The 72,089-nt window shown below is 42.3% G+C and overlaps 1 non-coding gene across 1 annotated transcript; it reads left to right on the forward strand.

Moving 5' to 3' along the window:
* The first annotated feature begins 40,265 nt into the window (after nucleotides 1–40,265).
* Nucleotides 40,266–40,339, forward strand: TRNAS-ACU (transfer RNA serine (anticodon ACU)). Its single transcript has one exon. It is a non-coding gene; the product is annotated as a tRNA-Ser (tRNA).
* The last annotated feature ends 31,750 nt before the right edge of the window (nucleotides 40,340–72,089 follow it).

Here is a 72,089-nt window from a genome sequence, read left to right on the forward strand (position 1 = left end):
GACAGCTTTTCCTTGCCAATATCTCTCTTTTCCAAAGAGCTGCGCATTGGAAAATTCAGGGCTATGCCGTGTAGATGATGGCCTAACAGGAGGCTTTAAAATTTTCTTTCAAGTGTCCTTCGTTTGGGAGAAAAATGCAAAGGTACAAGACAGCTTTTCCTTGCCAATATCTCTCTTTTGCAAAGAGCTGCGCATTGGAAAATTCAGGGCTATGCCGTGTAGATGATGGCCTAACAGGAGGCTTTAAAATTTTATTTCTAGTGTCCTTCGTTTGCGAGAAAAATGCAAAGGTACAAGACAGCTTTTCCTTGCCAATATCTCTCTTTTGCAAAGAGCTACGCATTGGAAAATTCAGGGCTATACCGTGTAGATATAGCACTAACAGGAGGCTTTAAAATTTTCATTCTAGTGTCCTTCGTTTGGGAGAAAAATCCAATGGAACAAGTCAGCTTTTCCTTGCCAATATCTCTCTTTTGCAAAGAGCTGCGCATTGCAAAATTCAGGGCTATGCCGTGTAGATGATGGCCTAACAGGAGGCTTTAAAATTTTCTTTCTATTGTCCTTCGTTTGCGAGAAAAATGCAAAGGTACAAGACAGCTTTTCCTTGCCAATATCTCTCTTTTGCAAAGAGCTGCGCATTGGAAAATTCAGGGCTATGCCGTGTAGATGATGGCCTAAAAGGAGGCTTTAAAATTTTCTTTCTAGTGTCCTTCGTTTGCGAGAAAAATGCAAAGGTACAAGACAGCTTTTCCTTGCCAATATCTCTCTTTTGCAAAGAGCTGCGCATTGGAAAATTCAGGGCTATGCCGTGTAGATGATGGCCTAACAGGAGGCTTTAAAATTTTCTTTCTAGTGTCCTTCGTTTGGGAGAAAAATGCAAAGGTACAAGACAGGTTTTCCTTGCCAATATCTCTCTTTTGCAAAGAGCTGCGCATTGGAAAATTCAGGGCTATGCCGTGTAGATGATGGCCTAACAGGAGGCTTTAAAATTTTCTTTCTAGTGTCCTTCGTTTGGGAGAAAAATGCAAAGGTACAAGACAGGTTTTCCTTGCCAATATCTCTCTTTTGCAAAGAGCTGCGCATTGGAAAATTCAGGGCTATGCCGTGTAGATGATGGCCTAACAGGAAGCTTTAAAATTTTCTTTCTAGTGTCCTTCGTTTGGGAGAAAAATGCAAAGGTACAAGACAGCTTTTCCTTGCCAATATCTCTCTTTTCCAAAGAGCTGCGCATTGGAAAATTCAGGGCTATGCCGTGTAGATGATGGCCTAACAGGAGGCTTTAAAATTTTCTTTCAAGTGTCCTTCGTTTGGGAGAAAAATGCAAAGGTACAAGACAGCTTTTCCTTGCCAATATCTCTCTTTTGCAAAGAGCTGCGCATTGGAAAATTCAGGGCTATGCCGTGTAGATGATGGCCTAACAGGAGGCTTTAAAATTTTATTTCTAGTGTCCTTCGTTTGCGAGAAAAATGCAAAGGTACAAGACAGCTTTTCCTTGCCAATATCTCTCTTTTGCAAAGAGCTACGCATTGGAAAATTCAGGGCTATACCGTGTAGATATAGCACTAACAGGAGGCTTTAAAATTTTCATTCTAGTGTCCTTCGTTTGGGAGAAAAATCCAATGGAACAAGTCAGCTTTTCCTTGCCAATATCTCTCTTTTGCAAAGAGCTGCGCATTGGAAAATTCAGGGCTATGCCGTGTAGATGATGGCCTAACAGGAGGCTTTAAAATTTTCTTTCTAGTGTCCTTCGTTTGGGAGAAAAATGCAAAGGTACAAGACAGCTTTTCCTTGCCAATATCTCTCTTTTGCAAAGAGCTGCGCATTGGAAAATTCAGGGCTATGCCGTGTAGATGATGGCCTAACAGGAGGCTTTAAAATTTTCTTTCTAGTGTCCTTCGTTTGAGAGAAAAATGCAAAGGTACAAGACAGCTTTTCCTTGCCAATATCTCTCTTTTGCAAAGAGCTGCGCATTGGAAAATTCAGGGCTATGCCGTGTAGATGATGGCCTAACAGGAGGCTTTAAAATTTTCTTTCTAGTGTCCTTCGTTTGAGAGAAAAATGCAAAGGTACAAGACAGCTTTTCCTTGCCAATATCTCTCTTTTGCAAAGAGCTGCGCATTGGAAAATTCAGGGCTATGCCGTGTAGATGATGGCCTAACAGGAGGCTTTAAAATTTTCTTTCTAGTGTCCTTCGTTTGGGAGAAAAATGCAAAGGTACAAGACAGCTTTTCCTTGCCAATATCTCTCTTTTGCAAAGAGCTGCGCATTGGAAAATTCAGGGCTATACCGTGTAGATATAGCACTAACAGGAGGCTTTAAAATTTTCTTTCTAGTGTCCTTCGTTTGGGAGAAAAATGCAAAGGTACAAGACAGGTTTTCCTTGCCAATATCTCTCTTTTGCAAAGAGCTGCGCATTGGAAAATTCAGGGCTATGCCGTGTAGATGATGGCCTAACAGGAGGCTTTAAAATTTTCTTTCTAGTGTCCTTCGTTTGGGAGAAAAATGCAAAGGTACAAGACAGCTTTTCCTTGCCAATATCTCTCTTTTGCAAAGAGCTACGCATTGGAAAATTCAGGGCTATACCGTGTAGATATAGCACTAACAGGAGGCTTTAAAATTTTCATTCTAGTGTCCTTCGTTTGGGAGAAAAATGCAAAGGTACAAGACAGGTTTTCCTTGCCAATATCTCTCTTTTGCAAAGAGCTGCGCATTGGAAAATTCAGGGCTATGCCGTGTAGATGATGGCCTAACAGGAAGCTTTAAAATTTTCTTTCTAGTGTCCTTCGTTTGGGAGAAAAATGCAAAGGTACAAGACAGCTTTTCCTTGCCAATATCTCTCTTTTCCAAAGAGCTGCGCATTGGAAAATTCAGGGCTATGCCGTGTAGATGATGGCCTAACAGGAGGCTTTAAAATTTTCTTTCAAGTGTCCTTCGTTTGGGAGAAAAATGCAAAGGTACAAGACAGCTTTTCCTTGCCAATATCTCTCTTTTGCAAAGAGCTGCGCATTGGAAAATTCAGGGCTATGCCGTGTAGATGATGGCCTAACAGGAGGCTTTAAAATTTTATTTCTAGTGTCCTTCGTTTGCGAGAAAAATGCAAAGGTACAAGACAGCTTTTCCTTGCCAATATCTCTCTTTTGCAAAGAGCTACGCATTGGAAAATTCAGGGCTATACCGTGTAGATATAGCACTAACAGGAGGCTTTAAAATTTTCATTCTAGAGTCCTTCGTTTGGGAGAAAAATCCAATGGAACAAGTCAGCTTTTCCTTGCCAATATCTCTCTTTTGCAAAGAGCTGCGCATTGCAAAATTCAGGGCTATGCCGTGTAGATGATGGCCTAACAGGAGGCTTTAAAATTTTCTTTCTATTGTCCTTCGTTTGCGAGAAAAATGCAAAGGTACAAGACAGCTTTTCCTTGCCAATATCTCTCTTTTGCAAAGAGCTGCGCATTGGAAAATTCAGGGCTATGCCGTGTAGATGATGGCCTAAAAGGAGGCTTTAAAATTTTCTTTCTAGTGTCCTTCGTTTGCGAGAAAAATGCAAAGGTACAAGACAGCTTTTCCTTGCCAATATCTCTCTTTTGCAAAGAGCTGCGCATTGGAAAATTCAGGGCTATGCCGTGTAGATGATGGCCTAACAGGAGGCTTTAAAATTTTCTTTCTAGTGTCCTTCGTTTGGGAGAAAAATGCAAAGGTACAAGACAGGTTTTCCTTGCCAATATCTCTCTTTTGCAAAGAGCTGCGCATTGGAAAATTCAGGGCTATGCCGTGTAGATGATGGCCTAACAGGAGGCTTTAAAATTTTCTTTCTAGTGTCCTTCGTTTGGGAGAAAAATGCAAAGGTAAAGACAGGTTTTCCTTGCCAATATCTCTCTTTTGCAAAGAGCTGCGCATTGGAAAATTCAGGGCTATGCCGTGTAGATGATGGCCTAACAGGAAGCTTTAAAATTTTCTTTCTAGTGTCCTTCGTTTGGGAGAAAAATGCAAAGGTACAAGACAGCTTTTCCTTGCCAATATCTCTCTTTTCCAAAGAGCTGCGCATTGGAAAATTCAGGGCTATGCCGTGTAGATGATGGCCTAACAGGAGGCTTTAAAATTTTCTTTCAAGTGTCCTTCGTTTGGGAGAAAAATGCAAAGGTACAAGACAGCTTTTCCTTGCCAATATCTCTCTTTTGCAAAGAGCTGCGCATTGGAAAATTCAGGGCTATGCCGTGTAGATGATGGCCTAACAGGAGGCTTTAAAATTTTATTTCTAGTGTCCTTCGTTTGCGAGAAAAATGCAAAGGTACAAGACAGCTTTTCCTTGCCAATATCTCTCTTTTGCAAAGAGCTACGCATTGGAAAATTCAGGGCTATACCGTGTAGATATAGCACTAACAGGAGGCTTTAAAATTTTCATTCTAGTGTCCTTCGTTTGGGAGAAAAATCCAATGGAACAAGTCAGCTTTTCCTTGCCAATATCTCTCTTTTGCAAAGAGCTGCGCATTGCAAAATTCAGGGCTATGCCGTGTAGATGATGGCCTAACAGGAGGCTTTAAAATTTTCTTTCTAGTGTCCTTCGTTTGCGAGAAAAATGCAAAGGTACAAGACAGCTTTTCCTTGCCAATATCTCTCTTTTGCAAAGAGCTGCGCATTGGAAAATTCAGGGCTATGCCGTGTAGATGATGGCCTAAAAGGAGGCTTTAAAATTTTCTTTCTAGTGTCCTTCGTTTGCGAGAAAATTGCAAAGGTACAAGACAGCTTTTCCTTGCCAATATCTCTCTTTTGCAAAGAGCTGCGTATTGGAAAATTCAGGGCTATGCCGTGTAGATGATGGCCTAACAGGAGGCTTTAAAATTTTCTTTCTAGTGTCCTTCGTTTGGGAGAAAAATGCAAAGGTACAAGACAGCTTTTCCTTGCCAATATCTCTCTTTTGCAAAGAGCTGCGCATTGGAAAATTCAGGGCTATGCCGTGTAGATGATGGCCTAACAGGAGGCTTTAAAATTTTCTTTCTAGTGTCCTTCGTTTGCGAGAAAAATGCAAAGGTACAAGACAGCTTTTCCTTGCCAATATCTCTCTTTTGCAAAGAGCTGCGCATTGGAAAATTCAGGGCTATGCCGTGTAGATGATGGCCTAACAGGAGGCTTTAAAATTTTCTTTCTAGTGTCCTTCGTTTGGGAGAAAAATGCAAAGGTACAAGACAGCTTTTCCTTGCCAATATCTCTCTTTTGCAAAGAGCTGCGCATTGGAAAATTCAGGGCTATGCCGTGTAGATGATGGCCTAAAAGGAGGCTTTAAAATTTTCTTTCTAGTGTCCTTCGTTTGCGAGAAAATTGCAAAGGTACAAGACAGCTTTTCCTTGCCAATATCTCTCTTTTGCAAAGAGCTGCGTATTGGAAAATTCAGGGCTATGCCGTGTAGATGATGGCCTAACAGTAGGCTTTAAAATTTTCTTTCTAGTGTCCTTCGTTTGGGAGAAAAATGCAAAGGTACAAGACAGCTTTTCCTTGCCAATATCTCTCTTTTGCAAAGAGCTGCGCATTGGAAAATTCAGGGCTATGCCGTGTAGATGATGGCCTAACAGGAGGCTTTAAAATTTTCTTTCTAGTGTCCTTCGTTTGGGAGAAAAATGCAAAGGTACAAGACAGCTTTTCCTTGCCAATATCTCTCTTTTGCAAAGAGCTGCGCATTGGAAAATTCAGGGCTATACCGTGTAGATATAGCACTAACAGGAGGCTTTAACATTTTCTTTCTAGTGTCCTTCGTTTGGGAGAAAAATGCAAAGGTACAAGACAGGTTTTCCTTGCCAATATCTCTCTTTTGCAAAGAGCTGCGCATTGGAAAATTCAGGGCTATGCCGTGTAGATGATGGCCTAACAGGAGGCTTTAAAATTTTCTTTCTAGTGTCCTTCGTTTGGGAGAAAAATGCAAAGGTACAAGACAGCTTTTCCTTGCCAATATCTCTCTTTTGCAAAGAGCTACGCATTGGAAAATTCAGGGCTATACCGTGTAGATATAGCACTAACAGGAGGCTTTAAAATTTTCATTCTAGTGTCCTTCGTTTGGGAGAAAAATGCAAAGGTACAAGACAGGTTTTCCTTGCCAATATCTCTCTTTTGCAAAGAGCTGCGCATTGGAAAATTCAGGGCTATGCCGTGTAGATGATGGCCTAACAGGAGGCTTTAAAATTTTCTTTCTAGTGTCCTTCGTTTGGGAGAAAAATGCAAAGGTACAAGACAGGTTTTCCTTGCCAATATCTCTCTTTTGCAAAGAGCTGCGCATTGGAAAATTCAGGGCTATGCCGTGTAGATGATGGCCTAACAGGAAGCTTTAAAATTTTCTTTCTAGTGTCCTTCGTTTGGGAGAAAAATGCAAAGGTACAAGACAGCTTTTCCTTGCCAATATCTCTCTTTTGCAAAGAGCTGCGCATTGGAAAATTCAGGGCTATGCCGTGTAGATGATGGCCTAACAGGAGGCTTTAAAATTTTCTTTCTAGTGTCCTTCGTTTGGGAGAAAAATGCAAAGGTACAAGACAGGTTTTCCTTGCCAATATCTCTCTTTTGCAAAGAGCTGCGCATTGGAAAATTCAGGGCTATGCCGTGTAGATGATGGCCTAACAGGAAGCTTTAAAATTTTCTTTCTAGTGTCCTTCGTTTGGGAGAAAAATGCAAAGGTACAAGACAGCTTTTCCTTGCCAATATCTCTCTTTTCCAAAGAGCTGCGCATTGGAAAATTCAGGGCTATGCCGTGTAGATGATGGCCTAACAGGAGGCTTTAAAATTTTCTTTCAAGTGTCCTTCGTTTGGGAGAAAAATGCAAAGGTACAAGACAGCTTTTCCTTGCCAATATCTCTCTTTTGCAAAGAGCTGCGCATTGGAAAATTCAGGGCTATGCCGTGTAGATGATGGCCTAACAGGAGGCTTTAAAATTTTATTTCTAGTGTCCTTCGTTTGCGAGAAAAATGCAAAGGTACAAGACAGCTTTTCCTTGCCAATATCTCTCTTTTGCAAAGAGCTACGCATTGGAAAATTCAGGGCTATACCGTGTAGATATAGCACTAACAGGAGGCTTTAAAATTTTCATTCTAGTGTCCTTCGTTTGGGAGAAAAATCCAATGGAACAAGTCAGCTTTTCCTTGCCAATATCTCTCTTTTGCAAAGAGCTGCGCATTGCAAAATTCAGGGCTATGCCGTGTAGATGATGGCCTAACAGGAGGCTTTAAAATTTTCTTTCTATTGTCCTTCGTTTGCGAGAAAAATGCAAAGGTACAAGACAGCTTTTCCTTGCCAATATCTCTCTTTTGCAAAGAGCTGCGCATTGGAAAATTCAGGGCTATGCCGTGTAGATGATGGCCTAAAAGGAGGCTTTAAAATTTTCTTTCTAGTGTCCTTCGTTTGCGAGAAAAATGCAAAGGTACAAGACAGCTTTTCCTTGCCAATATCTCTCTTTTGCAAAGAGCTGCGCATTGGAAAATTCAGGGCTATGCCGTGTAGATGATGGCCTAACAGGAGGCTTTAAAATTTTCTTTCTAGTGTCCTTCGTTTGGGAGAAAAATGCAAAGGTACAAGACAGGTTTTCCTTGCCAATATCTCTCTTTTGCAAAGAGCTGCGCATTGGAAAATTCAGGGCTATGCCGTGTAGATGATGGCCTAACAGGAGGCTTTAAAATTTTCTTTCTAGTGTCCTTCGTTTGGGAGAAAAATGCAAAGGTAAAGACAGGTTTTCCTTGCCAATATCTCTCTTTTGCAAAGAGCTGCGCATTGGAAAATTCAGGGCTATGCCGTGTAGATGATGGCCTAACAGGAAGCTTTAAAATTTTCTTTCTAGTGTCCTTCGTTTGGGAGAAAAATGCAAAGGTACAAGACAGCTTTTCCTTGCCAATATCTCTCTTTTCCAAAGAGCTGCGCATTGGAAAATTCAGGGCTATGCCGTGTAGATGATGGCCTAACAGGAGGCTTTAAAATTTTCTTTCAAGTGTCCTTCGTTTGGGAGAAAAATGCAAAGGTACAAGACAGCTTTTCCTTGCCAATATCTCTCTTTTGCAAAGAGCTGCGCATTGGAAAATTCAGGGCTATGCCGTGTAGATGATGGCCTAACAGGAGGCTTTAAAATTTTATTTCTAGTGTCCTTCGTTTGCGAGAAAAATGCAAAGGTACAAGACAGCTTTTCCTTGCCAATATCTCTCTTTTGCAAAGAGCTACGCATTGGAAAATTCAGGGCTATACCGTGTAGATATAGCACTAACAGGAGGCTTTAAAATTTTCATTCTAGTGTCCTTCGTTTGGGAGAAAAATCCAATGGAACAAGTCAGCTTTTCCTTGCCAATATCTCTCTTTTGCAAAGAGCTGCGCATTGCAAAATTCAGGGCTATGCCGTGTAGATGATGGCCTAACAGGAGGCTTTAAAATTTTCTTTCTAGTGTCCTTCGTTTGCGAGAAAAATGCAAAGGTACAAGACAGCTTTTCCTTGCCAATATCTCTCTTTTGCAAAGAGCTGCGCATTGGAAAATTCAGGGCTATGCCGTGTAGATGATGGCCTAAAAGGAGGCTTTAAAATTTTCTTTCTAGTGTCCTTCGTTTGCGAGAAAATTGCAAAGGTACAAGACAGCTTTTCCTTGCCAATATCTCTCTTTTGCAAAGAGCTGCGTATTGGAAAATTCAGGGCTATGCCGTGTAGATGATGGCCTAACAGGAGGCTTTAAAATTTTCTTTCTAGTGTCCTTCGTTTGGGAGAAAAATGCAAAGGTACAAGACAGCTTTTCCTTGCCAATATCTCTCTTTTGCAAAGAGCTGCGCATTGGAAAATTCAGGGCTATGCCGTGTAGATGATGGCCTAACAGGAGGCTTTAAAATTTTCTTTCTAGTGTCCTTCGTTTGCGAGAAAAATGCAAAGGTACAAGACAGCTTTTCCTTGCCAATATCTCTCTTTTGCAAAGAGCTGCGCATTGGAAAATTCAGGGCTATGCCGTGTAGATGATGGCCTAACAGGAGGCTTTAAAATTTTCTTTCTAGTGTCCTTCGTTTGGGAGAAAAATGCAAAGGTACAAGACAGCTTTTCCTTGCCAATATCTCTCTTTTGCAAAGAGCTGCGCATTGGAAAATTCAGGGCTATGCCGTGTAGATGATGGCCTAAAAGGAGGCTTTAAAATTTTCTTTCTAGTGTCCTTCGTTTGCGAGAAAATTGCAAAGGTACAAGACAGCTTTTCCTTGCCAATATCTCTCTTTTGCAAAGAGCTGCGTATTGGAAAATTCAGGGCTATGCCGTGTAGATGATGGCCTAACAGTAGGCTTTAAAATTTTCTTTCTAGTGTCCTTCGTTTGGGAGAAAAATGCAAAGGTACAAGACAGCTTTTCCTTGCCAATATCTCTCTTTTGCAAAGAGCTGCGCATTGGAAAATTCAGGGCTATGCCGTGTAGATGATGGCCTAACAGGAGGCTTTAAAATTTTCTTTCTAGTGTCCTTCGTTTGGGAGAAAAATGCAAAGGTACAAGACAGCTTTTCCTTGCCAATATCTCTCTTTTGCAAAGAGCTGCGCATTGGAAAATTCAGGGCTATACCGTGTAGATATAGCACTAACAGGAGGCTTTAAAATTTTCTTTCTAGTGTCCTTCGTTTGGGAGAAAAATGCAAAGGTACAAGACAGGTTTTCCTTGCCAATATCTCTCTTTTGCAAAGAGCTGCGCATTGGAAAATTCAGGGCTATGCCGTGTAGATGATGGCCTAACAGGAGGCTTTAAAATTTTCTTTCTAGTGTCCTTCGTTTGGGAGAAAAATGCAAAGGTACAAGACAGCTTTTCCTTGCCAATATCTCTCTTTTGCAAAGAGCTACGCATTGGAAAATTCAGGGCTATACCGTGTAGATATAGCACTAACAGGAGGCTTTAAAATTTTCATTCTAGTGTCCTTCGTTTGGGAGAAAAATGCAAAGGTACAAGACAGGTTTTCCTTGCCAATATCTCTCTTTTGCAAAGAGCTGCGCATTGGAAAATTCAGGGCTATGCCGTGTAGATGATGGCCTAACAGGAGGCTTTAAAATTTTCTTTCTAGTGTCCTTCGTTTGGGAGAAAAATGCAAAGGTACAAGACAGGTTTTCCTTGCCAATATCTCTCTTTTGCAAAGAGCTGCGCATTGGAAAATTCAGGGCTATGCCGTGTAGATGATGGCCTAACAGGAAGCTTTAAAATTTTCTTTCTAGTGTCCTTCGTTTGGGAGAAAAATGCAAAGGTACAAGACAGCTTTTCCTTGCCAATATCTCTCTTTTCCAAAGAGCTGCGCATTGGAAAATTCAGGGCTATGCCGTGTAGATGATGGCCTAACAGGAGGCTTTAAAATTTTCTTTCAAGTGTCCTTCGTTTGGGAGAAAAATGCAAAGGTACAAGACAGCTTTTCCTTGCCAATATCTCTCTTTTGCAAAGAGCTGCGCATTGGAAAATTCAGGGCTATGCCGTGTAGATGATGGCCTAACAGGAGGCTTTAAAATTTTATTTCTAGTGTCCTTCGTTTGCGAGAAAAATGCAAAGGTACAAGACAGCTTTTCCTTGCCAATATCTCTCTTTTGCAAAGAGCTACGCATTGGAAAATTCAGGGCTATACCGTGTAGATATAGCACTAACAGGAGGCTTTAAAATTTTCATTCTAGTGTCCTTCGTTTGGGAGAAAAATCCAATGGAACAAGTCAGCTTTTCCTTGCCAATATCTCTCTTTTGCAAAGAGCTGCGCATTGCAAAATTCAGGGCTATGCCGTGTAGATGATGGCCTAACAGGAGGCTTTAAAATTTTCTTTCTATTGTCCTTCGTTTGCGAGAAAAATGCAAAGGTACAAGACAGCTTTTCCTTGCCAATATCTCTCTTTTGCAAAGAGCTGCGCATTGGAAAATTCAGGGCTATGCCGTGTAGATGATGGCCTAAAAGGAGGCTTTAAAATTTTCTTTCTAGTGTCCTTCGTTTGCGAGAAAAATGCAAAGGTACAAGACAGCTTTTCCTTGCCAATATCTCTCTTTTGCAAAGAGCTGCGCATTGGAAAATTCAGGGCTATGCCGTGTAGATGATGGCCTAACAGGAGGCTTTAAAATTTTCTTTCTAGTGTCCTTCGTTTGGGAGAAAAATGCAAAGGTACAAGACAGGTTTTCCTTGCCAATATCTCTCTTTTGCAAAGAGCTGCGCATTGGAAAATTCAGGGCTATGCCGTGTAGATGATGGCCTAACAGGAGGCTTTAAAATTTTCTTTCTAGTGTCCTTCGTTTGGGAGAAAAATGCAAAGGTACAAGACAGGTTTTCCTTGCCAATATCTCTCTTTTGCAAAGAGCTGCGCATTGGAAAATTCAGGGCTATGCCGTGTAGATGATGGCCTAACAGGAAGCTTTAAAATTTTCTTTCTAGTGTCCTTCGTTTGGGAGAAAAATGCAAAGGTACAAGACAGCTTTTCCTTGCCAATATCTCTCTTTTCCAAAGAGCTGCGCATTGGAAAATTCAGGGCTATGCCGTGTAGATGATGGCCTAACAGGAGGCTTTAAAATTTTCTTTCAAGTGTCCTTCGTTTGGGAGAAAAATGCAAAGGTACAAGACAGCTTTTCCTTGCCAATATCTCTCTTTTGCAAAGAGCTGCGCATTGGAAAATTCAGGGCTATGCCGTGTAGATGATGGCCTAACAGGAGGCTTTAAAATTTTATTTCTAGTGTCCTTCGTTTGCGAGAAAAATGCAAAGGTACAAGACAGCTTTTCCTTGCCAATATCTCTCTTTTGCAAAGAGCTACGCATTGGAAAATTCAGGGCTATACCGTGTAGATATAGCACTAACAGGAGGCTTTAAAATTTTCATTCTAGTGTCCTTCGTTTGGGAGAAAAATCCAATGGAACAAGTCAGCTTTTCCTTGCCAATATCTCTCTTTTGCAAAGAGCTGCGCATTGCAAAATTCAGGGCTATGCCGTGTAGATGATGGCCTAACAGGAGGCTTTAAAATTTTCTTTCTAGTGTCCTTCGTTTGCGAGAAAAATGCAAAGGTACAAGACAGCTTTTCCTTGCCAATATCTCTCTTTTGCAAAGAGCTGCGCATTGGAAAATTCAGGGCTATGCCGTGTAGATGATGGCCTAAAAGGAGGCTTTAAAATTTTCTTTCTAGTGTCCTTCGTTTGCGAGAAAATTGCAAAGGTACAAGACAGCTTTTCCTTGCCAATATCTCTCTTTTGCAAAGAGCTGCGTATTGGAAAATTCAGGGCTATGCCGTGTAGATGATGGCCTAACAGGAGGCTTTAAAATTTTCTTTCTAGTGTCCTTCGTTTGGGAGAAAAATGCAAAGGTACAAGACAGCTTTTCCTTGCCAATATCTCTCTTTTGCAAAGAGCTGCGCATTGGAAAATTCAGGGCTATGCCGTGTAGATGATGGCCTAACAGGAGGCTTTAAAATTTTCTTTCTAGTGTCCTTCGTTTGCGAGAAAAATGCAAAGGTACAAGACAGCTTTTCCTTGCCAATATCTCTCTTTTGCAAAGAGCTGCGCATTGGAAAATTCAGGGCTATGCCGTGTAGATGATGGCCTAACAGGAGGCTTTAAAATTTTCTTTCTAGTGTCCTTCGTTTGGGAGAAAAATGCAAAGGTACAAGACAGCTTTTCCTTGCCAATATCTCTCTTTTGCAAAGAGCTGCGCATTGGAAAATTCAGGGCTATGCCGTGTAGATGATGGCCTAAAAGGAGGCTTTAAAATTTTCTTTCTAGTGTCCTTCGTTTGCGAGAAAATTGCAAAGGTACAAGACAGCTTTTCCTTGCCAATATCTCTCTTTTGCAAAGAGCTGCGTATTGGAAAATTCAGGGCTATGCCGTGTAGATGATGGCCTAACAGTAGGCTTTAAAATTTTCTTTCTAGTGTCCTTCGTTTGGGAGAAAAATGCAAAGGTACAAGACAGCTTTTCCTTGCCAATATCTCTCTTTTGCAAAGAGCTGCGCATTGGAAAATTCAGGGCTATGCCGTGTAGATGATGGCCTAACAGGAGGCTTTAAAATTTTCTTTCTAGTGTCCTTCGTTTGCGAGAAAAATGCAAAGGTACAAGACAGCTTTTCCTTGCCAATATCTCTCTTTTGCAAAGAGCTGCGCATTGGAAAATTCAGGGCTATGCCGTGTAGATGATGGCCTAACAGGAGGCTTTAAAATTTTCTTTCTAGTGTCCTTCGTTTGCGAGAAAAATGCAAAGGTACAAGACAGCTTTTCCTTGCCAATATCTCTCTTTTGCAAAGAGCTACGCATTGGAAAATTCAGGGCTATACCGTGTAGATATAGCACTAACAGGAGGCTTTAAAATTTTCATTCTAGTGTCCTTCGTTTGGGAGAAAAATCCAATGGTACAAGACAGCTTTTCCTTGCCAATATCTCTCTTTTGCAAAGAGCTGCGCATTGGAAAATTCAGGGCTATGCCGTGTAGATGATGGCCTAACAGGAGGCTTTAAAATTTTCTTTCTAGTGTCCTTCGTTTGGGAGAAAAATGCAAAGGTACAAGACAGCTTTTCCTTGCCAATATCTCTCTTTTGCAAAGAGCTGCGCATTGGAAAATTCAGGGCTATGCCGTGTAGATGATGGCCTAACAGGAGGCTTTAAAATTTTCTTTCTAGTGTCCTTCGTTTGGGAGAAAAATGCAAAGGTACAAGACAGTTTTTCCTTGCCAATATCTCTCTTTTGCAAAGAGCTGCGCATTGCAAAATTCAGGGCTATGCCGTGTAGATGATGGCCTAACAGGAGGCTTTAAAATTTTCTTTCTAGTGTCCTTCGTTTGCGAGAAAAATGCAAAGGTACAAGACAGCTTTTCCTTGCCAATATCTCTCTTTTGCAAAGAGCTGCGCATTGGAAAATTCAGGGCTATGCCGTGTAGATGATGGCCTAAAAGGAGGCTTTAAAATTTTCTTTCTAGTGTCCTTCGTTTGCGAGAAAATTGCAAAGGTACAAGACAGCTTTGCCTTGCCAATATCTCTCTTTTGCAAAGAGCTGCGTATTGGAAAATTCAGGGCTATGCCGTGTAGATGATGGCCTAACAGGAGGCTTTAAAATTTTCTTTCTAGTGTCCTTCGTTTGGGAGAAAAATGCAAAGGTACAAGACAGCTTTTCCTTGCCAATATCTCTCTTTTGCAAAGAGCTGCGCATTGGAAAATTCAGGGCTATGCCGTGTAGATGATGGCCTAACAGGAGGCTTTAAAATTTTCTTTCTAGTGTCCTTCGTTTGGGAGAAAAATGCAAAGGTACAAGACAGCTTTTCCTTGCCAATATCTCTCTTTTGCAAAGAGCTGCGCATTGGAAAATTCAGGGCTATGCCGTGTAGATGATGGCCTAACAGGAGGCTTTAAAATTTTCTTTCTAGTGTCCTTCGTTTGAGAGAAAAATGCAAAGGTACAAGACAGCTTTTCCTTGCCAATATCTCTCTTTTGCAAAGAGCTGCGCATTGGAAAATTCAGGGCTATGCCGTGTAGATGATGGCCTAACAGGAGGCTTTAAAATTTTCTTTCTAGTGTCCTTTGTTTGCGAGAAAAATGCAAAGGTACAAGACAGCTTTTCCTTGCCAATATCTCTCTTTTGCAAAGAGCTGCGCATTGGAAAATTCAGGGCTATGCCGTGTAGATGATGGCCTAACAGGAGGCTTTAAAATTTTCTTTCTAGTGTCCTTCGTTTGCGAGAAAATTGCAAAGGTACAAGACTGCTTTTCCTTGCCAATATCTCTCTTTTGCAAAGAGCTGCGTATTGGAAAATTCAGGGCTATGCCGTGTAGATGATGGCCTAACAGGAGGCTTTAAAATTTTCTTTCTAGTGTCCTTCGTTTGGGAGAAAAATGCAAAGGTACAAGACAGCTTTTCCTTGCCAATATCTCTCTTTTGCAAAGAGCTGCGCATTGGAAAATTCAGGGCTATGCCGTGTAGATGATGGCCTAACAGGAGGCTTTAAAATTTTCTTTCTAGTGTCCTTCGTTTGGGAGAAAAATGCAAAGGTACAAGACAGTTTTTCCTTGCCAATATCTCTCTTTTGCAAAGAGCTGCGCATTGCAAAATTCAGGGCTATGCCGTGTAGATGATGGCCTAACAGGAGGCTTTAAAATTTTCTTTCTAGTGTCCTTCGTTTGCGAGAAAAATGCAAAGGTACAAGACAGCTTTTCCTTGCCAATATCTCTCTTTTGCAAAGAGCTGCGCATTGGAAAATTCAGGGCTATGCCGTGTAGATGATGGCCTAAAAGGAGGCTTTAAAATTTTCTTTCTAGTGTCCTTCGTTTGCGAGAAAATTGCAAAGGTACAAGACAGCTTTTCCTTGCCAATATCTCTCTTTTGCAAAGAGCTGCGTATTGGAAAATTCAGGGCTATGCCGTGTAGATGATGGCCTAACAGGAGGCTTTAAAATTTTCTTTCTAGTGTCCTTCGTTTGGGAGAAAAATGCAAAGGTACAAGACAGCTTTTCCTTGCCAATATCTCTCTTTTGCAAAGAGCTGCGCATTGGAAAATTCAGGGCTATGCCGTGTAGATGATGGCCTAACAGGAGGCTTTAAAATTTTCTTTCTAGTGTCCTTCGTTTGGGAGAAAAATGCAAAGGTACAAGACAGCTTTTCCTTGCCAATATCTCTCTTTTGCAAAGAGCTGCGCATTGGAAAATTCAGGGCTATGCCGTGTAGATGATGGCCTAACAGGAGGCTTTAAAATTTTCTTTCTAGTGTCCTTCGTTTGAGAGAAAAATGCAAAGGTACAAGACAGCTTTTCCTTGCCAATATCTCTCTTTTGCAAAGAGCTGCGCATTGGAAAATTCAGGGCTATGCCGTGTAGATGATGGCCTAACAGGAGGCTTTAAAATTTTCTTTCTAGTGTCCTTTGTTTGCGAGAAAAATGCAAAGGTACAAGACAGCTTTTCCTTGCCAATATCTCTCTTTTGCAAAGAGCTGCGCATTGGAAAATTCAGGGCTATGCCGTGTAGATGATGGCCTAACAGGAGGCTTTAAAATTTTCTTTCTAGTGTCCTTCGTTTGCGAGAAAATTGCAAAGGTACAAGACTGCTTTTCCTTGCCAATATCTCTCTTTTGCAAAGAGCTGCGTATTGGAAAATTCAGGGCTATGCCGTGTAGATGATGGCCTAACAGGAGGCTTTAAAATTTTCTTTCTAGTGTCCTTCGTTTGGGAGAAAAATGCAAAGGTACAAGACAGCTTTTCCTTGCCAATATCTCTCTTTTGCAAAAAGCTGCGCATTGCAAAATTCAGGGCTATGCCGTGTAGATGATGGCCTAACAGGAGGCTTTAAAATTTTCTTTCTAGTGTCCTTCGTTTGCGAGAAAAATGCAAAGGTACAAGACAGCTTTGCCTTGCCAATATCTCTCTTTTGCAAAGAGCTGCGCATTGGAAAATTCAGGGCTATGCCGTGTTGATGATGGCCTAAAAGGAGGCTTTAAAATTTTCTTTCTAGTGTCCTTCGTTTGCGAGAAAAATGCAAAGGTACAAGACAGCTTTTCCTTGCCAATATCTCTCTTTTGCAAAGAGCTGCGCATTGGAAAATTCAGGGCTATGCCGTGTAGATGATGGCCTAACAGGAGGCTTTAAAATTTTCTTTCTAGTGTCCTTCGTTTGAGAGAAAAATGCAAAGGTACAAGACAGCTTTTCCTTGCCAATATCTCTCTTTTGCAAAGAACTGCGCATTGGAAAATTCAGGGCTATGCCGTGTAGATGATGGCCTAACAGGAGGCTTTAAAATTTTCTTTCTAGTGTCCTTTGTTTGCGAGAAAAATGCAAAGGTACAAGACAGCTTTTCCTTGCCAATATCTCTCTTTTGCAAAGAGCTGCGCATTGGAAAATTCAGGGCTATGCCGTGTAGATGATGGCCTAACAGGAGGCTTTAAAATTTTCTTTCTAGTGTCCTTCGTTTGCGAGAAAATTGCAAAGGTACAAGACTGCTTTTCCTTGCCAATATCTCTCTTTTGCAAAGAGCTGCGTATTGGAAAATTCAGGGCTATGCCGTGTAGATGATGGCCTAACAGGAGGCTTTAAAATTTTCTTTCTAGTGTCCTTCGTTTGGGAGAAAAATGCAAAGGTACAAGACAGCTTTTCCTTGCCAATATCTCTCTTTTGCAAAAAGCTGCGCATTGCAAAATTCAGGGCTATACCGTGTAGATGATGGCCTAACAGGAGGCTTTAAAATTTTCTTTCTAGTGTCCTTCGTTTGCGAGAAAAATGCAAAGGTACAAGACAGCTTTGCCTTGCCAATATCTCTCTTTTGCAAAGAGCTGCGCATTGGAAAATTCAGGGCTATGCCGTGTTGATGATGGCCTAAAAGGAGGCTTTAAAATTTTCTTTCTAGTGTCCTTCGTTTGCGAGAAAATTGCAAAGGTACAAGACAGCTTTTCCTTGCCAATATCTCTCTTTTGCAAAGAGCTGCGTATTGGAAAATTCAGGGCTATGCCGTGTAGATGATGGCCTAACAGGAGGCTTTAAAATTTTCTTTCTAGTGTCCTTCGTTTGGGAGAAAAATGCAAAGGTACAAGACAGCTTTTCCTTGCCAATATCTCTCTTTTGCAAAGAGCTGCGCATTGGAAAATTCAGGGCTATGCCGTGTAGATGATGGCCTAACAGGAGGCTTTAAAATTTTCTTTCTAGTGTCCTTCGTTTGGGAGAAAAATGCAAAGGTACAAGACAGCTTTTCCTTGCCAATATCTCTCTTTTGCAAAGAGCTGCGCATTGGAAAATTCAGGACTATACCGTGTAGATGATGGCCTAACAGGAGGCTTTAAAATTTTCTTTCTAGTGTCCTTCGTTTGGGAGAAAAATGCAAAGGTACAAGACAGCTTTTCCTTGCCAATATCTCTCTTTTGCAAAGAGCTGCGCATTGGAAAATTCAGGACTATACCGTGTAGATGATGGCCTAACAGGAGGCTTTAAAATTTTCTTTCTAGTGTCCTTCGTTTGGGAGAAAAATGCAAAGGTACAAGACAGCTTTTCCTTGCCAATATCTCTCTTTTGCAAAGAGCTGCGCATTGGAAAATTCAGGGCTATGCCGTATAGATGATGGCCTAACAGGAGGCTTTAAAATTTTCTTTCTAGTGTCCTTCGTTTGGGAGAAAAATGCAACGGTACAAGACAGCTTTTCCTTGCCAATATCTCTCTTTTGCAAAGAGCTGCGCATTGCAAAATTCAGGGCTATGCCGTGTAGATGATGGCCTAACAGGAGGCTTTAAAATTTTCTTTCTAGTGTCCTTCGTTTGGGAGAAAAATGCAAAGGTACAAGACAGCTTTTCCTTGCCAATATCTCTCTTTTGCAAAGAGCTGCGCATTGGAAAATTCAGGGCTATGCCGTGTAGATGATGGCCTAACAGGAGGCTTTAAAATTTTCTTTCTAGTGTCCTTCGTTTGGGAGAAAAATGCAAAGGTACAAGACAGCTTTTCCTTGCCAATATCTTTTGCAAAGAGCTGCGCATTGGAAAATTCAGGGCTATGCCGTGTAGATGATGGCCTAACAGGAGGCTTTAAAATTTTCTTTCTAGTGTCCTTCGTTTGCGAGAAAAATGCAAAGGTACAAGACAGCTTTTCCTTGCCAATATCTCTCTTTTGCAAAGAGCTGCGCATTGGAAAATTCAGGGCTATGCCGTGTAGATGATGGCCTAACAGGAGGCTTTAAAATTTTCTTTCTAGTGTCCTTCGTTTGGGAGAAAAATGCAAAGGTACAAGACAGCTTTTCCTTGCCAATATCTCTCTTTTGCAAAGAGCTGCGCATTGGAAAATTTAGGGCTATGCCGTGTAGATGATGGCCTAACAGGAGGCTTTAAAATTTTCTTTCTAGTGTCCTTCGTTTGCGAGAAAAATGCAAAGGTACAAGACAGCTTTTCCTTGCCAATATCTCTCTTTTGCAAAGAGCTACGCATTGGAAAATTCAGGGCTATACCGTGTAGATGATGGCCTAACAGGAGGCTTTAACATTTTCTTTCTAGTGTCCTTCGTTTGGGAGAAAAATGCAAAGGTACAAGACAGCTTTTCCTTGCCAATATCTCTCTTTTGCAAAGAGCTACGCATTGGAAAATTCAGGGCTATACCGTGTAGATATAGCACTAACAGGAGGCTTTAAAATTTTCTTTCTAGTGTCCTTCGTTTGGGAGAAAAATGCAAAGGTACAAGACAGGTTTTCCTTGCCAATATCTCTCTTTTGCAAAGAGCTGCGCATTGGAAAATTCAGGGCTATGCCGTGTAGATGATGGCCTAACAGGAGGCTTTAAAATTTTCTTTCTAGTGTCCTTCGTTTGGGAGAAAAATGCAAAGGTACAAGACAGCTTTTCCTTGCCAATATCTCTCTTTTGCAAAGAGCTACGCATTGGAAAATTCAGGGCTATACCGTGTAGATATAGCACTAACAGGAGGCTTTAAAATTTTCATTCTAGTGTCCTTCGTTTGGGAGAAAAATGCAAAGGTACAAGACAGGTTTTCCTTGCCAATATCTCTCTTTTGCAAAGAGCTGCGCATTGGAAAATTCAGGGCTATGCCGTGTAGATGATGGCCTAACAGGAGGCTTTAAAATTTTCTTTCTAGTGTCCTTCGTTTGGGAGAAAAATGCAAAGGTACAAGACAGGTTTTCCTTGCCAATATCTCTCTTTTGCAAAGAGCTGCGCATTGGAAAATTCAGGGCTATGCCGTGTAGATGATGGCCTAACAGGAAGCTTTAAAATTTTCTTTCTAGTGTCCTTCGTTTGGGAGAAAAATGCAAAGGTACAAGACAGCTTTTCCTTGCCAATATCTCTCTTTTCCAAAGAGCTGCGCATTGGAAAATTCAGGGCTATGCCGTGTAGATGATGGCCTAACAGGAGGCTTTAAAATTTTCTTTCAAGTGTCCTTCGTTTGGGAGAAAAATGCAAGTACAAGACAGCTTTTCCTTGCCAATATCTCTCTTTTGCAAAGAGCTGCGCATTGGAAAATTCAGGGCTATGCCGTGTAGATGATGGCCTAACAGGAGGCTTTAAAATTTTATTTCTAGTGTCCTTCGTTTGCGAGAAAAATGCAAAGGTACAAGACAGCTTTTCCTTGCCAATATCTCTCTTTTGCAAAGAGCTACGCATTGGAAAATTCAGGGCTATACCGTGTAGATATAGCACTAACAGGAGGCTTTAAAATTTTCATTCTAGTGTCCTTCGTTTGGGAGAAAAATCCAATGGAACAAGTCAGCTTTTCCTTGCCAATATCTCTCTTTTGCAAAGAGCTGCGCATTGGAAAATTCAGGGCTATGCCGTGTAGATGATGGCCTAACAGGAGGCTTTCAAATTTTATTTCTAGTGTCCTTCGTTTGCGAGAAAAATGCAAAGGTACAAGACAGCTTTTCCTTGCCAATATCTCTCTTTTGCAAAGAGCTGCGCATTGGAAAATTCAGAGATATGCCGTGTAGATGATGGCCTAACAGGAGGCTTTAAAATTTTCTTTCTAGTGTCCTTCGTTTGGGAGAAAAATGCAAAGGTACAAGACAGGTTTTCCTTGCCAATATCTCTCTTTTGCAAAGAGCTGCGCATTGGAAAATGCAGGGCTATGCCGTGTAGATGATGGCCTAACAGGAGGCTTTAAAATTTTCTTTCTAGTGTCCTTCGTTTGGGAGAAAAATGCAAAGGTACAAGACAGGTTTTCCTTGCCAATATCTCTCTTTTGCAAAGAGCTGCGCATTGGAAAATTCAGGGCTATGCCGTGTAGATGATGGCCTAACAGGAGGCTTTAAAATTTTCTTTCTAGTGTCCTTCGTTTGGGAGAAAAATGCAAAGGTACAAGACAGCTTTTCCTTGCCAATATCTCTCTTTTGCAAAGAGCTGCGCATTGGAAAATTCAGGGCTATGCCGTGTAGATGATGGCCTAACAGGAGGCTTTAAAATTTTCTTTCTAGTGTCCTTCGTTTGGGAGAAAAATGCAAAGGTACAAGACAGCTTTTCCTTGCCAATATCTCTCTTTCGCAAAGATCTGCGCATTGGAAAATTCAGGGCTATGCCGTGTAGATGATGGCCTAACAGGAGGCTTTAAAATTTTCTTTCTAGTGTCCTTCGTTTGGGAGAAAAATGCAAAGGTACAAGACAGCTTTTCCTTGCCAATATCTCTCTTTTGCAAAGAGCTGCGCATTGGAAAATTCAGGGCTATGCCGTGTAGATGATGGCCTAACAGGAGGCTTTAAAATTTTATTTCTAGTGTCCTTCGTTTGCGAGAAAAATGCAAAGGTACAAGACAGCTTTTCCTTGCCAATATCTCTCTTTTGCAAAGAGCTACGCATTGGAAAATTCAGGGCTATACCGTGTAGATATAGCACTAACAGGAGGCTTTAAAATTTTCATTCTAGTGTCCTTCGTTTGGGAGAAAAATCCAATGGTACAAGACAGCTTTTCCTTGCCAATATCTCTCTTTTGCAAAGAGCTGCGCATTGGAAAATTCAGGGCTATGCCGTGTAGATGATGGCCTAACAGGAGGCTTTAAAATTTTCTTTCTAGTGTCCTTCGTTTGGGAGAAAAATGCAAAGGTACAAGACAGCTTTTCCTTGCCAATATCTCTCTTTTGCATAGAGCTGCGCATTGGAAAATTCAGGGCTATGCCGTGTAGATGATGGCCTAACAGGAGGCTTTAAAATTTTCTTTCTAGTGTCCTTCGTTTGGGAGAAAAATGCAAATGTACAAGACAGCTTTTCCTTGCCAATATCTCTCTTTTGCAAAGAGCTGCGCATTGGAAAATTCAGGGCTATGCCGTGTAGATGATGGCCTAACAGGAGGCTTTAAAATTTTCTTTCTAGTGTCCTTCGTTTGGGAGAAAAATGCAAAGGTACAAGACAGCTTTTCCTTGCCAATATCTCTCTTTTGCAAAGAGCTGCGCATTGGAAAATTCAGGGCTATGCCGTGTAGACGATGGCCTAACAGGAGGCTTTAAAATTTTCTTTCTAGTGTCCTTCGTTTGGGAGAAAAATGCAAAGGTACAAGACAGCTTTTCCTTGCCAATATCTCTCTTTTGCAAAGAGCTACGCATTGGAAAATTCAGGGCTATACCGTGTAGATATAGCACTAACAGGAGGCTTTAACATTTTCATTCTAGTGTCTTTCGTTTAAGAGAAAAATCCAATGGTAAAAGACAGCTTTTCCTTGCCAATATCTCTCTTTTGCAAAGAGCTGCGCATTGGAAAATTCAGGGCTATGCCGTGTAGATGATGGCCTAACAGGAGGCTTTAAAATTTTCTTTCTAGTGTCATTCGTTTGGGAGAAAAATGCAAAGGTACAAGACAGCTTTTCCTTGCCAATATCTCTCTTTTGCAAAGAGCTGCGCATTGGAAAATTCAGGGCTATGCCGTGTAGATGATGGCCTAACAGGAGGCTTTAAAATTTTCTTTCTTGTTTCCTTCGTTTGGGAGAAAAATGCAAAGGTACAAGACAGGTTTTCCTTGCCAATATCTCTCTTTTGCAAAGAGCTGCGCATTGGAAAATTCAGGGCTATGCCGTGTAGATGATGGCCTAACAGGAGGCTTTAAAATTTTCTTTCTAGTGTCCTTCGTTTGGGAGAAAAATGCAAAGGTACAAGACAGGTTTTCCTTGCCAATATCTCTCTTTTGCAAAGAGCTGCGCATTGGAAAATTCAGGGCTATGCCGTGTAGATGATGGCCTAACAGGAGGCTTTAAAATTTTCTTTCTAGTGTCCTTCGTTTGGAAGAAAAATGCAAAGGTACAAGACAGCTTTTCCTTGCCAATATCTCTCTTTTGCAAAGAGCTGCGCATTGGAAAATTCAGGGCTATGCCGTGTAGATGATGGCCTAACAGGAGGCTTTAAAATTTTCTTTCTAGTGTCCTTCGTTTTGGAGAAAAATGCAAAGGTACAAGACAGCTTTTCCTTGCCAATATCTCTCTTTTGCATAGAGCTGCGCATTGGAAAATTCAGGGCTATGCCGTGTAGATGATGGCCTAACAGGAGGCTTTAAAATTTTCTTTCTAGTGTCATTCGTTTGGGAGAAAAATGCAAAGGTACAAGACAGCTTTTCCTTGCCAATATCTCTCTTTTGCAAAGAGCTGCGCATTGGAAAATTCAGGGCTATGCCGTGTAGACGATGGCCTAACAGGAGGCTTTAAAATTTTCTTTCTAGTGTCCTTCGTTTGGGAGAAAAATGCAAAGGTACAAGACAGCTTTTCCTTGCCAATATCTCTCTTTTGCAAAGAGCTACGCATTGGAAAATTCAGGGCTATACCGTGTAGATATAGCACTAACAGGAGGCTTTAAAATTTTCATTCTAGTGTCTTTCGTTTGGGAGAAAAATCCAATGGTAAAAGACAGCTTTTCCTTGCCAATATCTCTCTTTTGCAAAGAGCTGCGCATTGGAAAATTCAGGGCTATGCCGTGTAGATGATGGCCTAACAGGAGGCTTTAAAATTTTCCCAAACGAAGGACACTAGAAAGAAAATTTTAAAGCCTCCTGTTAGGCCATCATCTACACGGCATAGCCCTGAATTTTCCAATGCGCAGCTCTTTGCAAAAGAGAGATATTGGCAAGGAAAAGCTGTCTTGTACCTTTGCATTTTTCTCCCAAACGAAGGACACTAGAAAGAAAATTTTAAAGCCTCCTGTTAGGCCATCATCTACACGGCATAGCCCTGAATTTTCCAATGCGCAGCTCTTTGCAAAAGAGAGATATTGGCAAGGAAAAGCTGTCTTGTACCTTTGCATTTTTCTCCCAAACGAAGGACACTAGAAAAAATTTTTTAAAGCCTCCTGTTAGGCCATCATCTACACGGCATAGCCCTGAATTTTCCAATGCGCATCTCTTTGCAAAAGAGAGATATTGGCAAGGAAAAGCTGTCTTGTACCTTTGCATTTTTCTCCCAAACGAAGGACACTAGAAAGAAAATTTTAAAGCCTCCTGTTAGGCCATCATCTACACGGCATAGCACTGAATTTTCCAATGCGCAGCTCTTTGCAAAAGGGAGATATTGGCAAGAAAAAGCTGTCTTGTACCTTTGCATTTTTCTCCCAAACGAAGGACACTAGAAAGAAAATTTTAAAGCCTCCTGTTAGGCCATCATCTACACGGCATAGCCCTGAATTTTCCAATGCGCAGCTCTTTGCAAAAGAGAGATATTGGCAAGGAAAAGCTGTCTTGTACCATTGGATTTTTCTCCCAAACGAAGGACACTAGAATGAAAATTTTAAAGCCTCCTGTTAGTGCTATATCTACACGGTATAGCCCTGAATTTTCCAATGCGCAGCTCTTTGCAAAAGAGAGATATTGGCAAGGAAAAGCTGTCTTGTACCTTTGCATTTTTCTCGCAAACGAAGGACACTAGAAAGAAAATTTTAAAGCCTCCTGTTAGGCCATCATCTACACGGCATAGCCCTGAATTTTCCAATGCGCAGCTCTTTGCAAAAGAGAGATATTGGCAAGGAAAAGCTGTCTAGTACCATTGGATTTTTCTCCCAAACGAAGGACACTAGAATGAAAATTTTAAAGCCTCCTGTTAGTGCTATATCTACACGGTATAGCCCTGAATTTTCCAATGCGTAGCTCTTTGCAAAAGAGAGATATTGGCAAGGAAAAGCTGTCTTGTACCTTTGCATTTTTCTCCCAAACGAAGGACACTAGAAAGAAAATTTTAAAGCCTCCTGTTAGGCCATCATCTACACGGCATAGCCCTGAATTTTCCAATGCGCAGCTCTTTGCAAAAGAGAGATATTGGCAAGGAAAAGCTGTCTTGTACCTTTGCATTTTTCTCCCAAACGAAGGACACTAGAAAGAAAATTTTAAAGCCTCCTGTTAGGCCATCATCTACACGGCATAGCCCTGAATTTTCCAATGCGCAGCTCTTTGCAAAAGAGAGATATTGGCAAGGAAAAGCTGTCTTGTACCTTTGCATTTTTCTCCCAAACGAAGGACACTAGAAAGAAAATTTTAAAGCCTCCTGTTAGGCCATCATCTACACGGCATAGCCCTGAATTTTCCAATGCGCAGCTCTTTGCAAAAGAGAGATATTGGCAAGGAAAAGCTGTCTTGTACCTTTGCATTTTTCTCCCAAACGAAGGAAACTAGAAAGAAAATTTTAAAGCCTCCTGTTAGGCCATCATCTACACGGCATAGCCCTGAATTTTCCAATGCGCAGCTCTTTGCAAAAGAGAGATATTGGCAAGGAAAAGCTGTCTTGTACCTTTGCATTTTTCTTCCAAACGAAGGACACTAGAAAGAAAGTTTTAAAGCCTCCTGTTAGGCCATCATCTACACGGCATAGCCCTGAATTTTCCAATGCGCAGCTCTTTGCAAAAGAGAGATATTGGCAAGGAAAAGCTGTCTTGTACCTTTGCATTTTTCTCCCAAACGAAGGACACTAGAAAGAAAATTTTAAAGCCTCCTGTTAGGCCATCATCTACACGGCATAGCCCTGAATTTTCCAATGCGCAGCTCTTTGCAAAAGAGAGATATTGGCAAGGAAAAGCTGTCTTGTACCTTTGCATTTTTCTCCCAAACGAAGGACACTAGAAAGAAAATTTTAAAGCCTCCTGTTAGGCCATCATCTACACGGCATAGCCCTGAATTTTCCAATGCGCAGCTCTTTGCAAAAGAGAGATATTGGCAAGGAAAAGCTGTCTTGTACCATTGGATTTTTCTCCCAAACGAAGGACACTAGAATGAAAATTTTAAAGCCTCCTGTTAGTGCTATATCTACACGGTATAGCCCTGAATTTTCCAATGCGTAGCTCTTTGCAAAAGAGAGATATTGGCAAGGAAAAGCTGTCTTGTACCTTTGCATTTTTCTCGCAAACGAAGGACACTAGAAAGAAAATTTTAAAGCCTCCTGTTAGGCCATCATCTACACGGCATAGCCCTGAATTTTCCAATGCGCAGCTCTTTGCAAAAGAGAGATATTGGCAAGGAAAAGCTGTCTTGTACCTTTGCATTTTTCTCCCAAACGAAGGACACTAGAAAGAAAATTTTAAAGCCTCCTGTTAGGCCATCATCTACACGGCATAGCCCTGAATTTTCCAATGCGCAGCTCTTTGCAAAAGAGAGATATTGGCAAGGAAAAGCTGTCTTGTACCTTTGCATTTTTCTCCCAAACGAAGGACACTAGAAAGAAAATTTTAAAGCCTCCTGTTAGGCCATCATCTACACGGCATAGCCCTGAATTTTCCAATGCGCATCTCTTTGCAAAAGAGAGATATTGGCAAGGAAAAGCTGTCTTGTACCTTGGCATTTTTCTCCCAAACGAAGGACACTAGAAAGAAAATTTTAAAGCCTCCTGTTAGGCCATCATCTACACGGCATAGCCCTGAATTTTCCAATAAGCAGCTCTTTGCAAAAGAGAGATATTGGCAAGGAAAAGCTGTCTTGTACCTTTGCATTTTTCTCCCAAACGAAGGACACTAGAAAGAAAATTTTAAAGCCTCCTGTTAGGCCATCATCTACACGGCATAGCCCTGAATTTTCCAATGCGCAGCTCTTTGCAAAAGAGAGATATTGGCAAGGAAAAGCTGTCTTGTACCTTTGCATTTTTCTCCCAAACGAAGGACACTAGAAAGAAAATTTTAAAGCCTCCTGTTAGGCCATCATCTACACGGCATAGCCCTGAATTTTCCAATGCGCAGCTCTTTGCAAAAGAGAGATATTGGCAAGGAAAAGCTGTCTTGTACCTTTGCATTTTTCTCCCAAACGAAGGACACTAGAAAGAAAATTTTAAAGCCTCCTGTTAGGCCATCATCTACACGGCATAGCCCTGAATTTTCCAATGCGCAGCTCTTTGCAAAAGAGAGATATTGGCAAGGAAAAGCTGTCTTGTACCTTTGCATTTTTCTCCCAAACGAAGGACACTAGAAAGAAAATTTTAAAGCCTCCTGTTAGGCCATCATCTACACGGCATAGCCCTGAATTTTCCAATGCGCAGCTCTTTGCAAAAGAGAGATATTGGCAAGGAAAAGCTGTCTTGTACCATTGGATTTTTCTCCCAAACGAAGGACACTAGAATGAAAATTTTAAAGCCTCCTGTTAGTGCTATATCTACACGGTATAGCCCTGAATTTTCCAATGCGTAGCTCTTTGCAAAAGAGAGATATTGGCAAGGAAAAGCTGTCTTGTACCTTTGCATTTTTCTCGCAAACGAAGGACACTAGAAAGAAAATTTTAAAGCCTCCTGTTAGGCCATCATCTACACGGCATAGCCCTGAATTTTCCAATGCGCAGCTCTTTGCAAAAGAGAGATATTGGCAAGGAAAAGCTGTCTTGTACCTTTGCATTTTTCTCCCAAACGAAGGACACTAGAAAGAAAATTTTAAAGCCTCCTGTTAGGCCATCATCTACACGGCATAGCCCTGAATTTTCCAATGCGCAGCTCTTTGCAAAAGAGAGATATTGGCAAGGAAAAGCTGCCTTGTACCTTTGCATTTTTCTCCCAAACGAAGGACACTAGAAAGAAAATTTTAAAGCCTCCTGTTAGGCCATCATCTACACGGCATAGCCCTGAATTTTCCAATGCGCAGCTCTTTGCAAAAGAGAGATATTGGCAAGGAAAAGCTGTCTTGTACCTTTGCATTTTTCTCCCAAACGAAGGACACTAGAAAGAAAATTTTAAAGCCTCCTGTTAGGCCATCATCTACACGGCATAGCCCTGAATTTTCCAATGCGCAGCTCTTTGCAAAAGAGAGATATTGGCAAGGAAAAGCTGTCTTGTACCATTGGATTTTTCTCCCAAACGAAGGACACTAGAATGAAAATTTTAAAGCCTCCTGTTAGTGCTATATCTACACGGAATAGCCCTGAATTTTCCAATGCGTAGCTCTTTGCAAAAGAGAGATATTGGCAAGGAAAAGCTGTCTTGTACCTTTGCATTTTTCTCCCAAACGAAGGACACTAGAAAGAAAATTTTAAAGCCTCCTGTTAGGCCATCATCTACACGGCATAGCCCTGAATTTTCCAATGCGCAGCTCTTTGCAAAAGAGAGATATTGGCAAGGAAAAGCTGTCTTGTACCTTTGCATTTTTCTCCCAAACGAAGGACACTAGAAAGAAAATTTTAAAGCCTCCTGTTAGGCCATCATCTACACGGCATAGCCCTGAATTTTCCAATGCGCAGCTCTTTGCAAAAGAGAGATATTGGCAAGGAAAAGCTGTCTTGTACCTTTGCATTTTTCTCCCAAACGAAGGACACTAGAAAGAAAATTTTAAAGCCTCCTGTTAGGAAATCATCTACAGGGCATAGCCCTGAATTTTCCAATGCGCATCTCTTTGCAAAAGAGAGATATTGGCAAGGAAAAGCTGTCTTGTACCTTTGCATTTTTCTCCCAAACGAAGGACACTAGAAAGAAAATTTTAAAGCCTCCTGTTAGGCCATCATCTACACGGCATAGCCCAGAATTTTCCAATGCGCAGCTCTTTGCAAAAGAGAGATATTGGCAAGGAAAAGCTGTCTTGTACCTTTGCATTTTTCTCCCAAACGAAGGACACTAGAAAGAAAATTTTAAAGCCTCCTGTTAGGCCATCATCTACACGGCATAGCCCTGAATTTTCCAATGCGCAGCTCTTTGCAAAAGAGAGATATTGGCAAGGAAAAGCTGTCTTGTACCTTTGCATGTTTCTCCCAAACGAAGGACACTAGAAAGAAAATTTTAAAGCCTCCTGTTAGGCCATCATCTACACGGCATAGCCCTGAATTTTCCAATGCGCAGCTCTTTGCAAAAGAGAGATATTGGCAAGGAAAAGCTGTCTAGTACCATTGGATTTTTCTCCCAAACGAAGGACACTAGAATGAAAATTTTAAAGCCTCCTGTTAGTGCTATATCTACACGGTATAGCCCTGAATTTTCCAATGCGTAGCTCTTTGCAAAAGAGAGATATTGGCAAGGAAAAGCTGTCTTGTACCTTTGCATTTTTCTCCCAAACGAAGGACACTAGAAAGAAAATTTTAAAGCCTCCTGTTAGGCCATCATCTACACTGCATAGCCCTGAATTTTCCAATGCGCAGCTCTTTGCAAAAGAGAGATATTGGCAAGGAAAAGCTTTCTTGTACCTTTGCATTTTTCTCCCAAACGAAGGACACTAGAAAGAAAATTTTAAAGCCTCCTGTTAGGCCATCATCTACACGGCATAGCCCTGAATTTTCCAATGCGCAGCTCTTTGCAAAAGAGAGATATTGGCAAGGAAAAGCTGTCTTGTACCTTTGCATTTTTCTCCCAAACGAAGGACACTAGAAAGAAAATTTTAAAGCCTCCTGTTAGGCCATCATCTACACGGCATAGCCCTGAATTTTCCAATGCGCAGCTCTTTGCAAAAGAGAGATATTGGCAAGGAAAAGCTGTCTTGTACCTTTGCATTTTTCTCCCAAACGAAGGACACTAGAAAGAAAATTTTAAAGCCTCCTGTTAGGCCATCATCTACACGGCATAGCCCTGAATTTTCCAATGCGCAGCTCTTTGCAAAAGAGAGATATTGGCAAGGAAAAGCTGTCTTGTACCATTGGATTTTTCTCCATAAACGAAGGACACTAGAATGAAAATTTTAAAGCCTCCTGTTAGTGCTATATCTACACGGTATAGCCCTGAATTTTCCAATGCGTAGCTCTTTGCAAAAGAGAGATATTGGCAAGGAAAAGCTGTCTTGTACCTTTGCATTTTTCTCGCAAACGAAGGACGCTAGAAAGAAAATTTTAAAGCCTCCTGTTAGGCCATCATCTACACGGCATAGCCCTGAATTTTCCAATGCGCAGCTCTTTGCAAAAGAGAGATATTGGCAAGGAAAAGCTGTCTTGTACCTTTGCATTTTTCTCCCAAACTAAGGACACTAGAAAGAAAATTTTAAAGCCTCCTGTTAGGCCATCATCTACACGGCATAGCCCTGAATTTTCCAATGCGCAGCTCTTTGCAAAAGAGAGATATTGGCAAGGAAAAGCTGTCTTGTACCTTTGCATTTTTCTTCCAAACGAAGGACACTAGAAAGAAAGTTTTAAAGCCTCCTGTTAGGCCATCATCTACACGGCATAGCCCTGAATTTTCCAATGCGCAGCTCTTTGCAAAAGAGAGATATTGGCAAGGAAAAGCTGTCTTGTACCTTTGCATTTTTCTCCCAAACGAAGGACACTAGAAAGAAAATTTTAAAGCCTCCTGTTAGGCCATCATCTACACGGCATAGCCCTGAATTTTCCAATGCGCAGCTCTTTGCAAAAGAGAGATATTGGCAAGGAAAAGCTGTCTTGTACCTTTGCATTTTTCTCGCAAACGAAGGACACTAGAAATAAAATTTTAAAGCCTCCTGTTAGGCCATCATCTACACGGCATAGCCCTGAATTTTCCAATGCGCAGCTCTTTGCAAAAGAGAGATATTGGCAAGGAAAAGCTGTCTTGTACCTTTGCATTTTTCTCCCAAACGAAGGACACTAGAAAGAAAATTTTAAAGCCTCCTGTTAGGCCATCATCTACACGGCATAGCCCTGAATTTTCCAATGCGCAGCTCTTTGCAAAAGAGAGATATTGGCAAGGAAAAGCTGTCTTGTACCATTGGATTTTTCTCCCAAACGAAGGACACTAGAATGAAAATTTTAAAGCCTCCTGTTAGTGCTATATCTACACGGTATAGCCCTGAATTTTCCAATGCGTAGCTCTTTGCAAAAGAGAGATATTGGCAAGGAAAAGCTGTCTTGTACCTTTGCATTTTTCTCGCAAACGAAGGACACTAGAAAGAAAATTTTAAAGCCTCCTGTTAGGCCATCATCTACACGGCATAGCCCTGAATTTTCCAATGCGCAGCTCTTTGCAAAAGAGAGATATTGGCAAGGAAAAGCTGTCTTGTACCTTTGCATTTTTCTCCCAAACGAAGGACACTAGAAAGAAAATTTTAAAGCCTCCTGTTAGGCCATCATCTACACGGCATAGCCCTGAATTTTCCAATGCGCAGCTCTTTGCAAAAGAGAGATATTGGCAAGGAAAAGCTGTCTTGTACCTTTGCATTTTTCTCCCAAACGAAGGACACTAGAAAGAAAATTTTAAAGCCTCCTGTTAGGCCATCATCTACACGGCATAGCCCTGAATTTTCCAATGCGCATCTCTTTGCAAAAGAGAGATATTGGCAAGGAAAAGCTGTCTTGTACCTTGGCATTTTTCTCCCAAACGAAGGACACTAGAAAGAAAATTTTAAAGCCTCCTGTTAGGCCATCATCTACACGGCATAGCCCTGAATTTTCCAATGCGCAGCTCTTTGCAAAAGAGAGATATTGGCAAGGAAAAGCTGTCTTGTACCTTTGCATTTTTCTCCCAAACGAAGGACACTAGAAAGAAAATTTTAAAGCCTCCTGTTAGGCCATCATCTACACGGCATAGCCCTGAATTTTCCAATGCGCAGCTCTTTGCAAAAGAGAGATATTGGCAAGGAAAAGCTGTCTTGTACCTTTGCATTTTTCTCCCAAACGAAGGACACTAGAAAGAAAATTTTAAAGCCTCCTGTTAGGCCATCATCTACACGGCATAGCCCTGAATTTTCCAATGCGCAGCTCTTTGCAAAAGAGAGATATTGGCAAGGAAAAGCTGTCTTGTACCTTTGCACTTTTCTCCCAAACGAAGGACACTAGAAAGAAAATTTTAAAGCCTCCTGTTAGGCCATCATCTACACGGCATAGCCCTAAATTTTCCAATGCGCAGCTCTTTGCAAAAGAGAGATATTGGCAAGGAAAAGCTGTCTTGTACCTTTGCATTTTTCTCCCAAACGAGGTGCAAAGGTACAAGACAGCTTTTCCTTGCCAATATCTCTCTTTTGCAAAGAGCTGCGCATTGGAAAATTCAGGGCTATGCGCAGCTCTTTGCAAAAGAGAGATATTGGCAAGGAAAAGCTGTCTTGTACCTTTGCATTTTTCTATTTCAGTAGACATTGAAATGAGGATGCATCTTGCTGCCTTTCCAATGAAGCAAGTTTAATTTAGTAATAGGTTAAAAACCATCCTTACAAAGGTGTTAATCAGAGACTTGGCTTTGTGGACACTTTTCAGAGAACAAATTTGTTAGCATAAAAATAAAGCCAGAAAATTAAGAGCTGTTTAATCACTCAATTGGATTTTTTTTGCCAGCATATTTCTTTTTCTCTGCAACCCACTGCTAAATTGTGCTTCCTAACTGTTTTTATAAAATCACTGAATCAAATCTAACTCTGATTACATCAGAGAAGGCCAGGTACCCTACACCAGAACAGGGGGTTTGAAATTTTGACTTGTCTACTTAAAGATCACCAAAATCTGATAACAAGGTCAATTACGTCCCTGGGTGGGATTGAACCACCAACCTTTTGGTTAATAGCCGTGTACACTAACTGATTGCGCCACAGAGACACTTTGCAAAAGTCCATACTGACAAAGGCTAATAAGCATTCATCTAAAACGTTTCCTAGAAAAACTTTAAAAAGTCAATAATCTGGAGAGTTTTTGTAAGATGTTTCTTCCATCCACCAACGAAGAAACACATTGGTACTTTCCCATGATGAGTGAGTGCTTCAGGATCTCTTGCACTTACATGTGCAGCAGAGTACTGCAATGGAAGCATGCTGGGCCCATAACCCAGAGGTAGGCAGATTAAAACTATCCTCTGCTATATGCATTTTTTTTGTTAATTAAAGTAATCCAAAACTGGGATTGATATGTTGGCTCTTTTATTTTTACTTAAAGTACAATAACTTTTACCATTTTAATTTGTTTTAATAGTATATTGACAGTATAGTTTTCTTTAAAAAATCCACTTAATTTTCTTTACCCTATTATTAAAAGGGTAATTGACAAAAAAAAACTACATTGTCACCAGAAGAGCAATACAAAATGTACAAGTGATATATTAAAATCATCTTTCCAGCTTGAATTTCAATGATGCATTGGGGCAACGATTTTGTGAGAAACATCTTCATCCTTAAATAAAGATTTTCTTAATTCCTTACCTGTGTGCTAATTAGATATCACCTTGTTTTCACATTAAACAGACTTCCACATGAGAAAGCAGCAAGGATGCAGTGGCGTTAATGTTTCCTGGTGTCAACCCGTATTATTTCAGTAGACATTGAAATGAGGATGCATCTTGCTGCCTTTCCAATGAAGCAAATTTAATTTAGTAATAGGTGAAAAACCATCCCTACAAAGGTGTTAATCAGAGACTTGGCTTTGTGGACACTTTTCAGAGAACAAATTTGTTAGCATAAAAATAAAGCCAGAAAATTAAGAGCTGTTTAATCACTCAATTGGATTTTTTTGCCAGCATATTTCTTTTTCTCTGCAACCCACTGCTAAATTGTGCTTCCTAGCTGTTTTTATAAAATCACTGAATCAAATCTAACTCTGATTACATCAGAGAAGGCCAGGTACCCTACACCATAAGAGGGGGTTTGAAATTTTGACTTGTCTACTTAAAGATCACCAAAATCTGATAACAAGGTCAATTACGTCCCTTGGTGGGATTGAACCACTAACCTTTTGGTTAATAGCCGTACACACTAACTGATTGCGCCACAGAGACACTTTGCAAAATTACATACTGACAAAGGCTAATAAGCATTCATCTAAAACGTTTCCTAGAAAAACTTTAAAAAGTCAATAATCTGGAGAGTTTTTGTGAGATGTTTCTTCCATCAACCAACGAAGAAACACATTGGTACTTTCCCATGATGAGTGAGTGCTTCAGGATCTCTTGCACTTACATGTGCAGCAGAGTACTGCATCAATTGGATTTTTTTTGCCAGCATATTTCTTTTTCTCTGCAACCCACTGCTAAATTGTGCTTCCTAGCTGTTTTTATAAAATCACTGAATCAAATCTAACTCTGATTACATCAGAGAAGGCCAGGTACCCTACACCAGAACAGGGGGTTTGAAATTTTGACTTGTCTACTTAAAGATCACCAAAATCTGATAACAAGGTCAATTACGTCCCTGGGTGGGATTGAACCACCAACCTTTTGGTTAATAGCCGTGTACACTAACTGATTGCGCCACAGAGACACTTTGCAAAAGTCCATACTGACAAAGGCTAATAAGCATTCATCTAAAACGTTTCCTAGAAAAACTTTAAAAAGTCAATAATCTGGAGAGTTTTTGTAAGATGTTTCTTCCATCAACCAACGAAGAAACACATTGGTACTTTCCCATGATGAGTGAGTGCTTCAGGATCTCTTGCACTTACATGTGCAGCAGAGTACAGCAATGGAAGCATGCTGGGCTCATAACCCAGCGGTAGGCAGATTGAAACTATCCTCTGCTATATGCATTTTTTTTTGTTAATTAAAGTAATCCAAAACTGGATTGATATTTTTGCTCTTTTATTTTTACTTAAAGTACAATAACTTTTACCATTTTAATTTGTTTTAATAGTATATTGACAGTATAGTTTTCTTTAAAAAATCCACTTAATTTTCTTTACCCTATTATTAAAATGGTAATTGACAAAAACAAACTACATTGTCACCAGAAGAGCAATACAAAATGTACAAGTGATATATTAAAATCATCTTTCCAGCTTGAATTTCAATGATGCATTGGGGCAACGATTTTGTGAGAAACATTTTCACCCTTAAATAAAGATTTTCTTAATTCCTTACCTGTGTGCTAATTAGATATCACCTTGTTTTCACATTAAACAGACTTCCACATGAGAAAGCAGCAAGGATGCAGTGGCGTTAATGTTTCCTGGTGTCAACCTGTATTATTTCAGTAGACATTGAAATGAGGATGCATCTTGCTGCCTTTCCAATGAAGCAAGTTTAATTTAGTAATAGGTGAAAAACCATCCTTACAAAGGTGTTAATCAGAGACTTGGCTTTGTGGACACTTTTCAGAGAACAAATTTGTTAGCATAAAAATAAAGCCAGAAAATGAAGAGCTGTTTAATCACTCAATTGGATTTTTTTGCCAGCATATTTCTTTTTCTCTGCAACCCACTGCTAAATTGTGCTTCCTAGCTGTTTTTATAAAATCACTGAATCAAATCTAACTATGATTACATCAGAGAAGGCCAGGTACCCTACACCATAACAGGGGGTTTGAAATTTTGACTTGTCTACTTAAAAATCACCAAAATCTGATAACAAGGTCAATTACGTCCCTGGTTGGGATTGAACCACCAACCTTTTGGTTAGTAGCCGGACACACTAACCGATTGCGCCACAGAGACACTTTGCAAAAAGTACATACTGACAAAGTCTAATAAGCATACATCTAGAACATTTCCTAGAAAAACTTTAAAAAGTCAATAATCTGGAGAGTTTTTGTAATATGTTTCTTCCATCAACCAATGAAGAAATACATTGGTACTTTCCCATGATGAGTGAGTGCTTCAGGATCTTTTGCACTTACATGTGCAGCAGAGTACTGCAATGGAAGCATGCTGGGTCCATAACCCAGAGGTAGGCAGATTAAAACTATCCTCTGCTATATGCATTTTTTTTGTTAATTAAAGTAATCCAAAACTGGGATTGATATTTTTGCTATTTTATTTTTCATTAAAGTACAATAACTTTTACCATTTTAATTTGTTTTAATAGTATATTGAAAGTATTGTTTTCTTTTAAAAATCCACTTAATTTTCTTTACCCTATTATTAAAATGGTAATTGACAAAAACAAACTACATTGTCACCAGAAGAGCAATACAAAATGTACAAGTGATATATTAAAATCATCTTTCCAGCTTGAATTTCAATGATGCATTGGGGCAACGATTTTGTGAGAAACATTTTCACCCTTAAATAAAGATTTTCTTAATTCCTTACCTGTGTGCTAATTAGATATCACCTTGTTTTCACATTAAACAGACTTCCACATGAGAAAGCAGCAAGGATGCAGTGGCGTTAATGTTTCCTGGTGTCAACCTGTATTATTTCAGTAGACATTGAAATGAGGATGCATCTTGCTGCCTTTCCAATGAAGCAAGTTTAATTTAGTAATAGGTGAAAAACCATCCTTACAAAGGTGTTAATCAGAGACTTGGCTTTGTGGACACTTTTCAGAGAACAAATTTGTTAGCATAAAAATAAAGCCAGAAAATGAAGAGCTGTTTAATCACTCAATTGGATTTTTTTGCCAGCATATTTCTTTTTCTCTGCAACCCACTGCTAAATTGTGCTTCCTAGCTGTTTTTATAAAATCACTGAATCAAATCTAACCACATCAGAGAAGGCCAGGTACCCTACACCAAAACAGGGGGTTTGAAATTTTGACTTGTCTACTTAAAGATCACCAAAATCTGATAACAAGGTCAATTACGTCCCTGGGTGGGATTGAACCACCAACCTTTTGGTTAATAGCCGTGCACACTAACTGATTGTGCCACAGAGACACTTTGCAAAAGTCCATACTGACAAAGTCTAATAAGCATACATCTAGAACGTTTCCTAGAAAAACTTTAAAAAGTCAATAATCTGGAGAGTTTTTGTAAGATGTTTCTTCCATCAACCAATGAAAATTAAGTGGATTTTTAAAAGAAAACAATACTTTCAATATACTATTAAAACAAATTAAAATGGTAAAAGTTATTGTACTTTAATGAAAAATAAAAGAGCAAAAATATCAATCCCAGTTTTGGATTACTTTAACAAAAAAAAAAATGCATATAGCAGAGGATAGTTTTAATCTGCCTACCTCTGGGTTATGGGCCCAGCATGCTTCCATTGCAGTACTCTGCTGCACATGTAAGTGCAAGAGATCCTAAAGCACTCACTCATCATATGAAAGTACCAATGTGTTTCTTCATTGGTTGATGGAAGAAACATCTTACAAAAACTCTCCAGATTATTGACTTTTTAAAGTTTTCCTAGGAAACGTTCTAGATGTATGCTTATTAGACTTTGTCAGTACGTACTTTTTGTAAAGTGTCTCTGTGGTGCAATCGGTTAGTATGTCCGGCTATTAACCAAAAGGTTGGTGGTTCAATCCCACCCAGGGATGTAATTGACCTTGTTATCAGATTTTGGTGATCTTTAAGTAGACAAGTCAAAATTTCAAACCCCCTGTTCTGGTGTAGGGTACCTGGCCTTCTCTGATGTAATCAGTTAGATTTGATTCAGTGATTTTATAAAAACAGCTAGGAAGCACAATTTAGCAGTGGGTTGCAGAGAAAAAGAAATATGCTGGCAAAAAAAATCCAATTGAGTGATTAAACAGCTCTTAATTTTCTGGCTTTATTTTTATGCTAACAAATTTGTTCTCTGAAAAGTGTCCACAAAGCCAAGTCTCTGATTAACACCTTTGTAAGGATGGTTTTTAACCTATTACTAAATTAAACTTGCTTCATTGGAAAGGCAGCAAGATGCATCCTCATTTCAATGTCTACTGAAATAATACAGGTTGACACCAGGAAACATTAACGCCACTGCATCCTTGCTGCTTTCTCATGTGGAAGTCTGTTTAATGTGAAAACAAGGTGATATCTAATTAGCACACAGGTAAGGAATTAAGAAAATCTTTATTTAAGGGTGAAAATGTTTCTCACAAAATCGTTGCCCCAATGCATCATTGAAATTCAAGCTGGAAAGATGATTTTAATATATCACTTGTACATTTTGTATTGCTCTTCTGGTGACAATGTAGTTTGTTTTTGTCAATTACCATTTTAATAACAGGGTAAAGAAAATTAAGTGGATTTTTGAAAGAAAACAATACTGTCAATATACTATTAAAACAAATTAAAATGGTAAAAGTTATTGTACTGTAAGTAAAAATAAAAGAGCCAACATATCAATCCCAGTTTTGGATTACTTTAATTAACAAAAAAAATGCATATAGCAGAGGATAGTTTCAATCTGCCTACCTCTGGGTTATGTGCCCAGCATGCTTCCATTGCTGTACTCTGCTGCACATGTAAGTGCAATAGAACCTGAAGCACTCACTCATCCTGGGAAAGTACCAATGTGTTTCTTCGTTGGTTGATGGAAGAAACATCTTACAAAAACTCTCCAGATTATTGACTTTTTAAAGTTTTTCTAGGAAACGTTTTAGATGAATGCTTATTAGCCTTTGTCAGTATGTACTTTTGCAAAGTGTCACTGTGGCGCAATCAGTTAGTGTGTATGGCTATTAACCAAAAGGTTGGTGGTTCAATCCCACCCAGGGACGTAATTGACCTTGTTATCAGATTTTGGTGATCTTTAAGTAGACAAGTCAAAATTTCAAACCCCCTCTTATGGTGTAGGGTACCTGGCCTTCTCTGATGTAATCAGAGTTAGATTTGATTCAGTGATTTTATAAAAACAGCTAGGAAGCACAATTTAGCAGTGGGTTGCAGAGAAAAAGAAATATGCTGGCAAAAAAATCCAATTGAGTGATTAAACAGCTCTTCATTTTCTGGCTTTATTTTTATGCTAACAAATTTGTTCTCTGAAAAGTGTCCACAAAGCCAAGTCTCTGATTAACACCTTTGTAAGGATGGTTTTTCACCTATTACTAAATTAAACTTGCTTCATTGGAAAGGCAGCAAGATGCATCCTCATTTCAATGTCTACTGAAATAATACAGGTTGACACCAGGAAACATTAACGCCACTGCATCCTTGCTGCTTTCTCATGTGGAAGTCTGTTTAATGTGAAAACAAGGTGATATCTAATTAGCACACAGGTAAGGAATTAAGAAAATCTTTATTTAAGGGTGAAAATGTTTCTCACAAAATCGTTGCCCCAATGCATCATTGAAATTCAAGCTGGAAAGATGATTTTAATATATCACTTGTACATTTTGTATTGCTCTTCTGGTGACAATGTAGTTTGTTTTTGTCAATTACCATTTTAATAATAGGGTAAAGAAAATTAAGTGGATTTTTTAAAGAAAACTATACTGTCAATATACTATTAAAACAAATTAAAATGGTAAAAGTTATTGTACTTTAAGTAAAAATAAAAGAGCAAAAATATCAATCCCAGTTTTGATTACTTAAATTAACAAAAAAAAATGCATATAGCAAAGGATAGTTTCAATCTGCCTACCTCTGGGTTATGGGCCCAGCATGCTTCCATTGCAGTACTCTGCTGCACATGTAAGTGCAAGAGATCCTGAAGCACTCAGTCATCATGGGAAAGTACCAATGTGTTTCTTCGTTGGTTGATGGAAGAAACATCTTACAAAAACTCTCCAGATTATTGACTTTTTAAAGTTTTTCTAGGAAACGTTCTAGATGTATGCTTATTAGCCTTTCTCAGTATGTAGTTTTTGCAAAGTGTCTCTGTGGCGCAATCGGTTAGTGTGTCCGGCTACTAACCAAAAGGTTGGTGGTTCAATCCCACCCAAGGACGTAATTGACCTTGTTATCAGATTTTGGTGATCTTTAAGTAGACAAGTCAAAATTTCAAACCCCCTGTTATGGTGTAGGGTACCTGGCCTTCTCTGATGTAATCAGAGTTAGATTTGATTCATTGATTTTATAAAAACAGATAGGAAGCACAATTTAGCAGTGGGTTGCAGAGAAAAAGAAATATGCTGGCAAAAAAAATCCAATTGAGTGATTAAACAGCTCTTCATTTTCTGGCTTTATTTTTATGCTAACAAATTTGTTCTCTGAAAAGTGTCCACAAAGCCAAGTCTCTGATTAACACCTTTGTAGGGATGGTTTATTAACCTATTACTAAATTAAACTTGCTTCATTGGAAAGGCAGCAAGATGCATCCTCATTTCAATGTCTACTGAAATAATACAGGTTGACACCAGGAAACATTAACGCCACTGCATCCTTGCTGCTTTCTCATGTAGAAGTCTGTTTAATGTGAAAACAAGGTGATATCTAATTAGCATACAGGTAAGGGATTAAAAAAATCTTTATTTAAGGGTGAAGATGTTTCTCACAAAATCGTTGCCCCCAATGCATCATTGAAATTCAAGCTGGAAAGATGATTTTAATATATCACTTGTACATTTTGTATTGCTCTTCTGGTGACAATGTAGTTTGTTTTTGTCAATTACCATTTTAATAATAGAGTAAAGAAAATTAAGTGGATTTTTTAAAGAAAACTATACTGTCAATATACTATTAAAACAAATTAAAATGGTAAAAGTTATTGTACTTTAAGTAAAAATAAAAGAGCAAAAATATCAATCCCAGTTTTGATTACTTAAATTAACAAAAAAAAATGCATATAGCAAAGGATAGTTTCAATCTGCCTACCTCTGGGTTATGGGCCCAGCATGCTTCCATTGCAGTACTCTGCTGCACATGTAAGTGCAAGAGATCCTGAAGCACTCACTCATCATGGGAAAGTACCAATGTGTTTCTTCGTTGGTTGATGGAAGAAACATCTTACAAAAACTCTCCAGATTATTGACTTTTTAAAGTTTTTCTAGGAAACGTTCTAGATGTATGCTTATTAGCCTTTGTCAGTATGTACTTTTTGCAAAGTGTCTCTGTGGCGCAATCGGTTAGTGTGTCTGGCTACTAACCAAAAGGTTGGTGGTTCAATCCCACCTAGGGACTTAATAGACCTTGTTATCAGATTTTGGTGATCTTTAAGTAGACAAGTCAAAATTTCAAACCCCATGTTATGGTGTAGGGCAGGCATTCCCAACCGCGGTCCTCAAGGCACACCAACAGTGCAGGTTTTAGTGATATCCAGGCTTCAGCACAGATGGTTAATTCAAAATAACTGAGCTACTAATTAAGTCACCTGTGTTCAAGCCTGGATATCACTAAAACCAGGACTGTTAGTGTGCCTTGAGGACCATGGTTGGGAAACACTGGTGTAGGGTACCTGGCCTTCTCTGATGTAATCAGAGTTAGATTTGATTCAGTGATTTTATAAAAACAGATAGGAAGCACAATTTAGCAGTGGGTTGCAGAGAAAAAGAAATATGCTGGCAAAAAAAATCCAATTGAGTGATTAAACAGCTCTTCATTTTCTGGCTTTATTTTTATGCTAACAAATTTGTTCTCTGAAAAGTGTCCACAAAGCCAAGTCTCTGATTAACACCTTTGTAGGGATGGTTTTTCACCTATTACTAAATTAAACTTGCTTCATTGGAAAGGCAGCAAGATGCATCCTCATTTCAATTTCTACTGAAATAATACAGGTTGACACCAGGAAACATTAACGCCACTGCATCCTTGCTGCTTTCTCATGTGGAAGTCTGTTTAATGTGAAAACAAGGTGATATCTAATTAGCACACAGGTAAGGAATTAATAAAATCTTTATTTAAGGGTGAAGATGTTTCTCACAAAATCGTTGCCCCAATGCATCATTGAAATTCAAGCTGGAAAGATGATTTTAATATATCACTTGTACATTTTGTATTGCTCTTCTGGTGACAATGTAGTTTGTTTTTGTCAATTACCCTTTTAATAATAGGGTAAAGAAAATTAAGTGGATTTTTTAAAGAAAACTATACTGTCAATATACTATTCAAACAAATTAAAATGGTAAAAGTTATTGTACTTCAAGTAAAAATAAAAGAGCAAAAATATCAATCCCAGTTTTGATTACTTTAATTAACAAAAAAATGCATATAGCAAAGGATAGTTTCAATCTGCCTACCTCTGGGTTATGGGCCCAGCATGCTTCCATTGCAGTACTCTGCTGCACATGTAAGTGCAAGAGATCCTGAAGCACTCACTCATCATGGGAAAGTACCAATGTGTTTCTTCGTTGGTTGATGGAAGAAACATTTTACAAAAACTCTCCAGATTATTGACTTTTTAAAGTTTTTCTAGGAAATGTTCGAGATGTATGCTTATTAGACTTTGTCAGTATGTACTTTTTGCAAAGTGTCTCTGTGGCGCAATCGGTTAGTGTGTCTGGCTACTAACCAAAAGGTTGGTGGTTCAATCCCAACCAGGGACGTAATTGACCTTGTTATCAGATTTTGGTGATCTTTAAGTAGACAAGTCAAAATTTCAAACCCCCTGTTATGGTGTAGGGTACCTGGCCTTTTCTGATGTAATCAGAGTTAGATTTGATTCAGTGATTTAATAAAAACAGCTAGGAAGCACAATTTAGCAGTGGGTTGCAGAGAAAAAGAAATATGCTGGCAAAAAAAATCCAATTGAGTGATTAAACAGCTCTTCATTTTCTGGCTTTATTTTTATGCTAACAAATTTGTTCTCTGAAAAGTGTCCACAAAGCCAAGTCTCTGATTAACACCTTTGTAGGGATGGTTTTTCACCTATTACTAAATTAAACTTGCTTCATTGGAAAGGCAGCAAGATGCATCCTCATTTCAATGTCTACTGAAATAATACAGGTTGACACCAGGAAACATTAACGCCACTGCATCCTTGCTGCTTTCTCATGTAGAAGTCTGTTTAATGTGAAAACAAGGTGATATCTAATTAGCACACAGGTAAGGAATTAAGAAAATCTTTATTTAAGGGTGAAGATGTTTCTCACAAAATCGTTGCCCCAATGCATCATTGAAATTCAAGCTGGAAAGATGATTTTAATATATCACTTGTACATTTTGTATTGCTCTTCTGGTGACAATGTAGTTTGTTTTTGTCAATTACCCTTTTAATAATAGGGTAAAGAAAATTAAGTGGATTTTTTAAAGAAAACTATACTGTCAATATACTATTAAAACAAATTAAAATGGTAAAAGTTATTGTACTTTAAGTAAAAATAAAAGGGCAAAAATATCAATCCCAGTTTTGATTACTTAAATTAACAAAAAAAAATGCATATAGCAAAGGATAGTTTCAATCTGCCTACCTTTGGGTTATGGGCCCAGCATGCTTCCATTGCAGTACTCTGCTGCACATGTAAGTGCAAGAGATCCTGAAGCACTCACTCATCATGGGAAAGTACCAATGTGTTTCTTCATTGGTTGATGGAAGAAACATCTTACAAAAACTCTCCAGATTATTGACTTTTTAAAGTTTTTCTAGGAAACGTTCTAGATGTATGCTTATTAGACTTTGTCAGTATGTACTTTTTGCAAAGTGTCTCTGTGGCGCAATCGGTTAGTGTGTCCGGCTACTAACCAAAAGGTTGGTGGTTCAATCCCAACCAGGGACGTAATTGACCTTGTTATCAGATTTTGGTGATCTTTAAGTAGACAAGTCAAAATTTCAAACCCCCTGTTATGGTGTAGGGTACCTGGCCTTCTCTGATGTAATCAGAGTTAGATTTGATTCAGTGATTTTATAAAAAAAGCTAGGAAGCACAATTTAGCAGTGGGTTGCAGAGAAAAAGAAATATGCTGGCAAAAAAAAAATCCAATTGAGTGATTAAACAGCTCTTCATTTTCTGGCTTTATTTTTATGCTAACAAATTTGTTCTTTGAAAAGTGTCCACAAAGCCAAGTCTCTGATTAACACCTTTGTAGGGATGGTTTTTCACCTATTACTAAATTAAACTTGCTTCATTGGAAAGGCAGCAAGATGCATCCTCATTTCAATGTCTACTGAAATAATACAGGTTGACACCAGGAAACATTAACGCCACTGTATCCTTGCTGCTTTCTCATGTGGAAGTCTGTTTAATGTGAAAACAAGGTGATATCTAATTAGCACACAGGTAAGGAATTAAGAAAATCTTTATTTAAGGGTGAAGATGTTTCTCACAAAATCGTTGCCCCAATGCATCATTGAAATTCAAGCTGGAAAGATGATTTTAATATATCACTTGTACATTTTGTATTGCTCTTCTGGTGACAATGTAGTTTGTTTTTGTCAATTACCATTTTAATAATAGGGTAAAGAAAATTAAGTGGATTTTTGAAAGAAAACAATGCTGTCAATATACTATTAAAACAAATTAAAATGGTAAAAGTTATTGTACTTTAAGTAAAAATAAAAGAGCCAAAATATCAATCCCAGTTTTGGATTACTTTAACAAAAAAAAAATGCATATAGCAGAGGATAGTTTCAATCTGCCTACCGCTGGGTTATGGGCCCAGCATGCTTCCATTGCTGTACTCTGCTGCACATGTAAGTGCAAGAGATCCTGAAGCACTCACTCATCATGGGAAAGTACCAATGTGTTTCTTCGTTGGTTGATGGAAGAAACATCTTACAAAAACTCTCCAGATTATTGACTTTTTAAAGTTTTTCTAGGAAACGTTTTAGATGAATGCTTATTAGCCTTTGTCAGTATGGACTTTTGCAAAGTGTCTCTGTGGCGCAATCAGTTAGTGTGTACGGCTATAAACCAAAAGGTTGGTGGTTCAAGCCCACCCAGGGACGTAATTGACCTTGTTATCAGATTTTGGTGATTTTTAAGTAGACAAGTCAAAATTTCAAACCCCCTCTTATGGTGTAGGGTACCTGGCCTTCTCTGATGTAATCAGAGTTAGATTTGATTCAGTGATTTTATAAAAACAGCTAGGAAGCACAATTTAGCAGTGGGTTGCAGAGAAAAAGAAATATGCTGGCAAAAAAATCCAATTGAGTGATTAAACAGCTCTTCATTTTCTGGCTTTATTTTTATGCTAACAAATTTGTTCTCTGAAAAGTGTCCACAAAGCCAAGTCTCTGATTAACACCTTTGTAGGGATGGTTTTTCACCTATTACTAAATTAAATTTGCTTCATTGGAAAGGCAGCAAGATGCATCCTCATTTCAATGTCTACTGAAATAATACAGGTTGACACCAGGAAACATTAACGCCACTGCATCCTTGCTGCTTTCTCATGTGGAAGTCTGTTTATTGTGAAAACAAGGTGATATCTAATTAGCACACAGGTAAGGAATTAAGAAAATCTTTATTTAAGGGTGAAGATGTTGATAACAAAATCGTTGCCCCAATGCATCATTGAAATTCAAGCTGGAAAGATGATTTTAATATATTACTTGTACATTTTGTATTGCTCTTCTGGTGACAATGTAGTTTGTTTTTGTCAATTACCATTTTAATAATAGGGTAAAGAAAATTAAGTGGATTTTTGAAAGAAAACAATACTGGCAATATACTATTAAAACAAATTAAAATGGTAAAAGTTATTGTACTTTAAGTAAAAATAAAAGAACCAAAATATCAATCCCAGTTTTGGATTACTTTAATTAACAAAAAAAAAATGCATATAGCAGAGGATAGTTTCAATCTGCCTACCTCTGGGTTATGGGCCCAGCATGCTTCCATTGCAGTACTCTGCTGCACATGTAAGTGCAAGAGAACCTGAAGCACTCACTCATCATGGAAAAGTACCAATGTGTTTCTTCGTTGGTTGATGGAAGAAACATCTTACAAAAACTCTCCAGATTATTGACTTTTTAAAGTTTTTCTAGGAAACGTTCTAGATAAATTCTTATTAGCCTTTGTCAGTATGTACTTTTTGCAAAGTGTCTCTGTGGCGCAATCGGTTAGTGTGTTCGGCTATTAACCAAAAGGTTGGTGGTTCAATCCCACTCAGGGACGTAATTGACCTTGTGATCAGATTTTGGTGATCTTTAAGTAGACAAGTCAAAATTTCAAACCCCCTGTAATGGTGTAGGGTACCTGGCCTTCTCTGATGTAATCAGAGTTAGATTTGATTCAGTGATTTTATAAAAACAGCTAGGAAGCACAATTTAGCAGTGGGTTGCAGAGAAAAAGAAATATGCTGGCAAAAAAATCCAATTGAGTGATTAAACAGCTCTTCATTTTCTGGCTTTACTTTTATGCTAACAAAGTTGTTCTCTGAAAAGTGTCCACAAAGCCAAGTCTCTGATTAACACCTTTGATGGGATGGTTTTTCACCTATTACTAAATTAAACTTGCTTCATTGGAAAGGCAGCAAGAAACACTAGACTAATTGGAGGTGCGCCCTAAAGCAAATTACAATGTTAGGAATAGGGGGTTCGGAAAGACCTCTAGTGTATACTGTCACGATTCGGGTATCTGGACGCCATAACTTACCTTTCAGATGCCTCCTAAGGCTGGCTCAGCGCTCCAGGACCGGATCCCATCTGTTATTCTGATGTCCCCATTCCTGCCTCCTCTCCTGTCACTCTGAGACGCTGTCACAGCGGCGCCATGTTACATCTTGAATGGCATCTCCCGCGGCCTCCACCGCCATCCCTGAGTTTCTGCATGCAGGATGTCAGAGTGGCGCTTATGTCAGCCGCGGCCTCCGCTGTTGCCCGCGTGGTTCAAATGTGCACTCATCAGTCTGGCGTCTCCTGTTTACTGTGGCCGGCGCCGCCATTGCTGTTAAAGTTCCCACATGGATTATCAAACCAATCTTCCCTCCAAGTGTCTGCATGGGCGCAGCCATGTTGGATTCTGTCACCTGTTCATTTCCACCAATCCGCTGTTTCCATTGTAATCTGCATAATTGCCTAGCCAATCCCTTCCTTGCTGCAGGTATAAGTATTCTGTGCCTGAGCAAGGAAGGCGTCAGTGATTTGGTTGTCAAACCTAGTTCCAGTTTGTCTCTCTCCCGTGGTTGTTTTCCAGGTTCCAGTTACCATCTCCAAACCTCCACTAAAGAGACCCGCTCTAGTCTACCACCTGCGGTGCAGCCTGACTCTCCAGTCCTCTGGGACTCATCTGTTTCCAGTTACAGATTTACCTGCTTCCAGCCTAGCTTCCAGCAGAGATCAGCTCTTCTTAAAGTGCCGGTATCATTTCCGCAGATTACCACTCACCACCGGCACTATTATTTCACCGCTCTCAAACTCCATATATCAATCATATTTCATCGCTCTCAAGCTTCATTTATTATTTGGCTGGTTCCATCCAGCAATCCACTCCGTGCTTACATCAGTCTGGTTTCAGCCAGTACCCACAGCAGCCATTTTATCCACAGCAGCCCAGCTTTTCCTGGAACACCAGCTAGTATGATCCTGGGCTATCTCCATTGCTACAGTCGGGCCTGGTAAGGACTTTCCAACTAGAAGATAATAAGAACTGTCTCATACTACCAGAGCCCTGTGGTCCTTGTCCTCCTGTAGTACCCAGGAACTGTATTATTTCTCTGCTGATTTTATGTTTCTCTTTTATTACTGCTGTGATGCATGGAGTTTGTCAAAATAAACATCATTGACTTTTATCCTGGTTGTCGTGGGCACGCCTTCGGGCAATTCTTCTACATTTAACTTACATGTCCAGGGGTCTGATACAACCTCCCAGGTTCCACTACACCTCAGCCCCTACAACTGAGGCTGCCTCCAGTCAGCTCAGGCCCTCAGTTGTGACATATACACTGTATATACATTTTAAGATAGGAAGGTACAAATTACATATTCACATTGCATCTATGGGCTGGATTCAAATGTCCCTTTCCTCCCTCAATCGTGCCCGTCAGCAGCTATTCTATTCTATATAAGGAGCCACGCGTCGCCGCCATTTTCACTTGTGCATTGGAGATGATAGGGAGAGGACGTGCAGCGTTTTCTCAGTTTCTGTGTTCAGTGTGCTGCAAATATCTGTGCTCCGTGTGCTTGCAAATATCTGTGCTCAGTGTGCTGAAAATATCTACGTTCTCTGCCTGAAAAATGCTCCATATCTGTTCTGCATTGTATTATATAGTATGAGGACAGGGCAGAATTTTGCTGACCACCAGTATATAATATATAGCAGTACGGTACAGTAGGCCACTGCTCTACCTACCTCTGTGTCGTCAAGTATACTATCCATCCATACCTGTGGTGTATTTTAGTAGTTGTGCGCAGTATATATAGTAGGAGGACAGGGCAGAATTTTGCTGACCACCAGTATATAATATATAGCAATACGGTACAGTAGGCCACTGCTCTACCTAGCTCTGTGTCGTCAAGTATACTATCCATCCATACCTGTGGTGTATTTTAGTAGTTGTGCGCACTATATATAGTAGGAGGACAGTGCAAAATTTTGCTGACCACCAGACTTCTACTTAAGTCCAATGGTGTAGGATGTGCAAAGCTGTTTGGCTGTGCATTTATTGATCTAAGCATGCATTTTTATCAAAGCGTGATAAAATTGACACATAACGCAGCGTTCAATCAGCGTTAATTTATCTTCAGCTGATATCGATTGTGAATTGACGTTTCTTCTCTTCTTGTCACCTACAGGTAATTACAATTGACTACAACCACCAATCTATTCTGCTGCACTATATCTACAAAGCTAATTCTGCTGGGTAATTACAATTGACTACAACCACCAATCTATTCTGCTGCACTATATCTATATATGCAAAGCTAATTCTGCTGGGTAATGCAAATTGAAACATTATTGCATAGTATGTGATTTTGAAGTACTTATTTAAAGTTTTAAATGATATAGACCCAGTTTAATCTTTGTGGAATGCCTGGTTGTTGTTTTTAAGGTAATTTATTGCCTGGCATTTGAGGGGGTGGGGTGTGGTTACAGATTTCAATTATTGGTTTCACTTGTAATAGTCTTCTACTAAAGTCCAATGGTGTAGGCTGTGCAAAGCCATTTGGCTGTGCATTTATTGATCTAAGCGTGCATTTTTATAAAAGCATGATAAAATTGACACATAACAGCAGTGTTCAATTAGCGTTCAATCGAAGTGAAAAAGAAGGAAAACAGAAGCACACCAATCTAACAAAACAAAGAAACCGAAGAACTAATAACAAATGTGAGTCACTTACTCCTCAGATCACTCACCTCCTGATTGTTGCATCTGATTACATAGCACAGAACTACCTTACTTGGACATTTCATAAACCATCCATTTCACCTACAAATGCCTGTATCTGTATTATTGTAATTTTGTTTTTTAAGCACAGCTGCACCAATGCAATTTTACCTGCAAACACTTAAAACATCTAACATAATTACCATTGCTTCTTAAACCTCTGACAATCCTTTCATTTCTTACACTCCAAATACATTTCTGCACCCACTTTATCTACACTTTTGACTCATTTCATACTAAATCTACACCCCTTGAGCCTACACTGCTTTTCTCACCTGCATTTCTACAATTCTTCTGCTCGGATTCCCTTACAGTCTCCTCTCCTACTTCCACTTTCCCTCAACCTATTTACCTACTTAACACTATGTCAATGCTTTCTTATACTCCCCACATCACTCAGTGTCTACCTAATAATGTATCTTTATCCTCCCCCCCCTAGTCTCCTCCACCTCCTCCTCTGTCTCCCCTCCATCCCTCTGCTTCCTTCCCCCACCTTTCCTGTTACCCCACTTTCATTCACCTCTGCCCCATGGTCCTGCTACCCCACAACTCAGCCCTGCTCCCTCTCTCCCTTCCCTGTCACCACCCCACACCCCCATCCACATCACACTGACCTCCCTCCCTGCCCACCTCCTGCAGTTTCCCCTCCTATCTCAGGCACCCGTACCATCACTACTCTCTCATCCCTGCCCTCAAAGTTAATCCCACCTCATCGCTACAGCAACCCTGAAAATCTAATTCACATCTCTCCCACAAACTCATACCCCCTATCCTGTGCCCTCTGGAATGCCAGATCCGTTTGTAACAAACTGGTCCCCACTCATGACCTTTTCATTTCCAACTCCCTACACCTACTAGCCATTACTGAAACTTGGATTACGCCCTCTGACACTACTTCTGCTGCTGCTCTCTCTGCTGGGGGCCTTACATTCACACACACACCCCGACCTGGGGGTCGCCATGGGGGTGGTGTTGGGGTCCTTTTACCTTCTAGTTACTCCTACCAACTCATACCACCAGAACCATCCCTTATATTATCTACATTTGAGGTCCACTCCATATGTCTCTTCCAACCAGTCCATCTTAGAGTAGCTGTCATTTACCGCCCCCCTGGCACTGCTTCCAAATTCATCGACAACTTTGCTTCCTTCCTGGCTTCCTCACTTCCTCTCTTCTGACATTCCCACCATTATCCTAGGCGATTTCAACATCCCTATTGACATCCCCACACAATCCCCTGCCTCTAAACTCCTTAACCTCACCTCTTCACTTGGTCTCTCCCAGTGGACCTCCTCACCCTCCCATGTGAATGGGAGCTCACTGGATCTGGTCTTCACTCACCGCTGTGATATTTCTGATTTTTCCAACTCCCCATTTCCCCTCTCTGACCACCACCTGCTCTCCTTCAACCTATCTCTCTCGACTTCCCCATCTCAACCTCCTAAGGCTACCATCACTAAGCGTAACATTGAAGCTATTGACACCACATTCCTTTCCTCCCTGTTTGACTCACTTCTCTCTCCTATTCTCTCTCTCTCTCTCTCTCTCTCTCTCTCTCTCATGCCCTGAACAAGCCACTTCCACATACAATGCTTCCCTTACTTCTGCTCTTGACTCTGTTGCTCCACCAACCACTGTTCACCCTCGCAAATTAACACCTCAACCCTGGCACACCAAATGCACCAGATATCTGCAAAAATGCTCACGTACTGCTGAGCGACACTGGAGGAAATCACGCTCTAAGGCAGACTTCCTCCATTTCAAACTTATGCTCTCATCCTTCAGTGCTGCCCTTTCTCTTGCTAAACAGTCATACTTCAAGAACCTCATCTCCTCCCAGTCTTCCAACCCCCGGCGCCTCTTTGCCACTCTCAACTCACTCCTCTGCCCACCTCCACCTCGTCTCCCTTCCTCACTCTCTGCTCTTGACTTTGCCACTTACTTCACATCCAAAATTGACTCCATACGTCAGGACATCACATCACACCAGACTATCAGTAACCAGCCTTCTCCCATCCCTTACCAACCCTCCCCATCCCTCGCACCAACTCTGTCATCTTTCTCCCATGCATCTGGAGAGGAAGTCATGGCCCTCATTCGTTCCTGTCCCCTCACCACCTCCCCACTTGACCCTATCCCCTCCCGCCTCCTCTGCCACATCTCTTCTTCTGCTTGTTCCCATCTTTCCCACCTTCTCAATCTCTCCCTCTCATCAGGCACTGTCCCCTCTGCCTTCAAGCACGCTCTCATCTCTCCTATTCTTAAAAAACCTACCCTTGATCCAAACACTCTCTCCAACTACCGACCCATCTCTCTTCTCCCTTTTGCCTCCAAACTCCTTGAGCGTATTGTCTACAACCGCCTTACTTCCTTTCTTTCCTCACACTCACTGCTTGACCCATTCCAGTCTGGCTTCCATCCTCTCCACTCCACTGAAACTGCCCTTACAAAAGTATGCAATGACCTCCATGCTGCTAAATCTAAGGGACACTACTCTCTACTTATTCTACTTGATCTCTCTGCTGCTTTTGACACTGTGGACCATCCTCTCCTACTGCAAATCCTTCACTCCATTGGTCTGCGTAACACTGCCCTCTCTTGGTTGTCGTCCTACCTTTCTGACCGTTCATTCTCTGTCTCCTCTCATGACTCCACCTCCCCCTCACTTCCACTAACTGTAGGGGTACCCCAAGGTTCTGTCCTTGGTCCTCTTCTCTCTCTATACGTCCTCACTAGGTAAGCTCATTAGTTCTCTTGGTTTCCAATATCATCTCTATGCTGATGACACTCAAATCTATCTTTCCTCTCCAGACCTCTCCCCTACTCTCCTCACTCGTATCTCCAACTGTCTCTCTGCTATCTCTTCCTGGATGTCCCAGCGCTTTCTTAAACTTAACATGTCTAAGACCGAGCTTATCATCTTCCCTCCCTCCCGCATAACCTCACCTCCTACAATCTCATTATCTATTGATGGCACTACTATCTCCTCTACCCCCCAAGTGCGCTGTCTTGGAGTAATCCTTGACTCCTCCCTCTCCTTCAAACCACACATTCAGCACCTCTCACAAACCTGCCGTTTTCATCTAAAAAATATTTCCAGGATCAGACCCTTTCTGACCCAGGATGCTACTAAGACTCTTATCCACTCACTGGTCATCTCCAGACTGGACTACTGTAATCTCCTCCTGACTGGCATTCCTGACAAATACCTCTCTCCACTCCAATCTATCCTCAATGCTGCTGCCCGGCTCATTTTCCTCACCAAATGCACTACGTCCTCCTCTCCTCTCTTACTAGTCCTTCACTGGCTCCCCTTCTTTTTCAGAATCCATTTCAAGCTTCTCACACTTGCTTACAAAACCCTCACCCACTCCTCTCCCATCTACATCTCTGATCTTATCTCGCTTTACACTCCCACCCATCCTCTTCGCTCTGCTAATGCACGCCGACTCTCCTGCCTACGGATTACTTCCTCCCACTCCTACCTCCAAGATTTTTCACGTGCTGCACCACTTCTCTGGAATTCCCTACCTCTCCCCCTCAGACTCTCCACCTCTCTACAAAACTTCAAATGGGCTCTCAAGACCCACTTCTTCACCAAACCCAGCCAAATCTCATCCTAAACCTCTGTTCCACGCTCTCTATGTACCCCATCTGTCTCACCCCTGTCTGTCTACCCCTCCCCTTTAGAATGTAAGCTCTCATGAGCAGGGCCCTCTTCCCTCATGTGCTTACTCTTTTCTTACTTTAATAATCTTCAGCTGCACCAAATCCAGCAGTCTTCTGCCACCTGATACTTATTCCAGTGTCATCTGCTGATGTAGCTATGTTTATTTACCCTGTACTTGTCCTATATTGTCATCAACTGTAAGTTGCTGTTTTCCTGTTTGATTATTTGTTTATGTACTCTGTAATTTGGTGCTGCGGAACCCTTGTGGCGCCATATAAATAAAGGATAATAATAATAAATAATATAATATATAGCAGTACGGTACAGTAGGCCACTGCTCTACCTACCTCTGTGTCATCAAGTATACTATCCATCCATACCTGTGGTGCATTTTAGAAAAAAAAACATATCTCGGCAGAGCAATCTATAAATCCATCATTTTACAGACAGCAACAGTGGGTATTGTAATAGTCACCCAATCCATCACTTTTATAGGGTTACATGCATCCACATGCTACAGCCTGTCTCAATAATTTTACTGTCACGGTGTGTGTGTTTGTGTTTTTATTTGGGTATTTTTGTTGTTGTAGAACTACAGGTACCAGCGAGCCTGTTATTTCCCCGCCTGCTGGTACTTGAGGTTCTCCAAGTACCAGCAAGTGGGGGAGGCTTGCTGGGCCTTGTAGTTCCACAACAAAAAACAATATTCTTTTTTTACACATATGGCTATCAGCCCGGCACCCACCACCCAGGGGTGCTGGGGACAGCCTCGGGCTTCACCCCTGGCCCTTGGGTGCCTCGAGGGGAGGAACCTCTTGATTTAAGGGGTCCCCACTCCTCCAGGGAACCCCGGCCAGGGGTGACTAGTTGGAGGGGTAATGCCAGGGCCGCAGGGACCTACATAAAAGTGTCCCCTGGCTGTGGCATTATCTCTCTGGCTCGTGGAGCCCGGTGCTGGTTTTAAAAATATGGGGGACCCCTACATCTTTTGTCCCACGTATTTTTGGAACCAGGACCCGTCTAAGAGCCCGGTGCTGGTTGTCTAAATACGGGGAACCTCTGTCCAATTTTCCCCCCAGTATTTAAATAGCCAGGACCGGCTCAAAGAGGCTGGTTATACTAAGGAGGGGGGACCTCACACATTTTTTTTAACCCATTCAGACCCTTCTCCTTTAAGTTAATGGAAGCCCTGGACAACAAAATTGCATTCATGTCCTCCTCCCTCACCCTTCCCAGTCCCAAACACTCATTTTTTTTCTTTAAAAATTTATAATATATCACAAGAACAATGAGCAGGCAGGCAGCGGGCATTGGCGGCATCGGACTGAGATAGAAATTAGTGGTGGAGGGCTGGGTCAGTTGATTGTGGGAGAGTTTGTAAGCCATTGGCGGTGGCAGTGGGTATCGGCTCAGAGGCAGTAGCGGGCATTGGCTAAGGGTCATCGGCAGGATTCGGCGGACATTATGGCTGTAGTGCCTCACTAGCCACTGACCTCACCGCACGCCACTGTGGGACAGATGTAACATGCAGAGAGAGGTAGATTTTGGGAGAAGGAATGTCCTAGCATAACTGTTAATTGCAGTGTAATACTGTAATTCAACTGTGCAGCATTTGTGGCTAAATGTCAAAGAAGCCAGTATTTACCCTGCATGCAAAACAATAAATGTATTTGCACATACCTCCCAACTAACCCAATTTTTGCAGGACAGTCACTTTTTTTGGGAATGTCCAGCTAACCCAAATAACCCCCCCCCAGTGTCCCATAGTCATGGGGAAGGGGGGGGGGGGGTGGAAGGCTCCCTGTAGCTTGTTGCTCTGCAAATATGCACATTGTGGGTAATTCAGACCTGATCGCTAGGGTGTGTTTTTTGCATCCCTGTGATCAGGTGGTTGCCGCCTACAGCGGAAGGGAAAATTTGCTGTGCAGGTGTGTGATCACATGTGCACAAGAGCTGCACAGCTCAGCACTTACTCAGCCATTGAGGTGACGTCACAAATCCTCCCACAAAACGCCGGGTCCCTCCAGTGTTTTTCCGGACACTCCCTAGAAACATTCAGTTGCCACCCACACAAACACCCTCTTCTTGTCAATCTTCTTGTGATCTCCGGACCATCGCACCTACGCATTGTGGCGCATACGCATGTGCAGTGCAGACCTGATTGCCCGCTGGGTGAAAATAAATTGAAGCGATCTGGTCTGAATAAGCCCCAATGTCTATTCACGGGAGACAGAGGGGCTGGGGCATGGTCAGCAGCTCACAGAGCACCTATAATGACAAAAATGGGAGACATGGCTCATGATCGCGATATACCTGCGAAGGTATGCCCTCTATTGATTGACAGGCAGAGGCATTCGCATTTTCTGCGGGGCACCCGGAGAAAATGTAGGCACATGCACAGGATGGACCCTGCGTATATGCCCCCATCCTCTTCATAGTTTTTGGGGTTGGAACGAGCAGTGTGAAAACATCAATCGATGGGGGTAATTCCAAGTTGATCGCAGCAGGAATTTTGTTAGCAGTTGGGCAAAACCATGTGCACTGCATTTACGAACAGATGATTTTTTATATAAATTTTAAAATGTTAGTAAATGTGTGTTTTTTTCAACCTGGAAGCCCAACATCGATTAAGATCGATCTTAAATAGACCCCTGGGTTTTAAGGATAACCATGGTTGAGTCCAATGGTTAATTCACATTGACCGAAGTTCTAATTAAGTAGTGATGTGCACCGGAAATTTTTCGGGTTTTGGTTTTGGGTTCGGTTCCGCGGCCGTGTTTTGGGTTCGGACGCGTTTTGGCAAAACCTCACCGAAATTTTTTTGTCGGATTCGGGTGTGTTTTGGATTCGGGTGTTTTTTTCAAAAAACACTAAAAAACAGCTTAAATCATAGAATTTGGGGGTCATTTTGATCCCATAGTATTATTAACCTCAATAACCATAATTTGCACTCATTTTCAGTCTTTTTTGAACACCTCACACCTCACAATATTATTTTAATTGGTATTTGGTACCGGGGACACAGTACCTCAATCAAGTCTATAGTTGGCTCTGAAATCAGCATTAAACTGGATCCACACTTAGATTATCTGTCCAATTTTTTTTTCTAGTTGAAACAAAATTATGCTAATATGTGGCAGCAAATGACAATTGACCATTTGCTCCCAAACACTGGAAAACATCCAAAAATGGTCATTTAGATAAATTGGTTAAATCCATTTCATTTAGCTAATTTATCCAAACTACCTTTATTGTATCTTTGTGGGTGAATGATGTGTGGGTCAGTGTTGAGGGTGGTGGAGGAGATGGGTAATAGGCACAGCAGGGTGTGGACAGTCAAATAGTGTGCTTAGAGGTGCAGATAAATAGGGATATCTAATAATTCACCCACTATTCTATAGAATTATTAGATATCCCTATTTATCTGCATTACTCACCTAACACTCAGCATTTATCTACATGCTGATGCTATTCATAGCACTTAGCTTGCAAGTATTTTACCCATAAGGAGACACATTAGATGTTCCCTCTCTTTTCATTAAAGACGTCCCCAGCAACCATACTGTACTATACTACAACAGGAATAATTACTGTGGGGGATTATACCATTTGATCTGGAATAAAGGGAAAATATTGTGGAAAGAGTGCTGTAAGTGTATGATATGTAGAACTATTGCCAGGTTCTGACATTTGTCAAGTGAATTACTAATATACATTCAACTAATATTACATAGTGTCCAGTAATTCAGTATCAGACTAATTGATATAGTCAATTTGGATCAATAATAAAGACACAACACAGGTAGCGAACCTTGATATTAATAAATGTATTTCCATTTATTATATATGGTAATTACATTATACAAACTTATTGTACTTTATTTCGTGTTTAGACAATTTTAACGAATTTATTAAAAGTTAATTTTTAAATCATCATTTGTGCGCCAGCAAAAGAGACATTCTTTTCTCTTCTCCTTTCCTGCATAACATTACTTGTCTCTGGTAGCACCCCCGAACGTCCTACAATTAATATTTAATATAACTGATGGACATTTATTGGGGCCTCTTCATACAAATATTTAGAATTTAATAGCTGGTGCAGAACACATCCCCTTCCCCCCATTCCCTGTATATCTGGATTCACCAAGGAAATGCTGATACTGACTCCAAGAAGAAAGGGAGTCTCTTCCCTATGAAGGTGAAGCCTTGTTTGGCGACGGCCTAGTTAATTTGATCTCGGCAGCTCCCGCAGGTAAGTCAACCTTCTTGCACTATGTTCCCTCTCAACGGATAAAGACGCATCATTATCTGATGCAGTCATTTCGGCCCAATAGATATGCAAGAAGTTAAGATTCCCCTTTCTTTGCAGGTAGAGGAAGGAGAAGAGGGAAGAGGTCTGTAGCCTCTTCAAGATTGCAGGAGCAGAGATTGTCCTCTGCTTCTGCCAAATCCACTGCATGACGCTAGGGCTTTCTACCTAAAGAAATTCAATTTCAAGATGGAATCTCTCACGGTAGTGATCTCCAGTCCGGAGGAAGGAGATTTCATGGTTTTGGTAAACTTAAAGGATGCCTACTTACATGTTCCCATTTAGCCACTGCATCAAGCTACCTGAGGTTTGCAATTCAGGATTGTCATTACTAATTTCAGACGTTGCCATTTGGTCTGTCCACGGCTCCGAGGATTTTCACCAGGGTGATGGCGGAAATGATGGTTCTCCTTCGCAAGCAAGGAGTCACAATTATCCCGTACTTGGATGTTCTCCTGATAAAGGCGAGATCCAGGGACCAGTTGGTGCAAAACATTGCACTCTCCCTGACAGTTCTTCAACAACATGGTTGGCTCCTAAACTTGCCAAAATCGCAGTTGGTCCCAATGACGCGGTTGTTGTTTTTGGGAGTGATACTGGACACAGAAGAGGTTTTCCTCCAGTGGAAAGGCTATGGAGATCCAGAGTCTGGTCAAACAAATTCTGAAACCAGCAAGAGTGTTAATCCATCAATGCATTCGGTTGCTGGGGAAAATGGTTTTGGCCTACGAGGCCATTCAGTTTGGCAGGTTCCATGCCAGAGTGTTCCAGTGGGACCTGTTGGACAAGTGGTCCGGATCCCACTTACACATGCACCGGAGGATAATCCTGTCTTCCAAGACCAGAATCTCACTCCATTGGTGGCTGCACAGTTCTCACCTCCTAGAGGGGCGATGGTTCGGGATCCAGGACTGGATCCTAGGGACCACGGATGCAACCCTTTCGAGGTGGGGAGCAGTCACACAGGGGGAAAACGTCCAAGGAAGATGGTCAAGTCAGGAAAGTTGTCTCCACATAAATGTTCTGGAGTTAAGGGCCATTTAATAACAGCAGACACAGTACACACTGGGACGGGTGCCCAGCATCCTCTACGGACTAAGAGAAAAGGATTTACCGGTAGGTATTAAAATTCTAGTTTCTCTAATGTCCTAGAGCAGGGGTGTCAAACTCAAATTCATCGGGGGCCGCATCAGCAGTTTGGTCCCCATCAAAGGGCCGGTTGTATCTGTAGGTCTATGTGTCCACTCTTTATTATCATAAATTAATGTCACTGCATTCAATTATTACTGTTTTTTGTAATAATGTAAGTAATAACTAGCTCTGAAAGGGGGAGACGCAGAGAGAGAGCGCGAGGGGGGAGACGCAGAGGGGGGAGAGACGGAGAGAGGAGCAGAGAGAGGGGGAGACAGAGAGGGGAAATGGATAGTGAGGAGATAGGGATAGAGAGGGGGGAGAGACGGAGAGAGAAAGGGGGGAGACAGACAGAGAGCGAGAAAGGAGGAGAGACGGAGAGTGGGGGGAGACAGAGAGGAAGGAGATGCATAGAGGGGGATACATGAAGAGAGAGGGGGGGCAGAGGAGCGAGAGAGAGGAGGAGCAGCACTTTCCACTTGTACAACAATAGTATTGCATTTTCCTGCCTGGCATCAGTAGTGCTTACAATCAGGGGCTGTCACTGTGCATGGAGATGGCTGCCAGTGACTCTATGCATCCCTCCCATGAACTTTTGGCGTTCGTGACAATCAGGACCGGGGTGTAACAGCCAGGTGTCCGTGTGAACAGCAATAGAGAGAGGGACTTGGAATAGTTAAACAAGTCGGGCACATGCAGCATTTGAGTCTATGGTGGAGGAGCTGAAAGCAGAGCATCTCCTTCTCCCCCTCCGGCCGGGAGTCGGGACCCGAGTCACTGACTGTGCAGTGACTGTCTTAATGCACAGGGCTCCGGGGCACTGGTGGTGGGCAGACAGGCGCAGCGTTGGTGGCGGCATTAAATGAGTCAGTGAGACTCATTGTAATGCCGGAAGCTCGGGGACCTGAACCAGCTCCCACCGCGGGAACAGTCAGCCCCCCTGTCACCGCTGATTGTAACAGCTCAGAGCTAAAGCAGCATCACCACCCGGAGCTGGCCGCAGGATCACGGAGTACCCAGCCCCGATCCCCGGCTGCGGAACACTGGCAGCTCTCAGACCCCAACACCCTCCTCCAGCCGCAGGTTATCCACTGTCCGAAGCACAACTCACCAAATCGAGGAGAGCTGCGCCATCAAGTCCGCACTGGCAAGGCTCCACCTCCTATTTTTAAAGTTTGCAGCCGGGCCACAGAGCCATCAATCAATCTGGCAGGCTAGGGATTGGCTGCAGCGAAGCGCGTCCCACGGACCCACCCATGTTTGAAATGTGAGTCCGCGGGCCATCAGACGAGGTCTGGCGGGCCGGATTTGGCCCGCGGGCCTTGTGTTTGACACCCCTGTCCTAGAGTATGCTGGGGACTCCGTAAGGACCATGGGGATAGACGGGCTCCGCAGGAGACATGGGCACTTTAAGAAAGACTTTAGTTCTGGGTGTGCACTGGCTCCTCCCTCTATGCCCCTCCTCCATACCTCAGTTTGATACTGTGCCCAGTTGAGACTGGGTGCTTTTCAGGAGCTCTCCTGAGCTTTCTGACAGAAAGTATTTTGTTAGGTTTTTAATTTTCAGGGAGCACTGCTGGCAACAGACTCCCTGCATCGAGGGACTGAGGGGAGAGAAGCAGCCCTACTCGCTGAGTTGCAAGGTCCTGCTTCTTAGGCTACTGGACACCATTAGCTCCAGAGGGATTGGTACGCAGGATCTCACCCTCGCCGTCCGTCCCAGAGCCGCGCCGCTGTCCCCCTCGCAGATTCAGAAGATAGAAGCCGGGTGAGTATGAGAGGAAAAGAAGACTTCAGAGGCGGCAGAAGAGTTCATGATCTTCACTGAGGTAACGCACAGCACTGCAGCTGTGCACCATTGCTCCCATACACCTCACATACTCCGGTCACTGTAAGGGTGCAGGGCGCAGGGGGGGCGCCCTGGGCAGCAATATAAACCTCTTTTTGGCAAAAATATAAAATATATACAGCTGGGCACTGTATATGTATGAGCCCCTGCCAATTTTACAGTTTAAGCGGGACAGAAGCCCGCCGCCGAGGGGGCGGGGCTTCTCCCTCAGCACTCACCAGCGCCATTTTTTCTCCACAGCACCGCTGAGAGGAAGCTGCCCGGACTCTCCCCTGCTTATACCATGGTAGACAAGAGGGTTGAAAAGAGAGGGGGGGCACATAATTCGGCGCAAATGACATACAGCAGCGCTACTGGACAAACATTAAGTTACTGTGTTATTTCTGGGTTATATAGCGCTGGGGTGTGTGCTGGCATACTCTCTCTCTCTGTCTCTCCAATGGGCCTTGTGGGGAAACTGTCTTCAGAAAAAGCATTCCCTGTGTGTGTGGTGTGTCGGTACACGTGTGTCGACATGTCTGAGGAAGAAGGCTATATTAGAGAGGAGCGGGAGCAAATGAATGTGGTGTCTCCGCCGACACCTGATTGGATGGATATGTGGAATGTTTTAAATGCTAGTGTAAACTCATTGGCCCTCATTCCGAGTTGATCGGTCGCAAGGCGAATTTAGCAGAGTTACACACGCTAAGCCGCCGCCTACTGGGAGTGAATCTTAACTTCTTAAAATTGCGACCGATGTATTCGCAATATTGCGATTACTAACTACTTAGCAGTTTCAGAGTAGCTCCAGACTTACTCTGCCTGTGCGATCATTTCAGTGCTTGTCGTTCCTGGTTGACGTCACAAACACACCCAGCGTTCGCCCAGGCACTCCAACCGTTTCTCCGGCCACTCCTGCGTTTTTTCCGGAAACGGTAGCGTTTTCAGCCACACGCCCCTGAAACGCCGTGTTTCCGCCCAGTAACACCCATTTCCTGTCAATCACATTACGTTCGCCGGAGCGAAGAAAAAGCCGTGAGTAAAAATACTTTCTTCATAGTAAAGTTACTTGACGCAGTCGCAGTGCGAACTTTGCGCATGCGTACTAAGCGGATTTTCACTGCGATGCGATGAAAAATACCGAGCGAACAACTCGGAATGAGGGCCCTTGCACAAAAGATTAGACAAGGCTGAAGCTTTGGGACAGTGAGGGACTCAACCCATGCCTGATCCTATGTCGCAGGGACTGTCAGGGTCTCATAAGTGCCCACTATCCCAGATTGTTGACACAGATACCGACACGGATTCTGACTCCAGTGTCGATTACGTTGATGCAAAGTTACAGCCAAAATTGGCAAAATCCATTCGATATAGGATTATGGCAATAAAAGATGTTTTGCACATCACAGAGGAACCCCCTGTCCCTGACAAGAGGGTACATATGTACAAGGGAAAGAAGCCTGAGGTAACCTTTCCCCCCTCACACGAGCTGAACGAGTTATGTGAAAAAGCTTGGGAATCTCCAGATAAAAGACTGCAGATTTCCAAAAGGATTCTTATGGCGTATCCTTTCCCATCAACGGATAGGTTACGATGGGAATCCTCCCCTAGGATGGACAAAGCATTAACACGCACAGCTACAGCTGGAAAATCAAATTTTTTACCTTATGTTCCCTCACAGCATAAGAAAGCTCTGCATTATCAAATGCAGTCCTTTCGGTCACAAAGAAACAAGAAAGTGCGAGGTGCGTCCTTTCTTGCCAGAGGTAGGGGCAGAGGAAAAAAGATGCACAACACAGCTAGCTCCCAGGAACAGAAGTCCTCCCCGGCCTCTACAAAATCTACTGCATGAGGCTGGGGCTCCACTGGCGGAGTCCGGCCCATGTGATGTCATGCAGCCGCTCTGACCACGCCTCCTGTTTCTCCGTTGCCGACCCAATATTGAAACCCTGCCCCCGCACCGCTCCATCTCCGACTTGGAAATGGAGTGTTGTTGACCCCCCTCCCCCCCCTGCACCGATTGACAGGCAGAGGCGATCGCATTATCTGCAGGCGGATGCGTATGCTCTTAGCAATTTTTGCAGTTGGATTGCTTATTGCGATTGCAATCCAACCTGAATCAGGCCCTATTACCTATCACAATGCACTGCGGGAAGTACAAAATGGGGTTAATATAGGAGAAAAACCCCCAGAGCTGTGCTCCTTAACTGTCCCTGGTGGCTAGTGGAGCAGCTGCCCAGTAATCAGTGTCCACGCCAGTGCGCACACGGCCCGCCCCCTACAGCCACGCTGGATCACGGTATAAAGTGGGCACAGAAGCCCCTTACCACCCTTTCATCAGCGGCCTCGTGATCCCGGAGGGCGGTGTGTGTGTGTGTGACTGACCTTAGGAAGAAACCGGAGCCTCCGCTGCAGTGACCCAGCAACCGGGGCACTGGAGTATACTGTGCCGCTGGGAGTGATGGAGCTGCAGTAAATATGTCTATTAGACCTAGGCTGCTGCAGCCCTTGTAGATTCTTATTAAAAAAGTTCTTCTTTTCTTGTCAAAATTAATAGCTAAGAATAAGATGCCTGAGGCAGCCCCCTGTTAAGTGGCCTGCTACTGAAGGCACCAACTACAAACTGAGCTCCCTGTTCATGGAAGCGAGGTTATAGAGGAGGGGGCGCTGAGTATCTTGTGAACAGTCAAAAGCTTTGAGCTTGTTGGTGCCTCAGATCAAGATCCTACTCTACACCCCAATATGAATCCTTGTGGAGTCCAGTGTACCCCACAGAAGAAAAAAATGTGTCACAACCATTGGCAGCAACATAAGAATAGCTGCTGATGGGCACAATTGAGAAAGGAAGGGGGGAAAACATTTGAATCCAGCACATATATGTAATTCGAATATGTAATTTGTACCTTCCTACTTTAAAATGTAATGGATGAACCTCACCCTGTGAGAACTATCTTCATGATCAAGAGATCTCATATGCAAGATAAGTATGTGTTGGGATAGGGCTGTGGAGGGCGGCTGCTCGGGCACACCCCCGTCAAGTTAAGGAGATTCAACTGAGGAAGCACAAGGGAACTCTCATCTGGGGACAACAACTGCAGGGAGAACACATTTTCAGATGAATGTGGGAGGGCAGAAGGCTGCCTAATACTGAAGCACCCCCAAACAACAAACCAAATGCAACAACTAGTGCAAGCATTCCTGGGGGAAGGCCTGCAGCAGATGGATCCAATATCAGCTCCAGAGTTGCTCTACAAGACAAGTAAAAGGGTGTGAGCCCTGCAGCACCACCTGTACTTTGCATACACACATATAGGACAGCATCTCTTATATGCCCCAGGGTCAATAAAATAGTATCCTTATCTAGGGTATCCATCCCCTCAGATAAGGTATCCGTCCATGCTGCTACAGCACTACACACCCAGGCCGACGCAATTGCCGGTCAGAGTAAGGTACCCGAATGTGTATAAATGGACTTCAGGGTTATCTCCTGTTTGCGGTCAGCAGACTCTTTGAGGGTAGCCGTATCCTGGGACGGGAGGGCTACCTTCTTGGATAAGCGTGTTAATGCTTTGTCCACCCTAGGGGAGGATTCCCATCTTAACCTATCCATTGATGGGAAAGGATACGCCATAAGAATCCTTTTGGAAATCTGCAGTCTTTTATCTGGAGATTCCCAGGCTTTTTCACATAACTCGTTCAGCTCGTGTGAGGGGGGAAAGGTTACCTCAGGCTTCTTTCCCTTGTACTTATGTACCCTCTTGTCAGGGACAGGGGGTTCCTCTGTGATGTGCAAAACATCTTTTATTGCCATAATCCTGTATCGTATGGATTTTGCCAATTTTGGCTGTAACTTTGCATCATCGTAATCGACACTGGAGTCAGAATCCGTGTCAGTATCTGTGTCAACAATCTGGGATAGTGGGCGCTTATGAGACCCTGACAGTCCCTGCGACATAGGATCAGGCATGGGTTGAGACCCTGACTGTCCCGAAGCTTCAGCCTTGTCTAATCTTTTGTGCACTGAGTTTACACTAGCATTTAAAACATTCCACATATCCATCCAATCAGCTGTCGCAGAGACACCACATTAATTTGCTCCCGCTCCTCTCTAATATAGCCTTCTTCCTCAGACATGTCGACACACGTGTACCGACACACCACACACAGGGAATGCTTTTTCTGAAAACAGTTTCCCCACAAGGCCCTTTGGAGAGACAGAGAGAGAGAGTATGCCAGCACACACCCCAGCACTATATAACCCAGGAATAACACAGTAACTTAATGTTTGCCCAGTAGTGCTGCTGTATGTAATTTGCGCCGAATTATGTGCCCCCCCCCTCTTTTCAACCCTCTTGTCTACCGTGGTTTCAGCAGGCGAGAGTCTGGGGAGCTGCCTCAGCGGTGCTGTGGAGAAAAAATGGCGCTGGTGAGTGCTGAGGGAGAAGCCCCGCCCCCTCGGCGGCGGGCTTCTGTCCCGCTTAAACTGTAAAATTGGCGGGGGCTCATACATATATACAGTGCTCAGCTGTATATATGTTATATTTTTGGCAAAAAGAGGTTTATATTGCTGCCCAGGGCGCCCTGCACCCTTACAGTGACCAGAGTATGTGAGGTGTATGGGAGCAATGGCGCACAGCTGCAGTGCTGTGCGTTACTTCAGTGAAGATCATGAAGTCTTCTGCCACCGCTGAAGTCTCTTTTCTTCTCATACTCACCCGGCTTCTATCTTCCGGCTCTGCGAGGGGGACGGCGGCGCGGCTCTGGGACGGACGGCGAGGGTGAGATCCTGCGTACCAATCCCGCTGGAGCTAATGGTGTCCAGTAGCCTAAGAAGCAGGACCTTGCAACTCAGAGAGTAGGGCTGCTTCTCTCCCCTCAGTCCCTCGATGCAGGGAGTCTGTTGCCAGCAGTGCTCCCTGAAAATTAAAAACCTAACAAAATACTTTCTGTCAGAAAGTTCAGGAGAGCTCCTGAAAAGCACACAGTTTCCACTGGGCACAGTATCAAACTGAGGTATGGAGGAGGGGCATAGAGGGAGGAGCCACTGCACACCCAGAACTAAAGTCTTTCTTAAAGTGCCCATGTCTCCTGCGGAGCCCGTCTATCCCCATGGTCCTTACAGAGTCCCCAGCATCCTCTAGGACGTTAGAGAAAATAGGATTTTAATACCTACTGGTAAATCCTTTTCTCTTAGTCCGTAGAGGATGCTGGGCACCCGTCCCAGTGCGTACTGTGTCTGCAGTTATTAAATGGCCCTTAACTCCAGAACATTTATGTGGAGACAACTTTCCCGACTTGACCATCTTCCTTGGATGTTTTCCCCCTGTGTGACTGCTCCCCAGCCTCGGAGGGTTGCATCCGTGGTCCCTAGGATCCAGTCCTGGATCCCGAACCATCGCCCCTCTAGGAGGTGAGAACTGTGCAGCCGCCAATGGAGTGATATTCTGGTCTTGGAAGACAGGATTATCCTCCGGTGCATGTGCAGGTGGGATCCGGACCACTTGTCCAACAGGTCCCACTGGAACACTCTAGCATGGAACTTGCCAAACTGAATGGCCTCGTAGGCCGCAACCATCTTCCCCAGCAACCGAATGCATTGATGGATTAACACTCTTGCTGGTTTCAGAATTTGTTTGACCAGACTCTGGATCTCCATAGCCTTTCCACTGGAAGAAAACCTCTTCTGTGTCCAGTATCACTCCCAAAAACAACAACCGCGTCATTGGGACCAACTGCGATTTTGGCAAGTTTAGGAGCCAACCATGTTGTTGAAGAACTGTCAGGGAGAGTGCAATGTTTTGCAACAACTGGTCCCTGGATCTCGCCTTTATCAAGAGATCATCCAAGTACGGGATAATTGTGACTCCTTGCTTGCGAAGGAGAACCATCATTTCCGCCATCACCCTGGTGAAAATCCTCGGAGCCGTGGACAGACCAAACGGCAACGTCTGAAATTGGTAATGACAATCCTGAATTGCAAACCTCAGGTAGCTTGATGCAGTGGCTAAACGGAACATGTAAGTAGGCATCCTTATGTCTACCAAAACCATGAAATCTCCTTCCTCCGGACTGGAGATCCCTACCCTGAGAGATTCCATCTTGAAATTGAATTTCTTTAGGTAGAAATTGAGGGATTTCAGATTTCAGATTGGTCTGACTGAGCCTTCCGGCTTCGGGACCACGAAGAGGCTTGAATAAAAGCCTTCTCCCTGCTGACTAAGGCCGATTTGAACAATCGGTGAGGGGGAACGTCTTGAAACCCCAGTTTGTACCCTTGGGACACTATTTGTAAAACCCACGAGTCCAGGTCCAAATTAATCCAGAACTGACTGAAGTGTTTTAGACGTGCCCCCACTGGTGTGGGCTCCTGCAAGAGAGCCCCAGCGTCATGCAGTGGATTTGGCAGAAGCAGAGGACGATCTCTGCTCCTGCGATCTTGAAGAGGCTACAGACCTCTTCCCTCTTCTCCTTCCTCTACCTGCAAAGAAAGGGGAATCTTAACTTCTTGCATATCTATTGGGCCAAAATGACTGCGTTAGATAATGATGCGTCTTCATCCGTTGAGAGGGAACATAGGGCAAGAAGGTTGACTTACCTGCGGGAGCTGCCGAGATCAAATTAACTAAGCCGTCGCCAAACAAGGCTTCACCTTCATAGGGAAGAGACTCCCTTTCTTCTTGGAGTCAGCATCAGCATTCCCTTGGTGAATCCACAATGCCCTCCTATCCGAGACTGCCATGAAATTGGCCCGTGAACTCAAGAGTCCTATATCCCTTGCAGTCGTAAGTATGCTGCAGTGTCCTTGATATGATCCAACGTAAGGAGCATCCCATGTCTCCAGGATATCTATATCGGATGACAAGGTATTCGACCAATTCTTGAATACTACTACTCACCCATGCGCATGTAATGGCAGGTCTAAGTAATGTACCCGTGGTTACATAACTAGAAATAATGTAGCTTCCTGCATACGATCCGCTGGATTTGTGACAGGGCCCCGTGCAGAACAGGGGGTGATTCCCACTTTATTCTGTCCGCGGCAGGAAATGAATAAACAACCGGAAACCTTTTGGGGATTTGAAACCATCTTGTCGAGCTGGCCCAGACTTTCTCAAACAGAGATGGAGGAACGTTACATCAGCTTTCATTATATATCTATATATACATACATATAGACCCCTTTGTCAGGAACAGCAGGGTCCTCAGTGATGTTAATATGTCCTTAATATCCACAATCATGTACTGAATGCTCCTTGCCAATATTGGATCTAATCAGGAAATATTATGGTCGACATAGGAATCAGTATCCGAGTCAGTATCAGTGTGTAGTAACTGGGCAAAATAACATTTTTGCGGGGCCTGAGGGAGAAGAAGCATAGCCATGAACATCACATCTTTTCTCTACGTCTGTGTCTGGGACACAGATTTATCCAACCTCACTCTGATATTACTGAAACTTTCACCCAGTCAGTTATTGGTGGTGCCAACAGGGCCACCATCATATGTCTGCATTCCTAATATAGTTTCCTCTTGGAAAAACATTCAGCCACCGACATGTTGACACACATGTACCAAGTACCCACAGACACATCGGCTTATGGGGGATAGACCTACAGTAAATCTGTCAGAGGGACAGATGGGATTTTTCAGCTCACAACCCAGCGTCAAAAGTACACAGTCTGGGAAATAATAAACTCTATAGTGATAGACTTGTAACGCTCTATAGATGTGCTGGTGAGGTGAGGAAGAAGCCCCGCCGCTGTAATGGCACGCTTCTGTCCCGCTCAGAAACAAATAATTAATTACGCTGGTGGGGTAAGGACAGTGCCCAGGCACTAATGTCCACTTTTGCCAGCCTTTTGTGAGGAATTTATGCGCCCAGGGTGCCCCCCCCCCCCAACGCCCTGCACCCTGCAGTGCCTGTGTTTGTGTGGGAGCATGGCGCACAGCATTCCGCTCGCTGCGTGGTACCTCAGAATGCCATCTGTTCTTCTGCTACTCGCCTGTCTTCTGACTTCTGGCTCTGTAAGGGGGTGACGGCAGGCTACGGGAGTGGGCATCTAGGCGTACCCAGCGATCAGCACCCTCAGGAGCTAATGGTGTCCTGTCAGCCAGAAGTAGAGCCATTGAACTCACTAGAAGTTGGTCATACTTCTCTCCCCTAAGTCCCACGAAGCAGGGAGACTGTTGCCAGCAGCCTCCCTGAAAATAAGAAAAACTAACATAAGTCTTTTCAGAGAAACTCAGTAGAGCTCCCCTGTAGTGCATCCAGTCTCACTGGGCACAATTCTAAAACTGGAGTCTGGAGGAGGGGCATAGAGGGAGGAGACAGTTCACACCCTTTGAAAGTCTTAAAGTGCCCATGTCTCCTGCGGATCCAGTCTATACCCCATGGTTCTTAATGTGATCCCAGCATCCTCTAGGACGTATGAGAAAACAAATAACGCACACACGAGGAGAGAACAAAGGAAGCTATAAGGAGGGGAGGGGAGGGGGGGGGGGTAAGGTAAGGTAGTAAAGGCATATTGGATAAACTACAACCTTATACATATTCATTAATGTACCAGTAGTTAGAAGTAGAAGAACTCTGACAGAAACCACAAAGCTTATCTAAAGCCACACCACACTGGATATGCCCAATCTCATTTGATCTTTGAAGCAAAGCAGTATTGGACTTTGTTACTACCAAGCAGTCTCCCATCCATGTATTATCAGATTCTTTAGGTGTTTTTAAACTACCAACACCCTTTTCTTGGTACATTTAATTTTTACACATATTCTTTTATGTACCAGAAGTTAGAAGTAGAAAAGCTCTAACAGAAACCACCAGCTCATCTACAGCCACAGCACAATGGATTTGCCCAATCTCTCCTGATCATGGAAGCGGAGCAGTGTTGGTCCTGGTTTTAGTACTTGGATGGGAGACCACCAGGAAATACCAGGAGCTGTGTGTATTTTTACAATACCAACACCGTTCTCTTGATGCATTCCATTTTGAAACATTGGGGCAGATCTATTAAGCCTGGTGAACTGATAAAGTGCAAGGTGATAAAGTACCAGCCAGTCAGCTCCTAACTGTCATTTTTCAAACCCAGCCTGTGACATGGCAATTAGGAGCTGATTGGCTGGTACTTTATCACCATGCAAATTATCATTCCACCAGGTTTAATAAATCGGCCGCTTATTCATTTATGTACTAGTAGTTAGAAGTAGAAGAACTCTAACAGAAACCACTAAGCTCATCTACAGCCACACCACACTGTATATGCCCAATATCACCTGATCTTAGGCCTGGTTTGTTCTTGGATGTGAGACCACCTGGGAATACCAGGTGCTGTAGGTAGTTTTATACTACCAACACCGTTCTCTTGATGCATTCTATTTTGAAACTTATTCATTGATGTAGAAGTTAGAAACAGCAAAAATCATCTACAGCCGCATCACACTGGATATGTCCAATCTCATCTGATGTTGGAAGCTAAGCAGTGTTGTGCCTGGTTAGTTTTTGGATTTCAGGTCCTGCCTTCTGGTTTGGCCACGGCACCTCGGAAATTCACCAAGGTCATGGCCGTGATGACGACCCTTCATCATCGGTGGACCAGGGAGGAATCTCTCCTCCCGATAAACATTCTGGAATTGCGGGCAGTGTTCAATTCATTGATACTGGCCCTGCCTCTAGTACAGAACAGTCCTGTTCAAGTACAATCGGACAACGCCACCACGGTAGTGTACACAAATCATCAAGTCGGCACTCGAAACTGCATGGCAAAGCTGGAAGTATAAAAAAATCCTCAGTTGGGTAGAACGTCATCTGCCAGCAATATCGGCAGTGTTCATTCCCGGAGTCCTCAACTGGGAAGCGGATTTCCTCAGTCGTCAGGACGTTCACGCTGGAGAGTGGAGAGGCTGCAGCAGAAATATCTGCACTGGTGTCAGTAGGTGACTGAGGCAGGGATGACTGGGAGATAGTGGGTGACTGAAGCATGTATGAGTGGGATATAGTGGGTGACTGAAGCCGGGGTGACTGGGAGATAGTGGGTGACTGATGCAGGGGTGACAGTGATAGTGGGTGACTTAGGCAGGGGTGACAGGGAGATAGTGGGTTACTGAGGGAGGGGTGATAGGAAGGGGTTGGGTAAGTATGGGAAGAAAGTGGGTGACAGGGATAATAAATGAATAAGGCAGGGATGATAGGGAGATAGTGGATGACTGTGGCAGGGGTGACAGGGACAGTAAGAGACTGAGGCAGGGTTGACAGGGATAGTGGGTGACTGAAGCAGGGGTGATAGAGTGACAGTGGGTGACTGAGGCAGGGGTGACAGGGATAGTGGGTGACTGAGTCAGGGGTCGCAGGTATAGTGGTTGACTGAGGCAGCGGTGACTGGGAGATAGTGGGTAACTGAGGCAGGGGTGACAGGGAAAGTGTGCGACTCAGGCAGGGGTGATAGGGAGATAGTGGGCAGCATATCTCTGCCTCACTGCAGCAGCACATTCCTGCTTCACTGACAGCAGCACATCCCTGCAACGTTGACAGCAACACATCCCTGCAACATTGACGGCAGCACATCCCTGCCTCATTGACGGCAGCACATCCCTGCCTCACTTATAGCAGCACATCCCTGCCTCGCTGACAGCAGCACATCACTGCCTTGCTGACAGCAGCACATCACTGCTTCACTGACAGCAGCACATCACTGCTTCACTGACAGCAGAACATCCCTGCCTCACTGGCAGCAGCACATCCCTGCTTTACTGACAGCTGTATATAGGGCCTAATTAAGACCTGATCCCTGCTGTGCATATTCACACAACAGGAGATCAGGTCTGAAGTGCGTGTGTGCTGGTGCCACAGTGCACCGGCACATGCCAGAGATGCGATCAGCATCTCTGCCCAGTGAGCACCTCTGCCTGATTGACAGGTAGAGGCGGTCACTGGGCAGGAGGAGTCGGGCCAGCGGCGTTGTGCCGCCATTGGGGGCACAGTCAGGACAACGCAGACATGACCGGACCGTATGGGGGCGGGGCCGTGACGGCTATGTGACCCGGACAGCAACGGGCCTTATTTACTAAAATCTCAGATAAATTTTATGGCATTTATGTGCAGTCTAGTTTGCACAGTTGATAGAGTGTTGATCTTGCGCTATCAATGTAAGCCTCACATAGGTTTGATACACATGTAAGTTTGTTTTTATTTTACTACATTGTGGTTTGTGGCTCTATACCATGTAATGCATGTCTTTTAACAGTAGTCAAGTCTTCCAATGTGCTTGTTAGTGAAACCCAATACATAGCTTTATTTTATTTTGTTTCTTCAAATATTACATAGTAACATAGTAACATAGTATCTGAGGTTGAAAAAAGACAATTGTCCATCGAGTTCAACCTATTTGTGGTGTCCTATGCATGATGATTTTACTAAAATTTCTGACTGATGCTGCTATCAGCCATTGCATTTTATCCCTATTTATAGTAACTGTAATGCATGACTATGCACCATACCCCTGGATATCCTTATCCAATAGGAATTTATCTAACCCATTCTTAAAGGTGTTGACAGATTCCGCCATTACAACTCCCTCGGGCAGGGAATTCCAAACACGTATTGTCCTTACCGTGAAAAAGCCTTTACGCTGTATTGTGCGGAATCTCCTCTCCTCTAACCTGAGCGAGTGTCCACGAGTCCTCTGTGTTGATCTAACCAGAAACAGGTCCCGCGCAAGCTCTGTGTATTGTCCCCTTATATATTTGTAGATGTTGATCATATCCCCTCTTAGTCTCCGCTTTTCCAATGTAAACATGCCTAGTCTTTCAAGCCTTTCCTTGTATTCCATCATCTCCATGCCCTTAATTAGTTTGGTCGCCCTCCTCTGTACCTTTTCAAGCTCCAGGATATCCTTTTTGTAGTACGGTGCCCAGAACTGTACACAGTATTCAAGGTGTGGCCTCACTAGTGATTTATATAACGGGAGTATAATACTCTCGTCCCTAGCATCAATACCCCGTTTTATGCATGCTAATATCTTATTAGCCTTCTTTGCTGCAGTCCTACTTTGGGTACTACTGCTTAGCTTGCTATCTATGAGGACACCTAAGTACTTTTCCAGTACAGAATCCCCTAATTTTACCCCATTTAGTAGGTAGGCATATGTCTTATAACTTTTTTTTTCAATATATAAACATTTTTATTATAAGATTTTCAATGACACAAGTACATCCAAGTTGCAGATTATGGATTGTGAAGGACAAATCAACCATATAAACAATTTAAGCAATTTAAATTGCATGCAGGTAGTAGAATATCAAACTCCTTGGATGAAAGTTGGTCGTAATAAACTAGGATAGAAAAGAATAAAGTAGAAAATAAGATTTTAAACCTACCGGTAAATCTTTTTCTCGTAGTCCGTAGAGGATGCTGGGGACTCCGTAAGGACCATGGGGATAGACGGGCTCCGCAGGAGACATGGGCACTTTAAGAAAGACTTTAGTTCTGGGTGTGCACTGGCTCCTCCCTCTATGCCCCTCTATGCCACAGTTAGAGAAACTGTGCCCAGAGGAGACTGACAGTATGAGGAAAGGATTTTGTTAATCCAGGGCAAGATTCATACCAGCCACACCAATCACACCGTATAACTTGTGATAAACTACCCAGTTATGAGTACGAAAAAACAACATACTGTAGCATCAGTGCAGGACCGATGCAACTCTAACATAACCCTTATTGAAGCAATAA

This window comes from Pseudophryne corroboree, chromosome 3, assembly GCF_028390025.1.
Source record: "Pseudophryne corroboree isolate aPseCor3 chromosome 3, aPseCor3.hap2, whole genome shotgun sequence".
In the NCBI taxonomy this organism is placed as follows: Eukaryota; Metazoa; Chordata; class Amphibia; order Anura; family Myobatrachidae; genus Pseudophryne; species Pseudophryne corroboree.